The sequence below is a fragment of the Ixodes scapularis genome, unplaced genomic scaffold (genome assembly GCF_016920785.2).
Source record: "Ixodes scapularis isolate PalLabHiFi unplaced genomic scaffold, ASM1692078v2 PGA_scaffold5__190_contigs__length_132052651, whole genome shotgun sequence".
NCBI lineage: Eukaryota > Metazoa > Arthropoda > Arachnida > Ixodida > Ixodidae > Ixodes > Ixodes scapularis.
In genome coordinates this window covers 4,461,544-4,522,491 of record NW_024609880.1, presented here as the reverse complement: position 1 = coordinate 4,522,491, position 60,948 = coordinate 4,461,544, and the positions used below count along the sequence as shown (strand labels likewise).

At 44.5% G+C, this 60,948-nt stretch overlaps 1 protein-coding gene across 1 annotated transcript; it reads right to left on the bottom strand.

Annotated features, from left to right (window-relative positions):
* Window positions 1–332: 332 nt before the first annotated feature.
* Window positions 333–55,058, bottom strand: LOC120849962 (retinol dehydrogenase 12). Its single transcript, XM_040222293.3, has 6 exons — window positions 54,827–55,058; window positions 36,462–36,698; window positions 24,923–25,015; window positions 17,171–17,356; window positions 14,804–14,913; window positions 333–715 (listed from the first exon to the last, which is right to left on the bottom strand). Exons 1-6 carry the CDS (start codon window positions 55,056–55,058, stop codon window positions 524–526), a joined length of 1,050 nt encoding a protein of 349 aa, XP_040078227.1. The 3' UTR covers window positions 333–523.
* Between the last annotated feature and the right edge of the window lie 5,890 nt (window positions 55,059–60,948).

The following is a 60,948-nucleotide window of genomic DNA, read 5'->3' as shown; positions in this document are numbered from 1 at the left end:
TCTCTGTACATTTGCGCTCTCTTAATTTCTAAGCAGTATATTTAAGGTTTTAGCTTACTTCTCAATCCACGCCGTGTCAGAGAATGCATGAATATTGTGTAATCCCGACACCAGCAGAAAAAGAAGATTCAGACGAGGTACTCTAAATTAGTCATTCGCAAAAACTTCGGCGAGATCGACCACCGCGATTGGCCATTGACATTGCCGCTGGCCAATCACGCACGTCGGCAATTGCGTCAACTTTCTTTCCTGGTGTTTCTCTTAGAGCCCCCGGGAGTGTATTGTGCTAAAAAAAAAGAAATTTTATTTATATCACAAACGAAGGTCGCTGGAGTATCATTTTACCCGTTTCAACTAGTATTGTCCAGGAGACTTCCTGGCTACTGAACCCGTACAAAGCTCTGTGTTGGCTCGAAAAAATATCAAATTCCAGCAATGCTGAATCTTGGATGCTGTGAGATAATATGTCGGAGGCGACATGGAAGACCCTATCACAGGGGCACTTTTCAGCGAACTTCCACGGTCACGCAGGCGCAGGCTCTTTGACGTTCGTCATTTTCAGCGATTCTTCCCATAGTCGCTTCGCCTTCATTCGGTTGGTGGCCCATGGAACGGCGGAACACTCCTTGCAGTCGGCGAAATACTTACCACTGACCGACCTTACGTCTTCTGAGACAGCCAGGTAAACTACCGCTTGAGATCCCTCCCAAAGGCTCTGTAAGAAAAAATAAGAATATATGAACTTTGACGGAGTGATAAGCCCTCTAGGATCGCTGACAGAACAGGAACGGCAGGTCTCGTCCCTACCATAGCCTCCTCTATACTCACAATGCCCGGCAGCTCGACGACGGAGCCAAAGTGCAGATTTGGAGCGGAAGGATCTGGTAGCACAGAGCATCAAAGAGCCATTTCGCGGGGAACTTGGACGTCAGCGCACAGCTTTTGCAGCGGTGAGGACCGAAACACGCTTGTTTGCTCGGGAGAAGTGTGTTTCGGCGTCTCGCCGTAGCGCGGCGCCACTCACGTGTCTTTCCTCTCCTCCGTTGTCTGCCGCTCTATCCTTTCCAGTTTGGTGGCCGCTTGTCGTGGCGATCTGCCAGGCTTTGTCAGTATATAAGAGGCAATGGTCTTCCGAACACCCGGCCTCCAGCACGAGCGCCATGCCTTCCGCCGTGCTTTGACGGCGCGCGAGCTCGAAGTGCACGAGATACTGAAGCGTTGTAGAAGGTAGAAATCTCGCACTGGAGGCGGGATAACTGAAGGTCCTCCCTGCCGTTACCTCAATTTGACGCTGTCTTAGTGGTGGCATCAGCTGAAACTTAGGCTGCGTCTGGATTTCAGGTGAAGCGAGGTATCGTGAGACCGAAGAATACCAGAACGTAACGCCACTGATCAAGAAGCGCTATTGTCGCGGTGTAATTCCAAGAATATGTGGTCGCGAGGAACTTCAATATAGATAAAGCAACACGAGATAACTGTTTCAGAAGAACTGCATAAGTTTAATAACCAAAGCTAACAGGCGGACCAAAAACCGTGTTTCCTTTTCGAGCCCCAGACGAAGACTCCCTCTCGGCGAGCTGTCTTTACGTAGGCGAGAGACAACCTCTTAAGCCGTCTGGCTCTTCAGCCGACGGTCCCCTGACGCTTGGCCACCGAACTCTCCCCGTCCGGAATGCGCGGCGCCGGGTTTCACCCAGTGTTGTACACGTTCCTCAAAAAAAGGAACGAAAGCTCGTTCCTCGTTCCTTCCGATTTTTGGAACGCGTTCCCGTTACAAGTTCCATATGTGAAAAGGAACTCGTTCCCGTTACACTTTAAAAAATGGAACGTACCGTTACATATACGTTACATTTGTATTTTTCGCTAATTACTATATTTAGTTAACTCAAGCAGAATTTTTTTTTATTTATCCCATTAATAGTCAGCATACGAGTTCGTATGTCGTGATGGAAGGGCACCAGGAGAAGAAAACACGCGGAAGCAGGGTTTCATTTGTTGATATATTCATGTTAAAAATCTCAGCTATTAACCATGTCCATGTTTGTAGTGGATAATTCAGACGAGCCAAATGTACTTTTACCGAGATTGCACGAGCGTTTTACAACAGCCTCACACGTTTCAATTCAACAGAGTCCCGTGTTAGAAGTTAACAACAGTTGCTTCTCGATGTTGCTGTCCCTAAGACGAGCAAGTGAAGGAGAGGGTAGGGCTTTTGGAAAGTCAGTCTTGAAAGCTACAAATACATTGTTGTGAAGGTTGGATTTGTTTTTCAGTTTGAAGGTGGAGGACAAGAAAAGGAATAAAGTTTTTTGTTTTTTTTGTGCATTTTTTAACTGAATAATGTTTGGGATAGAAGGGTGAGTCCGATATCCAGCAATCTATAATCTTGTTGTAATTGGAGGTCTCGTTATTGAAGTTCAAAAATGGCTGTAGTCGGAATACGATTTCTGGGTGTATGAGGATTCGTGGAACCAAAGAAAATAGCTGAGTTTGAAACAGCCCTCTTTCTTTGTCTTTTCCTACGACTAAAAGTTTTGCTTTTTGTACCGCAGTTTCGGGCACTCAAAAAAGTATCAATACCCACCAGCTCTCCTGCACCCGAAACTCTTAGCAAGCGAGGACCACACTAAATAATCCATAATATTAGTAGCCAAAAAGTTAAAGAGATCCCGCACCTCGTAAAGGCATTGTTTTTGTACTTTCATATTTTCCCTGTTAGAAATAAATTAAAAATCACCCCACTGGACGAAAAATAGGAACGCCGTTACTCTTTCCGTTCCAGTAAAAATGTAACGCGTTCCCGTTCCAGTTCCAGCGATGAAAAATGGAACGGCGGCGTTCATTCGTTCCTCCTAAAAGGAACGCGTTCCAGGAACGCCGTTCCTTGGAACGCCGTTCCGTACAACACTGGTTTCACCCCTACAACCGCCGTCCGCTTGCGCAGTCTTCGTCGAAGGACCGTCCGCTATCTGGAGCTTGTCTAGAGAGGCCACGGGCCGCCACAAATAAAAATGGACCTGTTATTTTTTTTTCAATCCTTTTTTTTTTGTGTGCGCAAAAGTTGATATCGTAGGTGCGGGGACAAAGCCAACGATTCGATTCCCGGGAGTGCGTCATCGAGCTTTGCGATCCCCGCTATGACAATATTTAAAGGCTTCCCGTAGCTCTCAAATCTTGAGCAGCGCTCCAGGCGAGCAAACTAGAATATTTGGTTGCGTTTCAAACATGCGTCAATGTGCTTCCCCGCTACAGTTTTTTGTACTCGGCTTCATTCTAAGTGCCAGCGTAGCAGAGGCTTCAACACCGAGCTTTCAGCGTCCCTGCCAAACACGCGCGCTCGTGCGGTGCGATCATTGTTCAGGAGGAGGTGCTTCTGCGAGTGGCTTCGCTATCACGTAAAGTGAAACATACGTGCTCGCGGAAGCTATGAGAGGAAACAAGGATGAAAGGAACGTTTAAGTGAACTCTGCGGCCACGAGCTGCATAATTTGTTTTTATACGTTTCGTTACCGCGCATTTACAGATGCTGACAGATGCTTGTATTAGAACGTGGCACGTGCGAATCGGAAACGTTACAGCTCCATACGGATTGTGCAGCCAGCATAACATGGTCACGTCTTGCGTAAGTCTTCCCCAGAGCCGTATATAAGAACGGTTTGGACAGTGGGCGGAGCAAAGGGTGCGGTGCGCGAGCGTCTTGAGAGGCGCAGTCCCGCTCGGCTCGTGCGCTGGCTTTGGCAGTGCTTTCTTGCCCCGTCTCAGCTGAGACGCTATTTGTAGCAACTCGGCCCTGGTTTGGAGCGGACTAAAGTCACTGGATCCTGGGAAAGTAGCGCAATTGCCTTCCCTACCTGCTAGCCGGACACAAACGGGTACTAACATACAGACGACCCAAACCTAGCAAGGCGATTGGCTAATCGGTATACGTTACCATGGAAATCGCCATCTTGGTCCATTTAAATCTTCGAAGCTTCCAGGGGGTCGTTCTAAACCAGTCGCGCCAAGATCACCATGAAGCATCATCGTACTGGAGGCGTTCATCGCCAATATAAGAGTCTTTGGCACTCTGTATGCAGTCAACTTATTATTCATGCCCATCTCCATGGATCTCTTACAGTTATATTGTTCTTCTTGCGTATTTCAAAACAGTAAACTTATTTTTCAGTGCCTCCAAGCACCGACACAGCATCTGGAGGTGGTACGACGGTGTACGCTTGTTTCACCGGTGTTTGGTTAGCATAATCTCGGTATACAAAAATCCACTACATAAAGCTACCCGTCACCAGGGGATCTAGATCGGCTCACCAAGAACGGAGGGGTCAAGGAGAAATTGCTCATTTCACGGACCAAGATGGCGACCACACGGGGAGCTTGGCGCTACTGTCCCAGGATCCAGTGACTTTAGAGCGGACCAGAGCCGTTTATTGGGGGAGTTTGGCCATACATTGGTTTGAATAGACGAGCATCTCGGGGCCAACGGCAGGCCTCGAAACAGCCCCTAGCGGTGGTCGTGAGCTCTAAGTGCGTGACACGACTAATTTAAGTCGTTTTGGCGTCACTCGAGCAAGAAGGTATAACTCTGGGTGACTGAAAACTTGGCGCGTCTTAGGGTTTCGTCACGTCCATATTCGACGGTAGAATAAACGAACGTGCGGTCCGAACCAGTGCCGATTCGCTAAAAACAGCGTCTCAGCTGAAACTGGGGGAAGGAAAACAGTGACAAAGCCAGCGCACGAGTGGTGCCGGACCGTCTCAACCCGAGCCGAGCAAGACGCGTCTCAAGACGCGCACGCGCCCCACCCTTTGCACTGTTCGGATAATAATATCTTCATTTGGCTCTGGAGAGCGGCCGCACCGCGGAAAGGCAAGAGCCATTACCATGGAGGCCGCGGTGCCGCGTCCAAGGAACATGAAAATGCGATCAGTAAATACATGCAAGATGATGACGAGACGGATCGTTGCTATAGCAGGGAATGTCAGTCCAATTGGAAGATGTCCACATTTCGTTGAGGTGGGTTAGCAGCGGGCCAATGGGATCTGCAGCCTGCCCTTCGATCGGTGCGCGGTTGCACTAAGGAGCCCCAGGAGCATGATGGTGCTGTCGCTCTCTAGATTCGAAGCATCAGGCTCCTAGTCAAAGCAGAAAGCTGCCGCCTCCGAGGTACCGAGACCCAGGGCTTAGATTGAGGCACCGCCCAAGTCCCGTGTGGCATCCTCTAAACGTCGTCGTAGTCGTCGTCGTCAAGCTGCTGAGAGATTAAACGCTTCTATTTCACGCTTAAAATGTTGTTTCCAATATTGTGACGTCGCAATTTCTGATTGGTCGTCGCGTTGTCACTTATTTAGTTTACGCCCTAACCGCGGGGGGAATATTCGGCGCTGGCGGCGGCCTTTGCTCCGCCTATTGGCCGAACTCTCCCAATATACGGCTCCGGAGCGGACGTTCGTTCGTTGTATACTTGAATATTGGCGTGACCAAAAACCTCCCATGCGCAAAGATTTTAGTCACCGAGAACGAAACCTTTTCACTCTAGCGACGCTAAAACGGCTTAAATTATTCGCGTCGCTCATCTAGAGCTCACGACCACCGTTAGGGGCTGTTTCGAGGCCCGCCGTTAGCCCCGAGATGCTTGCCTATTCAAACCAATGTATGGCCAACCTCTCCCAATGAACGGCTCTGGTCTTCCGGACGCGCTCGCGTCCCCTGCCCCAAAGCAACGGACGGGTCTATTCAGTACACTCTTAAAAAAAAGGGTACTGTAGTACCCTCCTTGAGGGGGGAAAATGACGAGCACACAGGGCAACCCCTTTTGGAGGTAACGTTACCGCCTGCAACGAGGGTGCAAACTTACCTCCTTGGTTAGGGTGCAACATTGCCTCCTTTTGGAGGTAACCTTAGTTCCTTTTGGTGTTAAAAGTGCATCCTTTCAGGGTCAGCCTTTACCTCCTTTAGGGGGTAATTTCAACCCTTTTGAGGGGTAAGACGACGTAATTGAGGGCGCTGCTTTTACCTCCTTTTGGAGGGAACTATGATCCACTTTGGGGTTAAATGTACACGACGAGGAAAACTGCTCAGAAAACGCGCACTACGAGGAACAAACACGACAGGACAGTGCTGTCCTGTCGTGTTTGTTCTTCGTAGTCCGCGATTTCCGAGCTGTTTTTCCCATCATGTATAACAGCAACCAACTGGCCCAGTTCACCCCCTAATACAGGTTAAATGTACACTTGATGGAATCACTTTTGCCCCCTAAAACAAGGTACTATGGCCCTTTGTGGGTGTGATAGTACATGTTTCAATGGTGGGCCTTACAATAGATGAAGACGGCCTAGTTCTGAAAGTAAATGACAATGTTTTATTGTGGCTGTCACAGACAAAATGGCATAAAAATCAATGGCATGACTATACATCTTATAAAAGTTCTAAGATTAAACCACTAAGCGCAATAAAGGCATCTGGAACAACACTTTCGGGGCTCTAGTTCGCGACAGTCAATAAAATTATCACAAAAAGTACATAAACAATCGGTGTCTACCCGGAAAATAACAGTGAATGCTTAGAACACTGCTTGAAATAGCGAAGCTTCACTGGGGTGAACTCAAATGACTGAGTTTTGAACAAACCAGAATCAAAATGAACGCACTGTGATATAAAATAGATTCTTTATCACATATATTGCAAACAGCAATACAAACCAATACACGACTAGCAATGACTAATACGTTGCAACTCAAGGAGAGCAGTACACTATGCCCGTCCTATCCACAGTAGTGGAATGAACGCTGGAGTAGAGGAAAGCAGACTCCGGGATTTGCTCTTCCAATGTGGAAAGAAGAAAGGGCTTGTATCTCCTGCTGCTAATGAGCTGTATTTAAACCTTGCAAGCACAAATCAGTGTGAACATGGAACCACAACCCTCGAGTGCTTTGAGGCACCAAGTATGAAGTACACTGAAATAAATTAAGTATGCCAATGCTGCACAAACCAAAAAGCTTTGAGTTCGGAAATTACAAAAAGGGGACTCTAAAGCAATATCATTGACCTTCTGTAACTCTCAGAATCAACCATCCTGCCTTATGTCCGACAAAAAAAAAGCATTAAACAAGTGACATAAAAAATTCCTAAACCTGCATAAAAAGGCATTAAAAGAGAAACTACTTTTTGGCATTTCGTTTAGGTTCGAAAGCAATTCGTTGCACGTGACTCCACATTTGAGTGTTTCAGATCAATTAAGTACTCTAGTGCAATGAATCTGCGCCTGAACTGGTGATGATACGTGTAGTCAAAGATGAAGTAGAGGCAGAATGCGACCAGGACTGCCTCAGCAGGCGACGCGGCTTCGAGGTCTCCCTCCACTGCCACATCGCTGGGCGCCTCAGGATTACTTAGGCTTGAGCTGACAGCCACCGGGTAGATTGCACCGCCTGCCTGGAACCAAAAAAAAAATGTGGAAATCATATGATATGAAGTTGAAACATATCATCCCCAATTTAAATAAACTGTGAAGAAATATTAGATTTTTCTAAGACGCATTTTGAGCATTTGATGGGCCACTGATTCTAGCATTATAAAGCATCAACCATACTTACCACACGTGACTAGTTTAACTGTTGACTAACCACCACTGACTAAAATTATCACATGGCTTCCGGTAATCGTAGATTAGTAAGCACTTTGTATTCGCCGGTCATGTTTAAATTTGTCACCCCGATTTACTTAGAAGACTAACAAATCTTAGTCAAAGGGGTACAACTACTGTAGCAGGTTAGAATATACAAGTGCTCATTGTTGGGCGAGTTGGTATTGTACGTGAAAAAACATGAGTGCGCTTTAAGACAAGGACAGAGGAAGAACATACACCACAAAGCGCTACACCACACTAGCTACTCAGCACCACAGCAGACCCACATGACCGCCAACCCTAACTGCCGAACTTCGGAAAATATGCAAATATTTTTGCCGAAGTGCTCTGCCAGATTAAAATTAAATGTATGTTTTATTTAAACATGAGAAGAACAGTACACAAGGACGAAAACAAAGAAAACGAACACACCCAAAAAGAACACACCGAAAAAGACACGCTCAAGCGCCTTGTGTGTCCTACTCTAATTTATTTACTCGAAGTATACCCTCAATTTTCTCTGGAAAATGAACGAACACCACACACACACAAAGAAAATATTAAAATCAAGAACCTCATTTCAAGTGCCCAAATGCGAACAAGAACATCCAAATAATATATCTGACTACGCTTACCTGCAGTTGCGTCCAAGGTAGCAGGCATCCAGTACCCTCGACGAAATCACCCTACAACGTTGACGCAGTAGGAAAGAAATATATTCAATCAACTTCAAATAATGCAAACTTGAGCCATCTGACTCGCCCACTGAATGATCAGCTTTTAAAAATGCCTGATCAGACGCAAAAAAGAAAAATGCCAAGACAACAATATACTTTCTAGTCTCTCTGCCGACAATAACTTAATGACCTTATTCAGTAATATACTACTATTAATGTTTGCGAAGCGCACGAATAGTTTCTAACTGCCGAATGTTGAACTTCGACAAATATGTAAATTTTGTTGCCGAAGAACTTTGCCAGATTGAAATTTAAAATTGAATGTATGTTTTATTTAGACATGAGAAGAACAGCACACACGGACGAAAACACAAAAAAGAACACCGAAAAAGACGCACTCAAGCGCCTTGTGTGTCTTACGCTAATTTATTTACTCGAAGTATACCCTCAGTTTTCTGTCAGAAATGAAAAGAACAGCACACACACAAAATAAACATAAAGATCAAGAGCCCCATTTCAAGTGCACAAATGGGAACAAGGAAATCAAAATAAAATATCGAACTACGCTTGCCTGCAGTAAGCAGTATTAAGAACTGTCACGGGATTTGTCCAAGATAGCAGGCATCCAGTAACCTCGACGAAATCACCCTGCACTTAACGTTGCCGCAGGACGAAAGAAATATATTCAATCAACTTCAAATAATGCCAACTTGAGCCATACCTAACGCGCCTACTGAAAGATTATTACTATAGACTTTTAAAAAAACCTAATCACACGCAAAAAAAAAATCATGACGACATTATAATTGCTAGTTTCTCTGCCGGCAATAACTTAATGACCTTATTCCGTAATATACTACTTTTAATGATTGCGGAGCGCACGAATAATTTCTAATTGCCGAATGACGAACTTCGGCAAATATGTAAATATTTTTGCCGAAGTGATTTGCCTGATTAAAATTCAATGTATGTTTTATTTAGACATGAGAAGAACAGCGCAGAAGGACGAAAACAAAAAAAGAACACCGAAAGAGACGCACTCAAGCGCCTTGTGTGTCTTACCCTAATTTATTTACTCCAAATACCCTCAATTTTCTCTCGGAAATGAACAAAGAGCGCACACACAAAATAAACATAAAGATCAAGAGCTCCATTTCAAGTGCACAAATGGGAACTAGAAAATCAGAATAAAATATCGAACTACGCTTACCTGCAGTTAACAGTGTTAAGAACTGTCACGAGATAAGTCCAAGGTAGCAGGCATCCAGTACCCTCGACGAAATCACCCTACAACGTTGCCGCAGGACGAAAGAAATATATTCAATCAACTTCAAATAATGCAAACTTGAGTTATATCTAACTCGCCTACTGAATGATGTTTTAGAAATGCCTGATCACACGCAAAGAAAATGCCAAGACAATATAATTGCTAGTCTCGCTGCCGGTAACACCTTCATGACCTCATTCCGTAATATACTACTATTAATGTTTGTGAAGCGCACGAATAATTAGCTCAGACATTTATATTCGGTATTTCATAACGTGACATTTTGCCAAACTATTTATTAAACCTCGTTAAATTAAAAACAAACAAACAAAAACGTTGCTATTAAAAATCAGTGTTCAACACTGACTTTTACAAATATCAACGACGTTGAGAATTAATCGCGCCTGTTGGCCGGTGCCGCCAATGAATGCCTGATCGACTACTGCTCTGCGAAAAAAAAAAAAAGACACCAACCACCTTATGAGATTTTCAAATATTTGATCCGATCCTCAATTTAACGTCCGACGCGACACACCAACGGCCCCAAAAAGAAAAAAACTCCTACCCCCTCACGCCTTAAACCTAGGCGACCCCCGATTCAAAAGGAGCCTTGTCGCCCGGCCGCCCGGCTTGCCGAACCGCCGCTCTCCCCTTCCTCCACCCGCACACACATACACCGGGAAAAACTGCTCGTTACGCCACTGGTTAGCGAATGTCAACCTTCTAAATATGCGCTAGTGCAAGCGACAGTCATTTCTGTTCTTGCTCTTTATGAATTTTGATGGTCTAAACCGTGTCTGCGTTCGCGCCACACACTAATTTTATCGAACGCTCGACGCCTTCAAACGTGCCAACATGTCCGCCAAGCCTTTGTCTAAGGAAGACGGAGGTCGCCTTCCCGGGCGGTCATAACCGACGCCAACTGCCGCCCGCACAGAATATTTCCTTACCTGCATACGGTGCACACGACTTGGATCTTCGACTGAAGTCAATGCAGTGCTCTCACTGACCTCGTAAGAAGAGACTGAGCCGAACAGAACAATAAGGAACGCTCCTGCGCAGGGACGCCTCCGTCGAACGTTCGAGAAGAAAGACCGTTATGCCGTTATGACCGGGAGCGTCGACGGGGAAGGCGCCGACCTGTGGCGCCGACGCTCCCGGTCGGCCGGGCGAGAGCTCTCCCACGCATGCGCGAAGAATGACGTGTCATACGAGGAGACCAATTAGCGAACTGGTTTGCGCCTTTCCACAGCCAATCGCAGCGCCCAGGCTTTGGCAGTGCTCGAACACGTGCACCCTCTGGGAGGTAATATTTACCTCTTTGGTGCCCCTTCGAGGCGAACTTCACCTTGTAGCACCGCATTCCTAGTGTCCGCTGCGCCTGAGGAGGTAACAAGCGGAGCGCTTCCCCCCTGGCCGGGAGGAGGGTGGTAAAGGTGGTATGTTACCTCCTTTTGGTCCCCTTTTTTCTAAGAGTGTAGGCAGTCGATTTTGGCTCGTGGCGATCAATGCCTCCATATGTGTACAAGTAGTGGCTCGTGTGCAACCGTTGGGATGGTGGTAATAGCAAAACCTTAACAATGCGTCGATCTCGGCGCGCGCCCTGTTCTCTACCGACCCCACCGCGTGGCTATGTTAAAAAACAGTGACGGCACATAGCACATAATCCTCTCCAGATCACAGGGCCGCCTTTTCTCTATACGAGGTAAGAGGGCAAGCGGTGTTTTTATTTCTCTAATGTTCTTGCTACTGCCACACCATGAAGAAAAAAAATCAACATCTGTTTGACAAGTTGTAAATATCAAGGAATAATAAATAAATAAATAAATCATTATTATAATAATATTTTTATTTCCGCAAACATCTCTGTTGTTATTATTATTATGATGATTATTATTATTATTACCAGGCGCGATTGTTCGTGTATTTCAATTACGTATACGGTAAACTTCGATGGTTTGCTCGCTCCTTTTGTCTGGAACGAACTCTTGATATCCGTAGAACCTTCCGATGTTTATAAAGTGTTGGTCGAGGTTTTTCAATCCTCTTATTGTGCCGCCAAGCAAGAGGTTAATTTCAAACGACGGTCTCACAAGCCAGGGTTTTATTTTGATATTACGACTGCAATCAAAGAAAAGGATACGTTGTGACTACGTTCACGTCGTTCACCAAACAATTTGCTCTTGAAAGGACAGTATCGAAGCGCTCGGAACAAAGCTGATGCAATCATATGGTCTGCCAAACGAAGCTACTTTCAGCAAAGATTAATTGAGGCCAGATCGAATCCACGTGAAACATGGAAGTTGATTAATTCTTTTACAGGGTGTGGAGGAAATGCTTAGCTTCTTGACTCCATTCAGAACACGTCCGCACAAATCTGCAATCAGTAGTGAACGACTTTAACAAACTTTTGCTCCGTCATCGGGCTTTGCGAGAAACTGTGATTTCAAACCGCTTGCCTCGAGCGCTAATATTATTGCATCAACTCCGTATTTCTCCTTTTTCTCACGATAGGCGAATTGCACTCCATTTTGTTTTCTTTAGAACGCAATAAATCTTCTGGTGTTGATACAATTCGTATAAATGATTTCTGCCGAAACTTTGGACACGTTCAGCAAGTACTTCTTACCATGATAAATGAGTTCGTGGTCTCTGGCGTCATCCCAATTGAACTAAAAACCGCACTTGTGAAGCCTGTTTTCAAGGGAAGAACGCCTAACAAGCCTGACTGCTATCGCCCTATTTCTGTCTTACCTTGCATTGTGGAGATTTTGGAGAAGCATTTGTATCTTGTAATGTCCAGCTTCACTGAAACTTCCAACATCGTGTCTCTTAACCAGCATGGTTTTGTTGCTGGAAAGGGCACTCAACCACTGCTGGAAGATTTTTCTGACCTACTACACGGTGCTTTTAATCGAAACTTATGTTCATGCGCAATTTTTCTTGACGTCGCCAAGGTCTTTGACACGGTCAGTCATAACATACTTCTTTTCAAACTGCAGAATTGCGGTTTTCGTGGACCATGTACTCCATTGCTTAAAATGTTCTTCCTTGACCACTCCCAAATTGTATCTCTCGGAAATTTCAAATGTGCTCGGCTGATGCTAAAAGCCGGTGTGCCCCAGGGATCGGTTTTGTCTCCATTGTTATTTAATCTTTTTGTTAATGATATCTCAACTAGGCTCACTAGTGGCAAACATTTTTCAGTATGCGGATGATACTTTACTTGTCTCTAGTCACATTAATTTTCGCCAAGCTGTGAAGTTATTGCAAAATTACTCTGCACGAATAATGGACTGGTTTATGACAATTATATTACTATTAACACATTCAAAGCCAGTCGTTTTCGCTTCAGGAGTCCGCTGAACAATATTTAGAATTCGACTCATCATTTCTGTTACACAAATTCAGCTGCCTTGATTGTACAAGTAGTTCCCTGAAATGTGTTGACACTGTTAAGTACTTAGGCATATATTTTTATTCAGATTTGTCGTGGTCTACGCGTTTAACCCATGTTTCTGGCAAGCTTCCCAGGGTGTGCGGCTTTCGTTATGATAATAGTGTATTTATGTCATTTGCCATAAGAAAATCAATTGCTAATGCTCTTGCTTATAGCATATACTAAGGTATGGCATCACATTATTTGGTAACTATGCAGAAATCTGGCAAACTAAAATTGACCGCATTCTCAGGAATGTGTTAAGAAGTGTTGGTTATCATTATGATCTTTCATCAGAAGCTGACATCTTTGAGGCTCTACAACTGCCTAGCTTCCATTCACTTTTTTTGCAATGTGTCGTGGTTTCTTATTTCTGGTGTAGTGAATTAAAACATACTTTTGTGCCCTGTAGAGATTTACGTACCTCTGATCGCTTTATAATCCGCCAGTGTTTTACGAGTTATGGCAAGCGAGAGCACTCTTACTATGTGCCATACATTTCTGACAGACTCCCCGAGCACTTCTTTGAAGCTACATGTTTGGAGAAAATTGAAAAATCTATTGAACAGTTTTACGTGCTAATTCAATGTGCAATTTCAATAATGTACTAGTCTGTGATATTTTGTATCCAATATGTTTCTGTGATATTGTGATGTGATTATTTTTTGTTTCTCGTATAGCGCGATATATGTTTTAAACATGTACTCTACGGACTTCCTCTGTGCGATCTGTTACATTCCATTTGCTGGGTTCTGTCCTTCAAGCCTTTACTGGCTTCGAAAGACCCGTCATCACATAGTGCACGGGTGGCCAGGCAGACCCGGCCTAAGGGCCGCAAACAAAACCACGAAACTTCCAAGAGCCGCGGGGGGGGGGGGGGGGGGCAAACTTTTGTCTATAGGAATAAACGTAACTCAAACTACTTTGAGTCTAACCGACTCAAAAACAGTCCAAGTGTATCCAAGGTAGCAGTAGCGCAATAATATCAAACCGCAACCTGCCTTCTGATTTTGAACTTTTCCATTTCTTTTTTTGGGTAAGTGCTCATGTGACCGGAAGGGAGGCGGTAAAGTGTGTGTGTGTGTGTGGGGGGGGGGGGGGGGAGGGTTAGAGGAGGGAGCCACGAGACGCATTTTAACACGCAAAGAGCCGCATTTGGCTCGCAAGCAGCAGCTTGGCCACCCCTGATATAGTGTTATCAAGGTATCTAAATAAATGAAATAAAACATGAATGAAATGAAGATTAATGTTATTATTAATATTACTATTATTATTAATTTTATTTACCGTGTAATTATGGTGGCAGCTGAGGATAAAACGCCATCCAAGCAAACTTGACTGGTCCTGACTCAGCCCCCTCAAGCTCTATTTATTGAAAGCAAGAAAAATATTCAAGCGTTCCTTTAAGGCGGGTGGCCAACAACACCCCTATATGACAACATTACAAAGCGCTCTATGTACAATCCAAGTAAGCTCTATCACTAAGTAGATAGGATTGGTGAAACGCACTAACCAAGGGAAGATGTGGTAGCAGTAGTGGGATCACAGAAATAAGAGTTGTGGCGCAAGCTAGCTGGTGAACGTTCACACTTAAAACAAAACAAAAAAAAAAAAAAAAACGACCCGAGACAAGGAAAACGGAAGGGACAAATATTGGAGACTTGAGATTTAAGACTTCGTTGTGTTTGCCCCTTCCTTTTCTCTTGCCTCGGGGTTTTTCAAGTATGATTGAGATCACTATTTCTTCGCCGCAAATTTTCTTTTTCCACAGTTTCTATGGATTGGGAGTTACACGAACCTTGCCATAAGCGTCCAGTACTCGGTTCATAAACCAGGTTTGGATGTCTTGACTGCGGTTAACCAGGTCCGACCGAACCAAACCTGGATGGCAGCAGTTCACTATCACACCTGCGTAAATAATACAGAAGTATTAAAAACGCTACCGTTTGTAATCGCAAACCCAATCGTTTCCAACAAGTCCACGAGATGTTTTTCGTTTCTTCCGTGATAGGTTTATTTCTGATTGTCACATTGACGCCTAAAAAAAGCAAAATGACCATGATATCTTAAGCCAGTGGTTCTCAGCCACTGACGTCTCGCGAACCCCTCGTGGATCGGCGGAGATGATGGAAAACCCCGTTCGCCGAGTGGGGAAGGGAAATTATATATCGGTTAATTATAATAGTGATATAATAAACGAATATAGTTAAAGGCTAGTGTGAAGTAAACTTCTCTTATTGACATATACACGAGAAAACGCACCTGAGAATTGGAACGTTTCCTCTCAATCTGAGAAAAGGCAGCATCTATTGACGTGCTTGATTGATGAGGCTGGGCTTCGCGGACCCTTAGAATGCTTTCGCGGACCCCAAAAGCTCCGCGGACCCCCACTTGAGAACCACTTTCTTAAGCTATATTCTTCACTTAATAAACCTGAGATTTGAGCCCATGATATACCATTTTTGCAGATAGGGTTTTTTATACAGCACATTGTAAATATTAACGTTAAGATAAGAATTTGATTTTGACCATAAAAATCATGCGAAGTGTAGCCGCTTTTGGGCATATGTTTAGTGCCTCCATTGTAGTACAGTTTATTGCGACTTGAGTTTTATGAGACGCCACGAGAGCTCACTGCCTATTTTCCAAATCTCTCAACGTTTCAAACTTCCGGCAAAGATAGCGGTGAATTTAGGTACTCAGAGAAATTAAAACAACAAATAGTTGGGTGGTGGCAGTGGGCACTGAAGTGATGAGAGCTAACGGAGACATCGGTGATCGGGGGCCAACATGATCAGAGGTATCAACTGAAATATTATGATATAATCTGGGCCACCAAGGTACGATTATGCGTCGGTTCACACATTTATTTTTGTCTAGAATACTTAGAAATATGTACACGATCAACTAGGACTTCAATGTTGTGAAACAGCGAAGCTATCGCTGACCAGTGCATTGATGTTCCTCTCGTGAAAACGCTTCTTAGCCAATGTTTTTCTTTAGCCTCCGCCAACCATTCACAATGAAACTAGGGCTGGGAGTAGCTAATTGTCGCAGTAAGTTTACTAATTAGCTCGAATCTTTTAACTTTTAATTATTGGCTTTAGGGAGCATCTTATAATTCCAGTATGGGCGGCAATTTTTATGAAAGGTCATAACAATTTAAAGAAAAATGTGCGTTAATGTAATGGCTAATTTAAATGTTAACTTATCAGGTTCGAGTTTTTTTTTTTTGTTTTTTTTTTGCCAAATTTAGACATCGGGCACAAAACGAGCACAAGCCTGCCCACAACGACGCGTGGAACACTGACGTCGTCGTGTCATTCATGTGGACACTATCTGGGCAGCCCGTCCTTGGGGAGTGCACCGACGGCACAAGCGACGAGGGGATCCAAAACACTACGTCACATTTACAAGCGTTATTGTGGGCAGGGATTGACGCACTCTTTTTTTTTAGCGATTTTTAGATCGGCCTTAAAAGGGCGAAGATCAGTCAATTAATGTCTAAAAATAACACTATTTTAAGCTATTTTTATAACTAGTGTGGCCTTTAATTGTAGCTCTCGGCAGCACTTGCAATTATAACATGACCCCTAAAACCAATATTAAAGAGCTAGTTAAACGTTTTCAGCAAATTCGTCAACTTAGCATGACGATTTTCGCCTCATCTAATGTTCGCCAAGCCTGATAAACTGATGGTAAAGAGATACCTCCGTCTCTCACCACCATTTAAAAAATGTTCTGATTAAAATTATTCATTTAAGGCTCAAGTGTATTGTGTACAAATATACTACTTAGGTAGCTTTGGAATGACCAGAGCAACAAAATATTTTGATTTTGCAAGATAAGTCTAACGAAACCAAGATGTGAAATCACCCTCACAAACTAATGACCTTTACGTCTCCAATTCAAAATGAATCGCGAAAAACAAACTGACGTCCTATCGAAGTAACGCTACGTTTAATAGCCCATATCTAGCTTGAAGTAGCCTGCGACAAGGCAGCTAGATCCAGGTACAATAATATTGTGCTTAATCGACTTCAGACGTGTCACTCATGTAAACTCTCAGTTTTCGTTATCTCCTAGAAGATTAACATTTTTTTAGAATATTAAATTTTAAAAGAGATTAAGCACTCAGAAGAGTTCATTAATGTAACAGACGCACCCGTGCCTTCAAGCCTCCGACTGAGCTCCACGGTGAAAAGCATGTTGCACTGCTTGGTTGCGCAGTAATTGAGAAGCGGGAACCAATACTCCCCAAAAATAAGGTTGTCGCAGTCCAAGTTGGCAAAGTTTTGCCCCACGGAGCCCACCACCACAATTCGGCTGGGTCGGCTTTTCTTTAACAAGTCTGCGAAGAAAATAATTCCATAAAAAATCAGTCCCAGAAGGCACATAAAGATTCACAAAGAATGCAAACGAGAAAGAGCAGGAATCAATTCGGAAATGCTATAAACGTGTTCCTTGATTGCTTTATGGCTCCTAAAAATCTGTAACATGTGTTATCTTAACCATGCAACCAAAACCCTCTGCCTATGCACCAACGGAATTCTGTTTAAACAAAGCAGCATGGATCCCGCATTAAAAAAAAGGGACGTACGTAATATATTGTTACGAACCAAGACTATATTTCCAAGAGACGATATATAACTAGTTAAAGCACCTCAAAATATCTGTTCGTCATTTTGGCTGCCAACAATTCAACGAAAACACCTTCTGCTGAAACTTTCTATGCTAAAAATTGACCCTAACATACTAAAATGGATCGAATCATTCCTTCTTCAACGTCGTCAGTTTGTTTATGCTGACCACACCAAATCCTCCCTGTGCTCTGTTTCTTCTGGTGTCCCCCAGGGGACAGTACTCGGCCCATTACTCTTCCTAATATATATTAATGATCTTCCTCTCAACATCTCTTCCACTGTGCGGCTTTTTGCCGATGATTGTGTAATCTATCGTAAGATAACCTCTACAGATGATACTGTAACGCTTCAAGGCGACATTTATAAAATTTCTGAATGGTGTAACACATGGCGCATGTCCTTAAATCCTAACAAATGTCAATGCATGTGCTTTTCTCGTTCATTGTCAATCACCTATCCTGTACTTCTTTTGAACTCTGTCCCCATTGATTATACTAACCAATACAAATACTTAGGCTTGAATCTCACACCTAATCTATCATGGCATACTCATATTAAAAGAATTATATCCTCAGCAAACCGCTCTCTAGGCCGAAACTTTCGCCGAAACTTTAGATCCTCACTTGAAAACCTAAAACGTATTTTGTACACCACTATTGTTAGGCCTAAATTAGAATATGCGTCCTCCATCTGGCATCCTCATCAGAAAAATTTAACAGACTCCATTGAATCCGTTCAGAACCGTGCTGCTCGCTTTATTTTTAATGACTATTCTCGTACCTCAAGTGTGTCATCAATGAAGTCTCGTCTTAACCTTCCTCTACTTTCCTCCCGCCGTCGAATTTCCCGCCTTTCTCTTCTTCATAAAGTCTTCTACACACCTTTCTTGAAAATATCTCTTCTGAACCCGCCCACCTACATATCATCAAGATTAGACCATTCATGCAAGATCGCCCGTCCCAAGTCATCAAGTGAAGCACACCAGCATTCCCTCATCCCTGAAGCAGTTGTGGACTGGAATGACCTCCCGGACGCCATAGTCACCATACCCGACTCCAAGCAATTCCGACTAGCCCTTCAAAACCACTTGTACTGACCCACTCCCCTCTATAACGCCCCCGAGGCATTGAGGGTATGTATAAATAAATAAATAAATAAATAAATAGAGCGGCTGGATCATCCGCGATTTTAAGCTTAGAGGTAAGGTGGGGCAGAATGAGACATTACATTTTAATTTCGATATTAATTTTTATTTTGGCTGAAATGTGTAAAAATACACAGCATGGAGATATTCCTAGATGTCTTGACTCTATGCTTACTAACTATTGTTTAGCTGGAGGAAGTGAAACTTTAAACAAAACTATAATATCTGAAAGTGACACCATGTCTCATTTTGCCCCGCTCTTTGGGGCAAAACGAGACAACGTAGTGGGGTAAAATAAGACAAATAAGACACTTGAAGAACCTGATATGCATTTAGTTTTTGCGACTAAAACACTTGAAACGCACTGCGTGAGCTGCAACACACTCTTCATGAGCCCCCTCTTTGCATTCCATGCACTGGATCTACATTGAATGCGGGCTGCATGGCTCCAAAGTTTTTTTGTATACCACGCACTGTCAGTCTCTTGTGGTGTGCATCGTACGACCTACAGAACGCTCGGACGCTGCGCGCTTCTTCGGGGGTCACTAATGACCTTTCTCTTCGGTTTTGCGGATTTTAGAGGAGCTGTGGAACGCTGGCTCTTGTCTGCTTTCGTCAACACAGTGCTGCTATCCAACCTGCTTGTTCCCTTTTTATGTTCTCGAAACTCGTGACTGCTTCAGCAGAGTTTCCACCGTTCCCGGGGCTGTTCGGTGAAGTGCGGGAACTATGAAAATGTTCCTCTCGTGTCACGAATGTCTCTTCTGCTCCTGTACTTGTTGGTACTAGGTCATCGAAGTCAGGATCATGAATCAAATCAAGTTTATATGGTGTCACATTTTATATGACAACAGGGACTGGGACAAAAAGCTGCTAAAGAGCAACTTGACAAGGGTCCCAGCCCCCGGGCAGTTCGCGACAGCTTCAAACACAATCTAACAACAAGAATTTGGACTACAACTACACAGTGTACAGAGACGAGTACAAACCAACGCAAAAACCTGATTTATACAATACTCAATTTGTTGAAAACATATAGACGAAAAATACACAGGCCAGTGAAAGAAAAATTCGACTAATTAAAGCAATGATACAATCGTACATGAAATAATACAATCTGTTCATAACGAAAAATATAAACAGTATTCAAAAATCGCATAAAAAATTAAGTTCTTTTAATTCCCTATGTGATAGTGATTCAAAATGTCGACCCTTTCTGTACAAACTATTTAACATGGTGGACAATCTGAAGTAGAGCGTCTGATTTGGGTAATTTGTACGCGTTGGGCGAATCATCCAGGGTTCATTTTGTCTTAGGTTGAGTAGGATGATGCGATGTTTTAGGTTGGCTAGTTTAATAAAATGAACATTATTGTGCTGAAGAGCCCTTTGATACGTTGACAGAAGCTTGTAAGGATACATTTGCTCGACGGTTTTGATATTTAGGGATTTAAATAGTGATTTAGTGGGATGAAGAAATGGAGTTCCTGGAATTGCACGTACGGCCTTCTTTTGTAATAGATGCAACTTATTCAGATTAATTTTTTTTTTTTGCCCCATATCAGGTTACAGTAATTTAAGTGAGAACAAATTAATGTATTATATATAGTTAATTTAATTCGAGTAGGAAGTAAACTTTTAAACTTTGTAAGTAGGCCTACATTTTTAGATATTTTTGCTTGCACATAGTCTATGTGTGGATTCCAGCTCATATCATAAGAAAACAACACACCCAGAGTTTTAATACAACCTACGAACTCAATTTCTTCATTATTTATTGTAAGATGAGGTAGGTTATTTATTTTCCTTTTTTGGGGCCTAAACAAAATAGCTTTGGTCTTTTTACAGTTTAATTTTAGCTTGTTGTTAAGCGTATAGGCGGCGATTTGTTTTAGCACTTCATGCACTGTAGCAATAGAAGTACAAAGATTGTTATGGGAGAAAAAAATATTTGTATTATCAGTGTAAATTATCAGCTTTACATCATCGCTTTTGGCCACATGCACAATGTCGTTTATGTCTAATATAAATAGCAAATGGGCCTAAAATGCTGCCATGAGGAACACCCGATTTGATAGAAAGCGTGTCCGAATGAAAATTCAGAGAAGACATTCAGAAAAGACACGCACGAAAATTCAGAAAAGACACTGGCTCACGAGAAAATGGCCAGATGCCACATTCGAAAATCTGTTGGTGATGTTGGTGATTCATGCTGACCTATCCAATGCTTTTTTAACCAGCTCGCCGATGAGCTTCATTATAATCCGTCTTGTCGGGTGACTCACCATTCATTGCTGACATGCATTGTTGTGAGTTCTTTGGAATGCTTTGAAAACGCTGACATCTAGGGTTTGCTGCTTGTGCGTTGTGTGTGGAGGAAGAGAGATCAGGATCATCCCGTATTCTCTGGCGTACTGAGCTGCTTTCTAATACTTGTATGGCTACCCAGCATCGTCAATACCTTGTGGTCAGTTGTGCACCGAACGATTTCAACGATGTGCTCTAAAAGGAGAAGAAAAGTTCCTTCGTTTACCCAGCCATTGTCTGAAACGCACTGCAGTGTTCCGGCAGTGGCATGCTCAGTCAGTAATGCCCGAACTTGCTTGCGTGCGAATACCATCACAGGTGGAAGAAACAAACCTGCTGCACTAGCACAGAAAACAAACGTTACAGTGCGCCCTCTCTCCTCACTTATGAAAGCATAGACGGTTCGTTTTCCCTTTGTTGTAATTATCTTCGAAGGCTTAGAAAATTTTTTCACACCAGTCTCATTCATGTTAAAAATACGAGAAGGCGTCAGCAGCTAATGAGAAATAATGTACTCCAGTATGGTCGAAGTATTAATTAACTTGCAACCTTCAAAGCGACTGAGCTATGTCTCTTCGGAAACCAGACGCCTTCTGGTTTCTGAAGAGACAACCTTTTTTCGTGACGCTTCGTGAACGAGAGCAATAAATCAGTGCCCGCCATTTTTTTTCTCTTTGTTGAATATATGGACAATACTGTTTGATTCGCAGTATTGACAAACGAGCTTTCTCACATCTTTGTAGGTGAGCCCTAAGAGCGATTTTTCAATGCCCAATATATTCTCTTGGCGCGAATTGTTTTTCTCGTCAGAGAAAACACGTCTTTTGCAGCCCAGCCGTTTTTAGAGCCTTCGAAAGACCATCGAACAGCAGGGTGTCGTAGCTTTCCAGAACACAGCCGGCATGAACCTGGACAGTTTCTAGGAGCTCCTATGTGTGTACCTGACGGCAACAGTAGTGTCGCACGAGAATTCTTCATATGCACAAACAAGTGGTATGCAATGGGTCACGCGTGGCTCCGTACCTCAGCCATGTTTTCCTCGCGGCTTGCGGAAATGCAATTCAAGAAAGATTGAAAGAACCAAGGATGGAAGTTACCTTAGGGTACGTCGACGATTTCTTTTAATTCTATGCAACACAAAAGTAGATGACGAAAAGGACGGGTACCGAGGCACAGTGATGCGATGCTTTGAACAGAGCTGCTTGGGCTCATATTCACCCATGAACTCCCCGTGGATAATTCCATCAGGTTCCTAGACCTGGCATTGAAATTAAAAGGTAACCCCGTGACCTGGAGATACCAAGCCAGGGCATGCAAAGGCTTTCTACCTTTTGACTCGGGGCACTCCAAGAATGTAAAACGAGGGGTGGCCACCACAGCCCTTATATCCGTCCTTAACAAGACCTGTCACCATCAAGTCGAGCGAAGTTTCAAAACTAAGGTTTCGAGACTACAGGAAGCTGGGTATCTAATATCGCTCCTGGTAGCGATTTACGAGCAGCTGTGCAGGACCATCTAGAGCGGATCAGGGTGCACGAATAAAAGCACAAAGGAAAAAGAAAAAGACTTGACATGCGGTGGTGGTAGCGCCCCATGTTCATGGGATGACCCACAAGTTGAAAAAAGTTGCTGGACGGCAAGGCGTTCAGGTGGTGAGTTCGGCTCCAAACAAGGCCTATTTCACGTGTCGCAGGGCTAACCAGGAGCGAAGTGACAATGAGAAGAGGTGTGGCACAGTTCACAAGTATCCATACGACCTGTGGAAAAAGAGGTGGTGTACCACATTCCGCTGACATGCGGCCGAAGTTACATCGGACAAACCAGGCGATGCATTAACGATCGGACGAGGGAGCACGGTGCATCAGTGAAAACTCTGTCAGCAGGAGGACACTTGCCAACCCGTTGTCGTGCGTGTCGATCTTCGGCACGGTTCTACGACGTAAACGTCGTGGCAAGGAACAAGACAAAACCGGGAGGTGAAATCCTAGAGGCACTTGCGATTGAGGAAAAAGGCGACTGCTGCATTAGTGCACGTTCTATCATGCTGCACGAGGAAGAAAAAAATGCTTCATCGGGCGTAAAATATTTTAAGGTGAATTGGAAAGCAAAGAAGAGAAAAATAAAGTTGTTCCCTCAAGTGTGGCTTGTACTAGAAGAGGAAGAAAAAGAAAAGCAGTTGTTAGTCAAGCGGTGTGATTCGTCTTTTTTTTTATGTGTATGTTGTTTCTAGTTCAGCTGGCCTTAAGTGAACTATGAACCAACTATACTCCGTTTCACCTTCTGTTGTACCGCAGCGAAGGCTAGAAGCGCGAGCTCACAGCGCTGGCAGCTGCCCTTGGTGCACGAGAACTTGTGCCGCCGAGATGTGCCCTAGAGCAAGGAGCTCGCGCTTGTAGCCTTCCCTGCGGTACAACACAAGGTGAAACAAAGTATAGCTCAGCTCAAGCCTGTCAGAGCCCTTGCTCTTCGCCTTCCCCGAGTCGTTTTGCTCGCCTCTGAAGCGCATCCTTTGGTACGTGTGAAAATGTGACAGCAGTGCGAAAGGAGTGGCGCTATTGCTTGACATTTTCAAGAGCATTTGTCATGTCACTTTCGCACCACGAAGCCCTTGCTGTTTTTTTGTTATACCTTCGGACCACGCTAGACACTGGGAGAAAAAGAATATGCCTCAGAACTCTTATGCGTTATTGACATGCGCGTCATAGAATGCGAGATTGTCGCGTCTCGGCCAACGCCTATTCCGCTAGGCAAATAATTATTTTGTCAAAAAAAAAAAAAAGACGCAACGAGAGATGGCTCAAATTTGGTCCGCAGGGCACTAATAACGCATACCAATAAAATAAAATGCTTATCTTAGCAGAATAGTGAGCGCCAACCGGAGTGCACGTCTTGAAATACAAGCACAAGCTAAATTTTGAGCCCGTTTTTTATTTTTTTTGGTCGAGAGGTTAAGCTGGTCATCCTCGTATTCATTTTTCTATGAAAGACTCTCGCCGACAGCTTTAATTTTTTTACAGACGTAAAGTGGAGAGGCCATGGCACTTTTTTGTGGAGTATGAAAGTACTCCGAATGCTTGTCTAGGAGATATATATGGCGCTAAACACAAACTTGCATTTTGCCCCGCCTCTCATTTTGCCCCACATCACGCTACCTTGTGCGTTTAAACTTCACGTTTTGAATCCATAGAAGACGGCAATATTTAATATATTTCCTTGATAATTATTTTAACCATTTTTTTAACTTCAGATATTGACAACACGGCTCGGTTTTTCGCAAAAAAAAAGAAAAGATACTGACCACAGTAAAGGGGTAAGGTGACAAACCGCCTTCTGACATCTCCCCATACGTGGCGCCCGTACAAGAAGGAGTAAGTAATCTGATGTTGGCACCTATCGGGTCATTGCGCCACAAGTTACAACTATCTGAACGGCTTTATGGACTTTAAACCCATCGCTGTCTTGATTGTCCGCGAAAATGTCTGTCGTTGACTCCGGCAAGTCTGTTGGTCTCAGAATTTTTTTCAGGAAAAGAACTCCGCCTTACGTTTATCAAAATAAATGCACTACCTCAAAGCACATATGATGAACGTTTGAGAATTCTAACCGCCGGCGCTGATTTTTCGGCTTGCTTTTATAGAGGCAAGGTTAATCGAAGTCACTCTCTGCATGACCCAGACATTTTTGACCCAGAAGTTTTGTTGTCTAACCATTATTACTAATTCACATCAGTGAAATGATGATCAGAATCTGTCGTGCAGCTTGTCCTTTTGGCCCGCAGAGTCACGAGAACTCGACATATTTACAGCTCCGTAAGAATACTTACCTAGTAGCAGAAGGGTGAGTAAAAAATGACCCAAGTGATTCGTTTGGAAAGAGACCTCGAAGCCATCCTTTGTTTCTTCACGCTTGGGGGGGGCTGTAATGTCACCGCAAGAAAGAGTAAACATATACTCTATTCAAAATTCATTTCATCAGCTTGTAAATAAACGTATTATCAAACGGAAAAAATATGTATTAGCGTCAACCATGTTATTAACTTATTAGCACTACTAAGTACGCACCTTGTTGGTCTAAATTAGTGAGAACAAAAACATTGCCTACACTCAAGAGTATGGGAATTCAGAAGTGCTTTTTTTCATTTTCCACCTTCTTCTGAGGGTCTTTACATATCTCACCGTTCATTCTGATAATAAATTCGAATTAAGCAATATTTTAAAAAGTTTACCTGAGCACGAAACATTGTTCCTGTGTTCATGGCAGTTTGTTCACTTGAACTGAAGTGATAAAAACGACTGACGGTACCGCGTCGCGTAGACGTTTCAGATTTTAATAGGGACTTTAAAAAACCGTTCCCATGTTCCGCATGCCGCACCACCGGAACGTTTGAAGCATGCTTTTAAGCGCGCCCGGGTGATACTGCGACTGCGGGGCGCGCGCATCAAATCATGCTAAAAAGGCGTCGGCAGTGCGGCATGCGGAACACGGTATCGGCTTGCTGAAAGTCTTCATTAAGAACAATACTGGGGTACGGTGGCCGAGTGTGTTAGCGAGCCGCAGCTCGCAGCATGTAGACCGGAAGCGCGCCCTGCAGAACCAAGGGATTCTGGGCACGGTTCCCTTCCCGATTTGTATCTGAATGATCATAGCACCGGTGTGTCTTTCTGTAATCATTACTGCTTGATACACGTTGACCAACCAAGCTAATGCTCGTACTGCGGTGGCTTAATTTCTCATCTACAGCGCCAGATGGCGCTTGGGCCAGGCTAAAGGCCTGTTCACATATACAGCGGAGCGCTAAGTTAGCGCTACGCGAGCGCTCCAAGGAGCACTCATGTGGCGCTTCCTTGCGAGTGACTTAGTTCTAATATAGCGCGCAATTTCCGCTTTTGTAGCGCCTTGTTAGCGCTTTAAGGCCGGTTCACACATACATCGGAGCGCTAAGTTAGCGCTTCATGAGCGCTGGAAGCAGCGCTCGTGTGGCATCGACTACCGCATGACGTAGCGCTCGGTTAGCGCTTCAGAAGCGCTCCAAGCGCTCAGTTAGCGCTCCAGAAGTGCTTCAGTAGGCGCTCGCTTAGCGCTTCAGCAGCGCAGTGTAAGCGCTCTCACGCTCCTTGTGCCGTGCTTGGTGCTGCGGAACAGCGCGTGCACGACGATTCCGTTGTTGTTGTTTTTCCTTTGGCGTTGAAAGAAGAGGAAGTAAAAGAGCCGTTCTCCAAGCAAAGAGTCGGGCGGGCGATCCAGAGTCATGGACTCTGAGCGACTAATTGATTGGGCACAACCTCATCGCTTTCTATTCGATATGCCTCACCCTAGAATCAAAGACACGCAGCTAAAAAATGATCACATTCGAAAGAGCTCTGTGTCCCGGACCCTCAGCCTGGGAACAAAGTTCGCCGGATATCCGTCGGTATCTCGGGGGCGAAAGATTTCCCACACACAGAAGGCTCTTCTAGCGTTAAGTTGTCCACACACATATGCACTAATTGTGTAACTAAGACCATTTGTCGCATTTCTATTTTAGCGTCCCACATGTCCGCCATGGCACTGTTGATGCACATCAAACCACAGTAACCGCAACTACAGTGCACGCACTAATCCGCAGCACCGCGGTACAAGAAGCGCCAACAAGGCACTACTGAAGCGCTAACAAGGCGCTAATAAAGCGCTAATCACGCGCTATATTAGAACAAAGTCGCACGCTAGGGAGCGCCACATGAGCTCTCCGTTGAGCGCTCACGTAGCACTAACTTAGCGCTCCGCTGTATGTGTGAACAGGCCTTTAGTAGCGCTTCAGTTGTGCCTTGTTAGCGCTTGAGTAGCGCCTTGTTAGCGCTCCTTATACGGCGGTTATTGCTGCGGATTAGCGCGTGCACTGCGGTTCCGGTTCCTGTGGTGAGGTGTGCATTAACAGTACCACGGGGGACATGTGGGACGCTGAAATAGAAACGCGACAAATGCTCTTATATACGCAATTACTGCATATATCTGTGTGGACGACTTAACGCCAGCAGAGCGGTAAGTTGTCCGGGAACAAGGTTGGCCGGGTATCCGGTGAACGTTGTTCCCGGACAACTTACCGCTCTGCTGGCGTTAAGTCGTCCACACAGATATATGCAGTAATTGCGTATATAAAGGTTGGCCGGGTATCCGGCGAACGTTGTTCCCAGGCTGAGGTGCTGAGACACAGAGCACTTTCGAAGGTGATTATTTTTTAACTGCGTGTCTTTGAAACCAGAGTCACGCATATTGAACAGAAAGCGTTGAGGTCGTACCAAATCAAGTCGTCGCTCAGAGTCCATGACTCTGGATCGTCTGCCCGACCATTTGGTTGGGGGACGCCTTTTTTGGAGGTTGATACGGGGCAAAGCGAAGTAGCAGAGTAGTAGTTTGACGGCTGTGACGTCATGTCCGGTTTTAGTCACAATAGAGCCATTTGCAGATGTTTCGTTACCTTGACATCTTGATGTCTTCACTTCGCGTAGTCCTCCGGAGTTACAGTATGCTCCCAGCTCGTTCCTTCGGAGTCAACACAACTATCATAGTTGGTGAAAAACGGCCCGTGCCAGTCGTTTGCAAAGCGACGTAGATGGAAACAAATCGCCGCGGCGTTTTTCGCGGCCTCGGTGATGCAGGAACGAGCCGACATTAAAGAAGATACGTTTGAACTACGACAGTGTCAGCAAGAGCCACGTCAATACCTGTGCACACTCGGAGCGGACGCGCACGTTTGATCGAAGTGCGTCGGGACCGATCTTTTACGAGTACCAGTCGATACTCACGTGACACTCAGCAACGAAAGGTGGGACCGGCATTGCGTAGCTCCCACGAACTGTTATAGCTCGACAGTAATGTACCATCGGAAACAATTGAGCGTGAAAGCGGCCACAAGCGTGCCAGAATAAAAATGGCCCACAAATAACAAAGTGTACACACCGTGTTGCGAAAGTAATCCATACGGGGTATATTTGAGCTCCATATCACACAACACAAGGAGATAGAATCGACGACAGCGTTCGTCACCGCTGCCTTGGAAAAGGAGATGACAAGGGGAAGAAAATGACCCCTTAATCTAAAATTGAGGTCAGCGATCGAACTATAATACGGAAAGGGTCCACACGGGTCGAGCGGGCGCGTATTCCATTCAGAAAGCCAGCCGGTCGAGGGCAGACGGTCTTGGCCAAGGACCGTCGGAGAAACGCCGGCAGCGCTGCGACGAGTAGGAGTGCCTGCTGGGCCTCGAGCTCGCTCGGGCGGTCGGTGGGTGGATCAAGCGTCCATGTTCGTCGTGGCCGGTTCCGAGTACTTCTTTCTTTCTTCTTGCTGCTTGAAATCGGGACCCGCGAGAAGAGCACGTAGAAAAATGAATGTCAATTGGTCGTCGCTACCAAGTAACTGAGCGACGTTCTCTGTCATCTTGATTTTATCGTGGAAAGACGGCTCCGGAGCTGTTGTCGTACGTACATTCTTGGCGTATATCTGGCGTAAGATAATTCCGTCTATCTGGCCTCTCTTCTTTGGAGTATGACACAGCAACAGTTAATAACACGCCGCGACCGCCGCCTCCCCCCGCCCCAACACTAGACACAACCACAACCACGTGCAAACAACGACATGCAAAAGCTCTCAGCAAAACGTAAAAAAAAGCTTGTTTTTACGTTTTCGGCAGTGACGTCATGGACGTCACTGTTCCGCATCGCCCTCCAAAAAAATGCGTCCCTTTGCATGAAGAGCGGCTTTTTTACTTCCTTTTCTTTCAATGCCAAAGGAAAAACATCGCGCTGTTTCGCAGCAGCAAGCACACTCTAAAGAAAAAAGGAGGAGAAAGGTAGCAACAGAGACTGTTCCTCCTTGATGCGGACAAGTGGCCCAGAGAAGGTAGGAACGGCAGTTCAGATGAAAGGAGGAGGGCGGGTTCCTCCTTGTTCAGTTGGCGCAGCGGTAAAACATCGCGCTACGTACCAAATGGTCAAAGGTTCGATCCCCAAAGGAGTGGTTTTTGTTTTTGTTTTTTTTTTTGTTTTTTGTAAAGATTTTTTTTTTTTTTTTTTTATTTACCAAAACACACATAAACAAACCCAGACCGATGAAAGGAAAATTAAAGTCCTTATTCTCCGAGACGTTTTCCTCCTCCAGGCAGACCAGAGAAAGATTTCGCCCTCCAGACTAATCTTCTTTCGGTTTCGTTTTTTGAGCACATCGCGCACGTTGTTTAATAAATTAATGTTGAGTTGATTGAGCTTCAGCGGCAGCGAAGGCCGCCGGTAATGCCGTCTTCTAGTCCAAACGTGGAGAACATTTCGGTTGCATTGATGTTTTTACCACTAATTTTATCAAACGAGCTAACGAAACCGCTAGAAACAGCGAAGTTCCGGAGCAGTGCCAGCAGCGCTACATACACTGGGTAAGACGGCCGTCTCCGATTTGCGGGACACACGCAGAACTACAGCAGTGAAACCATAGAGTAATATAGTAAACGTAAAGAGAGGACACAGGAGCCGATTCGCGGCCCACATAGTGCGTTTCATACCCTCCGCTACGTGGCGCTTTTCTGCAATTTGGTTAAAATTACTTAAAACTCTTTCCGTGTAAAGTGTTTATTTTTTAAATGGCAATGCTTTAAAACTATTTCAAGTACTTAAAACGACTAAATAGTTTAAATCAAATACGTCACAAAAACCACGTGATGAATGGCGCCTGCCATGGCCTGCCTGCCTGCACGCCGTCGCCTCTGCATCATTCTGCATGGCCTCTGCTCGTCCCTGCGTCGTTCGTCTGTGCCGTGCGTGCCGTCCATCTGTGCTTTCTGCTGCATCATGTTCGGTCGACTTTGCATCAATCAAGGTGACGCATGACCGCCCGCGTGCTCGCATGCTCGGCGTGAATTCGTGGAGCCGATCGGTTCGAGCTTCTCGCGCTGTTGTTTCTGCCGGGCTGTCTGGCTGCACTTGAACGTGTGTGCATGTTGATTTTCGATGAGATTGTTTTAAAAAAAAAGAATTTAACTAACGACCCTGCACACGGCATTGTCCATGGGTTTACAGATGACGGTGTTGAACGAACCTCTAACATTGCAGATAGAGCCTTGGTTGTTATGCTGTCTGAAATTTTCAGGAGGTGCGTTTAGCCCCTTGCATATACTGTTGTGCACACTCCAAAAACGTCTTCTGTTTAACGCAGTCTCCTCATTTCTCTCATTCGGGAGCTTAAGACTGTTGGCTTCACAGTAAAGGCTGTGGTCTGTGGTTAGGGGGCTTCAAACGTAAGCTAGGTGTGTGTGTTGATAAGCCATTTTTTGAAGTTGACAACGAACACGTTTACTTTGTCTTTGATGTTCCGCACCTTCCCAAAAAAAAAACCAAGAGCAATCTCCAAGCCCACAAACTTTGCATTGGAAATGAGATCATTGAGTGGTCCTCTATTGTTGAACTTTATTGTTCTATTCATGAGATGAGCTTGCAATTGGCTCCGAAACTTACTGAGAGACACATTTTTTCAAGAACCTTTCTGTAACATGGAAGAAAATTGTGCCCCACAGGTACTGAGTGCCTCACTCTTTCTTGAAATCATTTCCCTTTTTTAGGCCAAGGAACTTCCTGAGGCAGCCATGGCTACAGCCTATTTCTGTGATAGGATGTGCATACTTTTTGATTCTCTAAATAGCTAAAAAATTCAAGTAGACAGGGCAGAAGTTGCGTCATGCCATTTTGAAGGGAGAATCTGAAATACTTGATTTTCTCCACCAGTAACTCGGATGGATTTCAGCATGGCAGTTCCGAAGTAGGAGGCAGCCATAAGCCATCATGGGGTGGCAAGTTACTATAAAAAGTGTCCTCGTGCTCTGGGATGAGCTTTCAAGCAGCCATGACTTACACTACTGCTTTCAAGCAGCCATGACTTACTTACACGACGCCTGCAGCAAGACACATTGAGAACGTTTTTGGAGCTATATACGACAAATGCTGGGCTGCAACACAAACCCAAATGCGCATGAGTTCACCTCAGGACTAAAACACCTCTCGATAAAAAAACTGTTGAAACTGTCGGACAATGAAAACGTAGAGGATGACAAGGCTGACCTCCTTAAGGAGTTGGAAATATCTTCGCACCATGAAAGTTTAATTTCAGACATTGTGGAATGTCTTCCAATTGATGACTTCCCACCACTGGAGGATATTTCTGAGCTGGCATCAGACATCAGGTCTAACATAATTGATGACTCGTCCACTTTTTTATTACGTTTGGGGCTATTTGATCAAGCTTTTGCTTGAACAGACAACTTACAGCTATGGCTGTTCTCAGCTGCTATCAGATGAGTCTAATAACTTGACCAGGCCTCACCAATACTGTCTTGTTCCTAAAGCATACCACGTGCCTGGAAAATTCTTCGGGAACTTAGTGGTACCACCACAGGCTGCCTTTCATTTCATTCAGCAACTGGAAAATCACTTTCTTTCCATAATAGAGAGTGTGGCACATTTTCAAGGAGTGTGTGCCGCCTTGTATAGCACACTTTGAGGTCTGGGTGGTTTTAGCCTTTGCCCAGAGGAGTACCACAAAAGGTTTTTAAAATTGTTTTGCAGAATACGCTTGTGTTGACATGTTTGATTTCTTAACCGGAATTCGGACAAAGTTCGGTTGCACTCTTCAGTGGCTAGTAAGCAACGAGACAGGTTTAACTGTTAATAGTGTATTAACAGAGGCGGTTGCGAAACCAAAAACAAAAAGTGTTTATTAAGTGGGCGGTGCAGCTTGCTCTCCAAACATTTGTTTCCCATTTTTCCAGCGAATGTGTATCACGGCTCCCTAACAAAAATATTTGTCCACTTTCTACAAAATTTCGACAGAAAATTGTGCATAGAGGCTAAAAATATTTGAAAGAAAATGTATCCACTTTTGTATCTACTGTCCATAGATTTTTAGCCGCTTTTTTCTGAAGCCATATTTCTTTTCTGAACAATATCGGGGAATGTTTAGGGACGTTGAATCTTGTCAGATTTCGAATAGAGTTCTCATTGCTTGTTAATGGCTCGCCCGCAGTGAGTTTGAGGCTATGCATTTTGGTGTTTTTTATATTTGCCGGAAATCGCGGAATTTGTACTATCCGGCGTGTGCTTCGCACTGTTATTATACTTTTATGACTGGTAATGATAGCGATGTCTTATTTATTTTTGCACTTACTTCCCGTACCCGAGTCGGCGTGAAAGTGAATGTATCATACAGCATGTTCTCCGTGGAAAAGGTTTTTAACTTGGTTCCGCTAAGAATTTATTACGAAGTGCACGATATGCTGACGTCCTTCATAGTCATTTATTTTTGCGAGTATCGACCTCTTTCGTATAAAACATACAGAGCTTCTGAAGTAGATAATGTATACATGAATGTGGTCCAATAAAATGTATTCGAACCACTTACTGTTGTTGACCCCAAAATGCTCCATCAGTCAGGAGTCAATGCGGCGATTGTGTAACTTCAATGCTTTACAATAGAAAAAGACAAGAAACATATATACTTCTGCTTTGTGAAGTAAGTTGAACTATTGTTTGACACATTTTGCACGGACTCTATCGTAAAAAATAAAGCAAAAGTGCGTCAGTATTAAAAAAAAAAACAGCGGCTTCGGGAGTCCCGAGAGCCGAGCGAGGCGAGGAGGAAAGAGAGAGGGGTACCGGAGAACCGGAGCAGAAACGCCCAAACCAAAACCGAAACTAACTTGACCGGAAACGGAATCAGATTATGCTTAATACCGCCCACTAGGAGCGCTACCTGTCACTGATCTATCTGGGCCGCTGGGGCCTATGGCAGTGTCCGCTCTTTACCTTGTGTATATTACTCTATGGTGAAACCACGAGGGACTGTGTCGACGTTTTTTCGACGTTGCGGAAATCGCGGGAACTGCGTCCAAGGCAGGCAGGTTTTCCTGCCGGCTGCCTGGATGCCTTCCGCGCTGAGTTCGGTTGTGTTGTCCCGTGCCGAGTGCCAACTGGCGTTCAACGTGATTCTGTATTTCTGCGTGTCAGCAACATCGTCAACGTGGTTCTGTATATCTGCGTGTCAGCGACATCGTGATGGGAGTGTTGTGGGTTGTGAACAGAAGACTGGAATTATCGCCGATGTGACCGTGTGTTCGCGTATCAGTGGTGTAACAAGATGAGATAACGTAAACTGTCGGGCATTGATGCCGCTGGTCGGGCCGTGGTCGGAGGGGGCGGGGTGTCGCAGGATGACATTCCGCTTTACATTAAAGAGTTTAAAACCAATTGAGGGATTAGGTGCAGTCGATCGGCGTGTGGATAGTCATGTTGGAACGCTGGTCTGAACGGTAAGCTCCTATCGTACAGTGGCCAATGTGACTGTCGGTCCCCGAGAGTGATTGCGCTCTGGGGAAAAGACTGAACAGTACGAAAGTATGACGGAAAGTACGTATATTTACAATGGAAGTTTAGCATAAAAAAAACAGGTAAAATTGGAAAAAAAACGCTATCCTTTATTTTACTGTTTAAATATATTACGGTTCCTGCAGAAACGGCCCTCCAAGTGGCGCGCTGGGATGAGCGCTAGAAGTTTTCGAGCTCGCTACGGCGTAGCTCCGTACACTTAACAGTTGCCGCAAGTCGCGGCTTTGACTGCATTCAAGTTGATCGAAAAGCGATTTCTCTGCCCTTAAAGCATCACTTCCAGCTGAGTGAATATCCGCTCTACAAAGATTAATTCAAGACGGCAATTGCAGCCGTGCGCGAGCAGCGCAAATAGAAAAACAAACACTACAATATAAATACTGGCTACGAAGGGCCGTGCGGGAAAACAAACTCATGGCTTGGAACCACATTGGAGTGGCTCGATTTATTGGCTTTCAATTAATTACGGCATGATCGAGCGTTTTCTTTTTAATAAGAGATTTATCCCCTGAGCCATTAGAAATAGATTCAGATGTATGACATTGCTGGAAAAAAAATGAACATGTTCGGAATATTTTTTATTGCTTAGGGAGTAATCGATAAATTCCGTACGTTCAAAACGACCAGTATAAAAGACGGAAACGCAGAGCACGGGAGTAGTGATCGGGGTAGTGTGCTGTTGTATTGATGTTTGTATGTGCGATGCCTGTGTATGCGCTCAATATATGTTCACCTGATGCTTGTAGTGAGCGTAACGTGTCTACATAGGTTAGAGATTCCCGAAGAAAGCCGGGAACACATTTGCGAAAAAAAGCCGAATTTTATGCGAAAACCGCACACGAAAATCGCACGGCAGCTAGGCTCCTCCCCTTTTCCGAAAATCGGGAGCGGTTCGGAAGATCTGCAGCGCCAGATATTTTCGCACGGCGCCTCCGAATTCGGGGCGGAGGAGCTCGGTGAGCGAAAGCCCGGAACAGGACGGAACGAAGAGATACGATGGGCTCGCAACATGGCGGCTCACGCAGCTTCAGAAGCAGCGCAGGCAACATCGTATGCCATCCTTGCGTTCTCGTCTCAACCTTCGTAGAAAACCCCTTCTGTCTTTAGCAAAGGGTGGCGGTACAAAGGCTCGCGTGGCATTCAACGAGGTTCTAATAGCTGAAGTTTTTAAGAGGCGCGAGATATGGGACGCCAGTTCGCCAGACTACCGCACAGCCTCCTGAAGTCGGAGCACGAAAACCGCAGTGCATTGCGATTTCCGCGCCGCGCATTCCACCTCATGTGGCTCGTCTTCCGAAAATCGCAAGCTGCGATTTTCGCAGCCTCCGATTTCTCTCCGATTTTCGGTTCGTTTTTTCGCAAATGTGTTCCCGCCTGAAAAGGAAACGCAATTGTGGCGTAAGAAAATAAAAATATTTTTTTGTAAAACATGAATTGGGCGGTACCTAGCGCCACCTAGCCTAGCTACTTGCGATTACTCTGCTTGACCCTGCCATCTGGTGGCAAGCGATTTAACATCCTTTTACGCTACGCGGCTACGCCATAATTTCGTGTTGCTGTGCTGAGCTAAGCCAACAGGTTGCTTCGGATTTGCTTTTTCTTGAGAGCGGCTTTTGGTTTTGCGGGCGAATGATTTTCACTCCTCTGTGATGTGCGGTTGACGCAACGGTTGACGAAGGAATTGCGGCTCGAGGACTAGCAAAGGTAAGACATAAAGTGCGCGAACTGGGTGCCGGTTGTCTCTGTTGAACATCGCAGTGCTGATGATGAGAAGACTGAGTGACTGCATGTTTTCGAAACATAAGTTTCTTTACCTGCAGGGGTAAAGAAACTTCGGAAATAAATACAGTTCGCGGAAAGCTTGTGTTACGTTTTTATTTGCTGCTCCTCTCGCTTCGTACAATAGACATAGTGTTCTCGTTAAGCCTTATCGAGCTCGATTTGCTCGATTCGTGGCCGCCATAATGAGATGCAGTCGACGGAGGAACTTTTGCTCCCCTGCTTAAGGCACGAAAGTTTCCCCCTTTCTGAAGGAACATATGTGTCAAGAGCGTTCCTCCCTTTAGGGAGGACTATACTGACCCTTTTTCCTAAGAATGCACGGCACAAGGAGCGTGAGAGCGCATACACTGCGCTGCTGAAGCGCTAACAATACACCCACTGAAGCGATTCTGAAGCGCTGACCAAGCGCTACGTCACGCGCAAGTCAGTTCCACAAGAGCGCAGCTTCCAACGCTCATAAAGCGCTAACTGAGCGCTCCGCTGTATGTGTCAACTGGGCTTAATACCCTATTCACACAGCCAGCATGAATGTACCTTGAACATAAGTCTCTTTGCAACCGGGGAATCAATCCGCGCTGCAGGGTCGCGAGCACACGTCACGCGCGGAGGTTCGCGAAAATATTCGTTGGGAAGAATAAGGGTCCTTTAGCTAAAGGTATCTTTATGATCGTTTGAATGGGGTACAAGTGTACGCTGTCTAAACTCCAATGCAAATTACCTCGAATATAAACCCTCTGGCATCCGTAATGCAGCTTTGAAAAAATAACACCGCTACATAGAAAGGAAAGCGTCTGCTTTCCTCTCTTGTAAGAGCATCGCACCTCAATATAGACCAGCAAACTAACATGCCACTATTTTAAATTGAAGTATTCTAAGGAATGCGTGGTTCTTGAATCAAGTGCTTCATGCTCTACTCCATGCAAAAGTTTTATAATGACACATGGCACCACATGATCGACTAAATTAAACACAGCCAGGTACACTCCAAGGCAAGAGTTGCTATTCGTGCATTAAATTAATTTTCTGTTGTCGAAGCGCACATATCTCATGCTTTTTTTCCCCATGCTCACTGTTTTATAAAATGGCCCATATAATCAAAGAATTTAGGCTGCTTCTGAAGAGGCCTTAGTGCTGTGCCTGCATACTTTTGTTGAAAACAAAATCGTAAATGCGTCAACTCACACATCATGCCGGCGTTATTGATGAGAACATCCAGGCGATCCTCCGACGCGATCACTTGAGTAGCAAACTCTTTAACAGAATCGAAGGAGCACAGGTCTAGCTTCATGCAGACCACTTGTCTGCCCGTGGTCTTGAGAATGTCTTCGGCTGCTTCGCGAGCCTTTTCCTGGTTCCGGCATGCCAGGATCACTCGTGCGTTCCGCCTGGCCAGCTCCCGGGCCGTCTCCTTGCCGATCCCTGCATGAAAACGAAGAAGTCGTCTTCCGGCTATGATGCAAATCGTAAAACCACTTTAATATTAAAAAAAAAAAAAGCCTGTTGAACTGAAAATGTTGGCGCCGATGTTAAAACTATTATGCATGGGTGTGCGAATAGTAGTTTGAATCCAATAGCGCAGAGGAGGTCTATGCTCTGTTTCACTTTAAGTCCGATTGCAGTCGACGTTACTATCTGATTGAACCAATCAGGAAGCCTCAAATGTGGATTGGAGGTTTAGATTGGATTTGACTCAGCGGGTATAATAGACAAAGGCAGCTAGCCCTAGCGTCTACCCACTATCCTTCCAATCAGAGATCGGCGCTCTGACGCCCATCGCATGCTTTCTTCTCCTCCTCTCCCTATGTTTCCCACCGTATACATTGTCTTAGTTCAACCGTATACACTCGGTTCTCTTAAATCCGCCCCTTATTCGGACTGAACAAGCTTTTAGCGTGATTGACTCACTTGTCAGGCTTCGCGCCTTTAGTCCCTGTCTCGATTTCGGTTAATTCCGGAAAAATAAACATTCATTCATTCATTCAGTCATTCATCTCTTTAATAGATCGACGTCCGCCTCTGATGTTACGCCACGGCGGTGGAGCTGCTGTCGGTACGGAGCGTGAGAAGAAGCTCAACTTCAGGCGAATATCGTTTCTGAGCATGGGCAGTGGCCGTACCTGGTGTGGGCAAACGCTGACTTGCTTGTAAACAGCGTATCCGTCTATAGGGGGCTGGGCGACGCTTAGCCGCTCTGCGACTTGGTCGGAAAAAAGCGTTTTATTAGCCACGTGGAATTTTGGCCACGTGGAATAGCGAGCCCTAGCAAAAATAACGGTTGGAAATTAGTCCGGAAAGTGAAATCCGGACTAAAATCATACCGGAGTCACACCGGAAAGGCGGCTTCCGGTTCGCACAAACCGTGAATTTTCAAATCCGGTTGAAGTCAAACTGGAGGAATTCCGAAGAGGCAAATTCCGGTTCGCTCACACCGTGATTTTCCTAATCCGGTTCAAAGTCAAATTGGAGGAATTCCAGACGGGCAAATCCCGGTTCGCTCAAACCGTGATTTTCCTAATCCGTTTCGAACTCAAATTGGAGGAATTCCGGAGAGACATATTCCGGTTCGCACAAACCGTGATTTTCCTAATCCGCTTCAAAGTCAAATTGGAGGAATTCCAGACAGACAAATTCCGGTTCACACAAATCGTGATTTTCCTAATCTGCTTCAAAGTCAAATTGGAGGAATTCCAGACAGACAAATTCCGGTTCACACAAACCCTGATTTTCCTAATCGGTTCGCAGAAACTGTGATTTTTGGAATCCGGTTAAAAGTACAATTGAAGGAATTCTAGACACACAATATGCGGTTCGAACAAACCATTCTTTGCCAAATTCGGTTAACAGGCAAATTGGACAAAGTCTAGACTGAAAATATCCGCTTTGCACAAACCATACTTTGCCATATCTTTTTCAAAAGAAAATCGGATTAGCCGCCTGCTGCCGAAGACTTTCATGCGTATGGTTGAAGCATTAAGTTGCAAACAATCCGTCCCGATACCGTACGGGCTGCGTCGATCAGAGCTCAGACCGCAGAAGACAGCGAGCTGATACGCGGTGCCAAAAAGGTGACATCAAGGCGTTTTTTGCGCAAGTCATCGCCATCTAATTCCATCTAGCTTTTTTTATTCACTCTGCAATACTTGTTCATTATTATGCTTGAACTATGTTTTATTATTTCTTAATTATTTTTTAAAAAAATTGCTTGATAACTGTCAAATAACCTTTTTCACATAATTTTCTCCACATAACAACAAACAAAAACAAGATCTAATTTGATGTCACAGCATCAAGTGTAATTTCAGTATCTTAGATAGCTTTCCTGCGGTCTCCTTGTTTATGCCTGAATGTTCAACATTTTATAATGGTGCACATGCAGGCACTTTCAAGGGCTTTCATCAATATAGGTACGCAAAGCAGGGACTCGAACCGTAACCGTAACCGAAACTGAAAACCATTTAGGAACGAAAATTTTCAGTAACCATAATCGGAACAAAATTGTTATTTGAAATTTAAAAAAAAAAAACATAACCGTAACCGTAACCGTAACCGTAACCGTAAAGTATTTACCGGTAACCGGTTGTAACCAATATTAGCCGAAAAAAAAAAGTTTTTCTCAGGTATGACTTGGAGGAGGGATCATGAAATATCGTGGCGATTTGACAGAGTTACTTTCAGCGAGTGGTGAATCTGGTAATACATTTCCGTTCAATCTAACTTTAAAATTAAGGATAATGAGTTGGAATCAGTGGTCGTGCTGATAATAAAAAAGTCTATTTCTAAATCTGTCACACTCCTACATCGCTACATGTATCAGTATGTGTCGCCTTCAGTGTAATAACTAATAAGTTAGAATTCTCATATGTCCATCCAATTCGGTTCTATCAAAACCACCGATTTTCCTGACATGCAGTAGCCAGTATGAATAAACGAGGTAAATTGACTGTCATGCAGAGCTGGCGGAAAAGAAAACCTGGTATTCATTCAGTCTGAAACGTGTCGCAAGTGACAATTTTGAGACAACACAAAGAAAAACAAATGTGAGAGGTTTGACATTGGCGTTAAGTGTATGTTTCATATTAACGTGATCCAGAATTTATCTGAACAGAAAAGAATCACAAAAATTAAAAGTATTTTGTGAAGTGAAAGCTAATATATCCTTTGATGGCCAGTATTTACATGGAAGTTCGAGGACTGGCCGGCATCGGCGCTTTGCTGTTCAAACTGGCGAGCCCCGACATGGAAGATCCGTTTACTGACCGGCATCGTTTTATTTTTTTTTTTTGCCTTTTTCACTATGCAGTCAAGTCATTGAGATTCTGACGAACTGCGGCAATTCATGAATAACGAGTGGAAATGTTTGTGTTGATTATTCCTTCCTAAATGACGGCCGACGCTAGTGTATTTTATCCCAACATGGCAAGTCTGACGTGTTTTATCGCGAAAACGTAAGAAAAAACAATGCGGTGAAGAAAATTTGCTGCCCAAGATTTGAGAATATGAGGAAAAAGACGACGACGAAGTTGGCAGGCAAGTCCACTCTTCCTTTGGCTCCTGCTTATATTTCGATTTTTCTCTAATTATTTCATAATATTGATACCTTTTTATTTACCGGATATTAAGAAAAAACAACGTCTGAGCAAGGGAGCAGCGTTTACAGGCGCCGACGGGCGATCTCCCGCCCGAGAATACCAAGAATGAATTCCGCAAGCCCTGGCACTTTAGGAGGCCTAACGGCCGACCAAAGTGAGCAAGTGAGAGACACTGGACCCATCGGCTGTACGCAAGACGCACATCCAATCGCTGATCATGCAGCAAAAAGACCACGTACAGGTACGGAGGACTATTACGAGGACACAACCTCGAACTACTCGATAAGCGGGATGGAGAGCATCGAAGAAGGAGGCACTCCATTCACCTTCGTTTCTTATAAAAAAGATCGCCCCTCAGGGATTCCAATCCTGATCAAACCAACAAACCCTGGATCATCGTTCTGGAGTTTAAATCCGAACGCAATTGCTTCAGAAATCCTCGCAGTGTCACAAGAGAAACTGATCGCGCATCGCTTCACCAAGGACGGAAGCCTGGTGGTCAATGTGGCATCACTTGCGTCAGTCAACAAACTCCTGGCCATAACCACTCTGGTTGGTGTTACATGCACAGCCACAGTCCCCAAGTCCTACTCCAGGAATATCGGAAAAATCACGGGAGTTCCTCTGGAATATACAGAAGAAGAACTCTTAGAGTTCTTGAAGGACTTCGGGGTGCTCTCACTCCGACGCCAGGCGTCCTACTACCGGCGTGAAGACGATGATAGCACAGACACAATATATCATGACAGCGTGATGCTTCACTTCCGACCAGACAAGCCACTACCAACCCGGGTAATGTTAGGTTTTACAAGCCATCCAGTCCAAGAGTACTTTGGAACAGCTGTGCAGTGTTTCCGCTGTCAGAAACATGGTCACATTGCCAAGTACTGCCGGGGACCGCAGCGGTGTAAAGTTTGCGCGGGATCGCATCACCATAAAGAATGCGGTTTAAAACAATCTCCTCTTTGTGCGAATTGCGCTGGACCCCATGCAGCGTCGTACGGAGGATGCCCAAGTAAGAAAACTGCGTCTCTGTCGAGGAAACAGGAACTGCAAGAAGGAAGACCACAAAAGAGACGATCGCCTCCGCCCAATCCAAAGATGATTCGCACAACTCCAGTTCCAAGTCTTCAAGACCCATTGCACTTTCCCCACATACAAGGGGCGAAGGGAACGTACTCTACAGTTTTGACAAGCAACCCACTGAAAAGTCAAGTGCGTCAAAAAACCCAAGCTCCGGACGCACAGGAAACTCGACCAAAGCAAACTGTCACTTCACCTATACCTTCACCTCGGAGAAAACGTGCGAGCAGAAACGACGGTGGTACGACTACGAGGAACATACAATCAGAAAATGATAGCTTGGAGAAGATCATCCTTCCACTTGTATTCGCTGCGTTAAAAGCAATCTTACGATCATTTCCGGACATCCGAAATGTACAAGAGGTACAAACTCTCCTAACGATGGAACCTCTGATTACCCTTGCATCACGGGGATTCCAAACTCAACCTTATGAATAAGTTATATGAAACAACTGCCATATTTCAATGGAATGCAAACGGATTACGCTCAAAAAGCGGTGACTTCCGTCATTTCATTGCCCAATACCAATTTCCTATTTTGGCTCTCTCAGAGGCCAGAGTAAATGATGATTTTCGTCTTTCAAATTATGTAACATACAAATCACAGCGTTTAAATGGACTTAGCCGAGCCATGCTCTGTGTACGCAAGGACCTGCCCTCATCTCTAGTGGCCTCATCTGACGACTGCGACGCACGGGAGTATGTTACTTGCAAAGTTCTATTCGGGCGTGTGAGTGTGTGCTTGTCAAGCGTTTACATCGAATCTGGCGCCAGTGTATCGTTTTATTCTGTTTTAAAAACCCTAAGTGAGCCCTATATTGTATGTGGTGACTTTAACGCCCAAAACACAATATGGGGAAGTGATCACACGGATGCGAGAGGGCGTTCGATTGAAAACATTATGGACAAATTCGATATTACCCTACTTAACGACGGTTCACCAACATTCCTGAGAGGTCACGATTATTCGAGTTGCCTGGGCTTGACTATGTGCTCACGTGAATTTGCGCCCGGCATAACCTGGAGAACGGATACTGAAACTAGGGGAAGTGATCACCTACCGATTCTCGTGCATCACCCCAAACTTTTGCGCTCCAAAAATCGTCGACTAATTTCATACACAAACTGGAAGGCGTATCGCCATTTCAACACGGCAAATATTAATCAAGTGGCAACAATTGACAACTTCGCAGAATGCGTCAGCAGCAACCTCAAAAGGGTGACCCGAAAACTTCCCGTTCCGCAAGGTCACACAGGTATAAACGGAGAACATGAACGGCTGCGGGCCATACGCCGCAGGTCAGAACGTCGATATAGAAGAACTGGAAGTCTTGAGTTTTATAAGGAAGCCCAACGCATCCACGGACTTATGCGCAGAGAATTACAAAAACTGGCTACAAAAAACTGGCGAGGAATCTGCGGAACATTGACTCCATTCACTCCGATACCCAAAGTATGGATAATTCTACGCAGCCTGCAGCTCCCTGTTATCCAGAAAGCACCATTTCGCGCTTTGGCTGTTGCACGCGGTGTACTTAAAATGACCGTGGCCGACGAGTTTTGTAAATTGCTCTCAAAACCAGGAGAAGCGGCCAACAGCTCTGAGCACAAATTATCTTGCACTTATGCTGAAACCAGTTTCAAAAGGCACAGCTCAGAAGCTAATGTACAACTGGACAGCATGTATACCATGGGAGAAATGAAAACCGCACTTCGGACGACAAGAAAACGCACCGCCCCTGGTCCAGATGGTGTAACGTATGGAGCGCTCGCTAATCTTGGACCAACAGCAACGGACGTATTGTTGCAATTCTTCAATTGCATTTGGGAAGACGAAATTCTTCCTGAATGCTGGAAGATCGCACAAGTTGTTCCGATATTGAAGCCAGGAAAATCACCGTTGTCCGTGGAGTCTTTTCGTTCAGTCAGCCTCACCAGTTAAATAATGTCAGCCTCACCGACATTATTTAATGCCGTCATGTCCCAGCTCTCCAAATTGCTGCCATCGTGTCTCAACTTTTCCATATACGCGGATGACATCTGTATTTGGGCTTCGAGCTCTTCTATACAAATACTTCAAGCACAGTTGCAGAACGGCCTAGATATCATTGAAAAGTTTCTAAAAGAACGCGGAATGGATTTATCGGTAGAAAAATTTGTCGTTCTGCCGTTTACGCGGAAACGTATAGAAGAATTTAAACTTGTTTCGCATGGTCGAAACCTTGAAATGGTTCGTGAACATCGATTTCTAGGAATAACACTTGACCAATCACTCACATGGACGAAACATGTAAATGCGCTAGAGACCAGAATTAATATAGTTATTCATGCCCTGCGCTGCATAGCAGGCACGAAGTGGGGAGCTTCAACATCGGCAATGCTCCAATTGCACGGCGCGCTCGTGCGTCAAGCAATCACTTACTCACTTCCAATCCTTCATGGGCTTTCGAAGACTCTGGACAACCGACTACACTACTTGTTGGCTCGTAGCCTAAGAGTGTGCTTAGGTGTCCCCCGCGCTACATCCGGCGTCCTTGTCATAGCTGAAGCTAGAGAATTACCTATTTCAGTTCTCCGGGACCAAGAGACATGCAGGCACCTTCTACGTATCACTTCACAGCATCGCCACCACCCACTTGCGAACCCCGTTCAAGAAAGATATGGAGCGCGTTTACATAGGTCCTTAGCACTATGCGAAGCCATATGCCCACCGTTTGAATACTGGAAATATGAAAACAGCTGTGCACCTTGGACCATTACAGTTCCTCACATTCAAACCAACATACCAAACATTGAGAAAAAATCGGCTGTGTCCGGTGTCGTAGCTGCACAACTGACGTTATCCCACCTCTCGTCATTTCGGGATTCTAGCTTGATTTACACAGATGGATCAACCACAGAGAGGGGCTCTGCCTCTGGTTTTACGATTCCAGATTTAAATGTAAAAGTGTGCAATCGTCTCTCCCACCAGACCTCCTCCACGTCTTCAGAACTTCATGGCATCTTGTCAGCTCTTTATTTTATAAAAGAAACCTACGAAACAAGAAGATGGGTCATTTGTACAGATTCGAAAGCAGCTCTAGAATCCCTACGAAACGTAAACACACGAAGTATAAATGCAAAGTTCGTTTACAGAATTTTACAGGAAAACATCGTTGCTTAAAAGTGCCGGACATGACATAAAATTACAGTGGGTGCCCGGACACAGTGGCGTACCTGGCAACGTGGAAGCCGACAGACTCGCCGCCCTGGAACATGACTGCGCAGAAGCCCAACTGATCCCGATATCACGAACTGACCTGAGGTCTCTACTCCGCAAGTCCAGTGAAAACTTATGTAAAGATTCCTGGTTTGATGAGCACTCAAAGAACTCTCTTCTCTTCTCCATTGATCCTCACCTGAATTTTCCAGCAGACACCATTTTACCACGGCATCTGGACACATTGCTTCATAGACTTCGTCTAAATGTTGCCTTCACGAAAAAAGTCTTGCACAAAATATCACGAGCGTCATCCCCTGAATGTCCCTGTGGACAAGCAGAAGATGTCGAACATCTGATTATTCATTGTGTCCGATTTTCAAGACAACGCAAGTGACTTGAACAGCGATTACGCTTCATGGACAATCGACCGTTTACTCTCTCGAAAGTGCTTGGACCATGGCCCAGTCCGGCCCTTTAAAGAAAGGCGTTAAATGCTGTGCGCGACTTTATCGTCGAAAGCGACATGACTTATACGTACTAACTCGGAACGTTGCCTGGGGTGTGCAACTACGTGCCATACGGTGTAGCATCGTTACTTCTGTGCGCGTGAGTGTGGTTTATATGCCCATCCGTATGTATATATGAGTACACAGCTTTCAGGGTATTTTTAACTTGAACTATACATCCTAAGTGGCTCTCAAGTGTATATATTACCAAGACCAATCAACCGTAGTGGAGTAGCCGGCACTGAATAGACAGTGCCAACATCTCCAAAAAACCCTCCATTCAATAAAGAAAGAAGAAGAAGAAGAAGAGAATATGACCGCCTACGCCGCAAAAAAATAAATTTCACAACGCCGTGCATTACTTTTTTCAGGAAGCTAGTTTAATGTGATGTACTACACTTAAGGTCCGGTGGTGTACACACGTGTTTGGCTCTGATAAAAAATGAAAACGATATAACGGAGCAAAAAAATGAAAAAAAAACCTGACATTATTGAGCATGCGCTTTCAGTTACAAAAACAATAATAAACATTACTTACCAGAGACTAGAAAAGTAAGAGATGCGTTGACGCTACGAAATTGAGTGTGAAAATATGCTATTTCAGGCAGGAATCAACTGTTTTCTGTGGTAGTTACGATTATCTAACAGAAATATTTCAAATGTTTCCATAGCCAAACGATATCTGTCTCTTTGATAGCTTATATTATACGACATACCGTACCAAGGAACGCGAATATAAAAACTTTTTTTAACGCAAAAAAGCGAGAAACACCACTGCGTTGTGGATGTTCACAATGCCGGGTTTGTGAACGTGACCCTTTGACGCTACGAAAAATAATTGTTACAACGCCGAACGATACCATTTCTGAAAGCTAGTTTAATTATCCGTGCTGTATTTGAATCTTAGGAATAAAAACGTGTCTAGGCCTAATAAAAAAAGTAAAACTGCGGAGCGCAACCTGTATAAATAAAACCTGGCGGCACGCGGGGGATAGCACTGATCTACCAGAACAAATTAAATACTACTTTCCGGAAGTCAGAATATTAAGAGATACACTTAATACGTATCGCGCTATGAGCTCAGCTAAGTTACTGCCTTAAAATTGCGGTATTTTTGATTCAATAGTGGGTGAAGATGTCCGCTTTCAGAAAAAACTTCGGCTGCATTACTGTGGCAGTTTTACCACTTCCACATTTTCCCATTTTGCTCGCAATATGCTCATTATTATTACATTGCTTTCTTCTTTGAAAGGACTTGTGCCGTTTGCCTACGGTTAGGAATTATCCCGGCAAAACAAGAGGGCTACGGTTTGTGCATTGCAACGGTTTAAACTTTGGCTCGCTCTTTTTATTTTTCACCTTCTACGTGATTATTACCCTAAAGAACGGTTCCAACGACTGCAAAAACAGAAAATATTTAAAATGATAAAAGCTAATACAAAAACGTCGGAAAAATATCTAAAATATTAAAAACTAATCAAAAAAGTGAAAACAAATATTTACAAAGAATAAAAACTAATACAAAAAGGCGAGAAAAAAAATATTGAAAATAATAAAAACTACTACAAAAAGGCGAGAAAAAAATATTTAAAATAATAAAAACGAATACAAAAGGTAAAAACAAAATATTTAAAGTAATAAGAACTAATACAGAAAACTTGATATGAGATGAGTGCGCACTAAGATTCGAACCTAAGACCGCACCCTCAGGGAGAGAGAGCGTTAACAAGCTGCGCTACAGACGCCGGGTGGGCGTGCTGCGTTTTCTAGAAGTATAAATTCGTTTCGGAGCATTGTACACTTAGTTTCGTATTTAATATTTTGCTAAGTGTTCAGAACTTATTCATAATATTATGGCAACATTGACGTGCCCAATAATTTATTATACTGTGTCTTTTATAAGTTTTGTAATGCGGTTTGCTTATCCTTTTATTTGAAACGTTTTGAAGATACGAAAACAATCTTATCGAATCAACAGCCAATGTTTCGCACGGTTTGCCAGGCGTGTCGGCCATGTGCGTTTGAACAGTTTGAATCCCTGCGTTCACGACTGGCTGACGGTTAAATTTCCCGATTAGTCGCGATGCGTGGAGTAGGCCTTAGCTTCAAACGTGTCCGAAAAAGACGGAAGTGACTGTGAGACCTGGAACTACGTCAAATCAGCTCAACAGCCAAGATCATGGCACGGGATCCGAAGTAAGTTTGTTCCTTTGTTCGTTGGAGCTAGCTTATTTCTTGCGTTCAAGCTTGTTATTGTATGCAGATCGCTTGCTTTTACCAGTATTATTTATTGCGCGCGAATGGTGTTACGCGAGGCTGTTTTTCTTCTTTTTTCCCCGATGGAGAGACTGTACTCGCTCAAGGTCCATCAGTAGCGGCGGAACTCTTTGGGAGACGGAGGGTGGGGGGGGGGGGGGGGGGGGGGGGTGATTGCCTCCCTCTGCCGTAAAAAGCGCGCGGTGCAGTGCCCCTCCATCGCCGACGCCATTGCGTGCGGAGAGCTGGACCCGACAAAAAGCGGCGATTGATTGATCGAGCAAGCCCGTAGCTTCCACCGCCCAGTCGTCTACAAACGATTTCATTTTCGCGATTTGTAATCAGAAAAAGAATTGCCAAAAATTGGTGCCGCAATGAATTCACCCCATGGTGATTAATGCATAGCATACCACTTTCGATCGCAAAAATTTGTGCCAGCGAAATAAGTTTTGATGCCGGCACTTATACCTCGCGAAATGTCGAACTCTAAATATCATTTGCTGTACACGTGTTTTGTATGATCCAACGCACGTGCAACGAATTTCACACCTCCAGAAACACTTGGGCTGCTTTAATTGTTGAAGCATTTACTCTTTTCATACTGCTGTTTTTTTAGAGGCTATCAAGTATTAATTACAAGCTTCTAGGGAAATTTACAAGCATGTCCTGAATTAAGGTAGTGTCCCGCCAGTTTTTGGTATCTATATTTTGTTGAGTGTAAGTATGTAGTGTTAGACATACCTCACCCTATCCCTGATTTTTCGTTTGGTACTGACTTTAGCGAATGGTGTAAGTTGTAATTGTTTTTAGTTGTTGCATGATTGTAGTAAGGTGGTGAGCTGGTACTAATTGAACATCTTGAAAAATAGTTCGCAAAAAATCAAGGAGACAGGGAGAGTAACACTTAGACCTCATGCAAGCGCAAACTGAACTCGCATAAATCAGAGAAGGGAGAAATAAAAATGAGGTAGGGCTCGAGCACAGGCCCAGGTGGAACGCGCTGATTTACCTGTTAGCAAGAGCCGATTAAAAAAAAAAAAAAGAAAAAAACAATTTCATGTTAGTGAAGGTAACAATTGGATGGCTAGTACATAAAGAGAGCTCAATTTTTTTCTAAAATCTACGATGGATTGTCACCTACCTATGCACTGTTTACATCCTTAGGAGAAACATGATACTATAAAAACATAAAAGAGAATTATTTTAGGCTTTTATTATTTGTAGTATGGGCGACCAATTTGTCCGCACATCCGTCTGTTACCTGAGCTGCCGAGGAATTTGTTTTTACAGTATTATGCATATGAGTGAATCAGCACGGCCCACTTGGACCTGTTTGAACTTTTGCTAAACCTCCTAACGCATTCTTTTTTTCTCTCTAATTTATGTGTGTGAGTCCGCACTCGTATGTAGTGTATGTATTCCTTTCCTTTATTCCTTGTTTTTTGTGTGCTATCTTTCAAGATGTTCAATCAGAATGAACTCATCACTTTACTACATGGAAAAGCTGTTGCTAATTCTAGAGTGTCTGTAAAACAATCTACCTGACATCTTTGCCTCACGCCCCGGTTCCTGAAGCTCACATTCTCCGAGTACAGCCTTTCTGAATTCTCTCATCCTCTTACTTAATTTCTTTTGTGTTCAATAGATCGAGTTGCGAATATGCACCAGTCTGCGTCCTACGTGTTCCTGTCCTTTTGTCCTTGTCTTTTTGTGCACCTTTTTCAAGTTGGTCCATGATATTTTTTATCATATATTCTAATCTGTGTTTTCATCTTCATACTTACTGAAGCCTTTCCCAATTAGACGTTTGCATTCACTTTCGCCATCCTGATGTGAGTTACCTGAGACGACACAAAATGACAGTCTTCCCTGCTGAAGTCCTGGTTTGATGGAAGACTGCCAAGGCTGTTAATGGTAAAGTGCTCTATATATTGAGCAATGTAATAGCAACTACTTGCTGCTAGGATTGCTTTTAACACAGACTGTATTTATGGGCTGGCCTTTAGCAATTCTGTTGCCACTCACGTTGAATGAAAGCCTTTAGGGAAATTCCGCATTTCATTCGTAAGCGGAATGCTGAGTTTACAACAGAAGTGCGTTGCATTGCCTTGCGTTGGGGATCAGTGGCCGACTGGGCTAGCGCACATCAGCTCGGAACACGTGGAACAAAGCTTCCGCTGCAGAACCCAGGGATCCTGAGCTCAATCCCCACCCCTGCCCATTTCGATCTAGATAAGCATTGTACCGGCATGCGGTCATGTATCACTACTGCGTAGTGCAGGTGGAAGATTCCAGGCTAGCAGTCATACTGTACTGGCTAAATTGCTCATCTACAGCGAGCAACTCGTTGCAACTTTCAAATGGCTCACCAACTACACGCTGTATAAATATCCACAGAACTCCAACAGAAGTGCGTCACTACTTGCATTCAATATTGCTGTGTGTTGTATCTGTATTTTGTATTTGTTTATTTAGTGTTCCCAATAATGGCAGAGCCTTCTCATTGGTGTGCTTGTTAGTAGCAACGTACAAACGCGAACAAACGGCGAGAGTGGTGAAGAGCACCACTTTTGCCGCTCGCCACCGCGCCCATTGGTTTTCGGAGAAGTTTGCAGTGTCAGTCTTTGTGGTATTTGGTCATATATCGCATATGGACACAACCGGGGCACTGTACCTACAACTCAACACTTGCAAGACTTGCGTGAATACACCCTGTAGGTGCTCGCACTTTCAGAGTCATTTTAACGTTGCAGAAATGATAGAATGGATGCTTGGGCGAGTTGATGAACCATATTCTACGGTGACAGCGCAGAGGAACATTTGCACGCCAGATACTCAGGAAGACATGCACACGCGCTGAACTTACAACTCGTGTATTCGACTACTTCGTTCTTCTCTTGAACGTCTAGATTGACTTTTCAGATCGTGCTAAGGAGCATAGCACAAAATACAAGGAAAAAAAAAAAAAGAAACGGAGAAAAAACGAAAATAGGAAGTCCTTACAAGTCATCCCTCTCCCTCACTGCTATCCTTAAGATAGAAATTGGAGCTTTTTGGTCGACAACACAATAGGACTACTTACACACTTGTTTTTCAGATGCTCTATTCTTTGTGCTTTCATTATTTCTCTTGGCAATGGGTCTCGACTCCTAACTATTACGGAACAATTTTCAAAATGTGCTACACAACCACAATCCGGAGAGTGGGTTCCGAAATGTCCAGCGGCGACTCGGTGGGTGTTATGAAAATGATCCTTTCAACAATCATTCAAACACCTGCCAGTCCGGTCTACATAACTAATGTGGTAAGAAGTATGTAGGCCAGACTGGCAGGTGTTTGAATGATCGTTTAAGGGAGCATTTTTATAACCAGCGAGTCGTCGCTGTACATTTGGGAATTTGCTGTCAAGATTGTGGTTGCGTAGCCCATTTTGAAAATTGTTTTATAATAGATAGATATGAATTAATAGATAGATTAATAGATAGATAGAAATAATGAAAGCGCAAAGTATATAGCATCTGAAAGACAAGTGTGTAAGTAGTCCTTCTATAGCACTGCTGACCAAAGAGCTTCAATATCTATCTAAACAATAGCGGTGAGGAAGAAGGATGATTTGTAAGGGTTTTCTTTTTTCGTTTTTTTCTTTTGTCTTGTGTTTCGCTTTTTTTCCTTGTATTTTGTGCTACCTCTGCTTATCACGTTCTGGAAAGTCAATCCAGACGTTGAAGTGAAGAATGAAGTAGTCGAATACACAAGAGCTATGCGTTTAGCGTGTGTGCTTGTCTTTCTGAGTATCTGGTGTGTGATTGTTTCCCTGCACTGTCACCGTAGGATATGCAAAAATGAATAATGACATTGGCATATTTGTCATGCCAAAGCCTGTCACACTTATTCCGAACTCTTATCTCCACGAGATCACAATACCATCGTTTCTGTTGTAGTGGCACTGCAGTCTCTATACTTGTTTTGCTTCGGTCTTTGTAAGGGGGACGCTCTAATCCGATTCTACTCAGCTATGGTGTACTAGATAGCACCATATTTGCAGAGCTAGTCTTTGGTTTTTGTAGTTCCATCGAAATATATTTCAGCCTTTAAGTTATTTATTAATTGGCATGTAAATTTACAAGCTTATCTAGATTGAAGGCAACAAATATTTTGCCAGCACTCAAGGTACGCGTTTGAAGTATACTGCGTTAACATAATTGACCCAACTTCTGATTTTTATTTGTCAATGCCTCTAGCGAATTGTGCATGCTAGGATTGCTTTTGCTTGTTTGTTTCACATAATTTACAGCACATTTTTCACCTTTCTACTCAGTGCAGCCCTCAGGTCCATGGCAGTCTGCAAAGGTTGTTGATGGGTAAGCTGGCTTATATATACAGCTGTGTAAGAGCAGCTTGTCCTGGGTGACAATTTTAAACGCATTTTTATGTTTTAGAAAGTAAAATTTGCATGGGCATACTTGCAACGTGAAACCTTACCAAGCCTGTTCTGAACTTTCCTCCTCTAAAGATTTCAATACAGTCGTTTATGCTGCACACACACTAGCTACTTCGGCCAGTTAGAGACTTGATCCATATGAAGGTAAACAGGTGAGTATCAACTGCTCAGTTCCGTCCGTGGTGACGTTCTCTCCTTATCAGACGACTTACCACACTTGGTTCGCAAGGCATTTGAAAAGGAGAGCAAGTCAGCTGTTGCATGATGCTCCCAGTACTGAGCAGTCGACGATTGCTTGTTCACCTTCGTATAGATCACCAGTGTACTTCAAGCTCGGCAAGTGTGACACTTATCTGATTCAGCCTAGCAGTCATCTGCTGAGCGGAATGTGTAGAGCTAGTTGACCTGTGTACAGACAGTGGCTGTGCGGTATAAAACAAACCCAATTGGAAACTTTAATGCAATATTGTGTAGTCCCATTGATGTTATGATTATAATTACACAACGTTTTATAGTGCAAAGAAAAAAAACGCGATGTAATCGTTTTTTTAGACTGCATGTGCGACCTCCAAGCTTGTGCTTGTACGTTCTGTGCGGTGAAACGCCCTGTATAAGCAAAATTAGAGAATCCTCGAGCTGTATGCTGCAAGGAGTGAATACAGTAGTCTGGCCGCATTCTCCCCTCTTCTGTATACTGTGCAAATGCAGACGGACACGCACTTTGGATGCTTAGCAGTTAAAGGCCCCACATAAAGCACACTGCTTAATAAGCATCAATTATTGTGAAGTGTCTGCGGATTTGGCTGTTCAGCAAAATGCGGGCCAAATCGTTGTGTCAAATCTTTACATCGCCCCAAGAAAAAGTCTCGTGTTCTCCTAGGCCAGGGGCCTATTTAGAAAAAAATATTGCAAAACAATGTAGCTAATAATGTATATGTGTGCTGATTATTGTTTTTTTTTTCTTCCAATTACAGCATGCACGGAGGGCATCTCCATGGAGAAGAGTGGGATTATGTAGAGAAGCTAAAGCTCCTCTCTATGGGTACAAAGCTGTCCGAAGTAATGTCAGAATGGAAAGAGCACCACCAAGTTCCGCCTGGTTCTGATCAGCCACAGAATGAACACAGAATTCAGAAGAATAGCAATATGAAGGACCTAGGCAGGTAGCCACACGTTTTGAGTTCGCAATGACACTTGAACATGATCATAAATATTCCTGCTTTGCTCGAGGTCGCCTAGTTTATACACCATATTGGTGATGTTTAGGACAGCAGGAATATTTTTTTTTCAGACTTAAACCTCATTGTTAATTGAACAAATGTGGCTGTCTGTGAAAGTCCTTTTTGTGTTTTTATTTTTTATTTGTGTTCATTATTTCATGTTTTTCTCGTGATTTAGTCCGTGTTTGTTACTTATGTGTTCATCATTTATTTATTTTTTCTTTTATTACGTTTTAGTTAAAGATATGATGCCCTCATCATTTTATAGTCTGGGAAATGGTGGTGACCTCGTCGTGTTCAAGGAGCAGTAATGAACTTTCCATCTTGTATTGCTTCCGGCAAACATGGAACAATGGTGTTTTTGTGTGTGTGTGTGTGTGTGTGTGTGTGTGTGTGTGTGCGATGTGTTGATCACAAGGGATGATTTCGGGACCGAACGGAAAAACAAGACCAGCTAGGAGCGACTGGGGGACTTTGAACATCGCACGGTGCAAGGAAGTACTTCAACGACGAGGCTAGCAAGCAAGCGCTTGTCAAAACTGATGTGTTCGACCGGAGAGTTTAATCAGGACTTGACCCTGTGATTAAGAATCAACGACTTTGGAACTTTCGTATAGTTTACAGCTTAAATGTGCCTTCCTTTTGTTTTATTTTAATAGGTGTCTGTGTGCTATTACATTTTTAGTTTATTTTACAGGTTGTCCGTGTGATATTACAATTTTTTTTCTTGAACGGCGGAAGTGCTTGTTTGGAGTTTTGGCGCTTTTATGTATAAAACTTTTTTTGCAAACCATATTCTCTGTGCTCCCTCGACAACCAATCCCGCCAAAGGGCTGTGATTTTCCGACGTCGAATGACATGTTTCCTCACTAGCGATCGCCTGCATTTTATCTTTGTATCATACATATTTGTCGAAATTACAAATTTCGAGCCAGGCCAATAAAGATTGGTCAGTGGCTTATTCTGTCGATGTATCTACGTAAACACACATTTGGAAGTGTGGGATAGCAGTAAAATGTATATTTCGTGGATATTCATAGAAATGCATTATATGATTCCTTGTCTGGACCGGAAAGTATGGTACCTGCCCGATGGCAATAATTTTAATGTGATGCTAGAAGGAGCATCACACGAAAATTGCTTTATATGGGGAGGGTACCCTATTTTCCAGGCCCAAACCAGGGATCATATAAAGCAGTCTATACATGGTATATGAGGAATTGGGCACATATGGCTATATCCATCTAGATAAGGTCTGATTATGCATATGTGGTCATATCTGCCCAATTCCTTATATATTCATATCTGTATTTTTATTAGAAGTCTAGATATGACATTTTTGTAAGGGATGGCCTGTAGCATCAGCTGCAGTACATCGGAAGGTGAAACAGCAGGTATGTCATTATTAAACTATTTCTATTATATTCCGGTGTTACCTGATACGGTTTCATATACGGTTAGACCCACTCCGATGAAGCTCTACGGCTTGGCCAGATGCGGTTCAACTTCCCCTTCGACCAATTACGCTTGGGTTTCCGGACTGGGCATCTCCGGTTCATTTTACGGTTTCTAGAATCCGGTTTGCTTAGGGGCCCATATGACGGTTTGAAATTCCGGATTCATTCCGGTTTATTTTTAAACCGTTTTTTTTTTGGTAGGGGTCTTAACGAATGGCACTAAGAGGTTAGGGCGGGGTGGTGTGGAGGTACAGCAGGTGTGGGATTTTAGGGAGCGGAAGTTAAACGTGGATGTCTATGGAGCGCTTCGTGAGCAGAAGCGAGAGAAGACATTCCTTCTGTTTCTCTGGGGGTCGGGGAGATTGCGTCCATCCTCCCGAACCCCCAGATTGCGTTTAGTGCATTTAGTTATATTTCGGACCGCGCTCTCTTGCCCTGTTTTGTGGGTTTAACTAATCCGCTTTGGATACTCGCGATAATGAAGCATTTCAACGCGGGACGTGCACACCTAATCAACTAAAATCTCAAAATTATAAGATCAAAGAACTTCCCAGAATACTTCTCGGGACTGTATGCGCTGTTATTGTCAAAAAGCAGGCTCTCTTGTAATAAAAAAAAATAAAATAAATACATCGCCAACATTGGGAAGAGTTGAAAAGCCTGCTAAACGCTCACTTCCAGGAGAAGCTGATTACTTCTGCTGGCTTCGAACTGGTTTGCAGAGTGCGCCAGCCAGTCCCCCAGAGGAGACCAGTGGCCTGACATACTTTTCTTCAACTCTGTCGCCACTCACCTGTGTTGGAACCGGTGATGATGACCGTCTTTCCAGACATGTCCACCGAAGACTTGCACTTTCCAACAGTCAACTTGGCATAGACCTTGACAAGCAGCATGACCAGAAGGAGTGACGACAGCAGCCCGAGAATCAGCCGCAGAGGCACCAAGTGCATTGCAAGGGACGACTCTCGAGTGGCCGGGTCTGTGCTCAAATCCAGCCGCCCTCCATGCTCTTCCAACTCATGCATTCTTCCTGTTGGCCGTTAGAACAAAAGCACATTTCTAAAAATTAATAATTTCAACCCGGAAAAAAAAAAGGCCAGCTTGCTATGCGGGAAGAAACTGGGAAAGAGAAAAGGAGATGACAGCGTGCGGGGACGCCAGAAGACCGAGCTTTGGTTGCTACATTGTTTAAACTTTGTGATAGCTATACACAAAATAAAAATAATTTATAAGCTGCAGTCATCTTAACTGTCCCTGCACTCATTGAAAAATGTAATTTTGATAATTTAGTGGTGCGAGTTATTATTTAAAAGTGTGTGAAAACGAAATGACTTCGCCCGCAAGCTCTCAACCACTCTCTTCAAAATCGGCCAACAAGAAGCGCAATGCGTGTCGTGCTCGTGACGTCAATGTCTCCTGCACGACCAAGGGTACTGTAGTTGCGAGCGTTGCCGCCTGGTGGCTTCGACGTGGGACAATCTCGCCTAGTAGTAGTATCCGAGGACTGTACGCCCTATGGCCTAAAACACCTCGCCCATAACGTCATTCGTGGCCATGTTGGTATTTTATGTGCCACGAGCGTTCGGTTCACCACATTAGTTTCACACCGCAGCTCGAGGGATCCAGTATGCACAAAAAACCGCAAGTAACCACGAATTGCTACACCTGCAAGCCATGGATATAAGGTATTCACTGGGTGCCATATTTGCGCGCGTTATTCACACCGGACCCGGAAGGGGGGGGGGGGGGGGGGGGGGAAGGGAAGGGGTGCAGTCGTATGGTTGGCTTGGCTAAGGTCCCCGCATCCTCAGATCAAACTCTTATCTAACATCTGCAGATAACGACGATCTTGATGCTGTAGAATAGACGTTGCAGAAGCTCTGTGGGAGCTTTAACATATCTAACGCAGTAAATTTGTTAGCGTTTTCCGCCTATTCCCATTCAGGACTAAGTACCTCCATGAGCGGGCCATACCGCCACAAAAAGGCGCTGTTCTTTAGAGGCCAAAGACGTGGCGGCATTCGAACGGAGCGTCACAGACCGCCATCAGGCGCAATCTTGAAATATATTAATTCGTCTTAAAATTAGTTTTCTTAACTTTCCTGCCGGCATCCAAAAAAAAAAAAAAAAAAAAAAAAAGTAGTCTAGAGTTTTTCGGCTGCCGGCACAACATACACCCCATTTAAACAAATGAATAGGCGTGAAACAAATTTCGCTTTCGTAGCTAAGACTGCAGCCAATGCTACACGCATGAGAGCTCGAGGTCGCTGCTTTGAAGCGTTCTTCCGCAGAACGAGCACTCGCGCTAGAAATGCACGCCTCAAAGTCAGGAGCGCGGACTAGCTCGCGCTTGTAGCTCTGGCCGCTGTCTCAGCTTAAAGGGACCGTAAAGGCAGTTTCGAAGTTTTATTCGACGATTGAAATGGATGTCAGGCACGTCTCAGATACTGTTGACCAAGTTCTGGCCCGAACAGAAGTTTGGGTGCCGCAACAACCGAGCAAACAGGCGCGGTAATAATAGCGCCGGGAACGATGCCTGAGACCCCGCCGAGGCGGCGGCAGAAAGGTGAACTAAAGTGCGCCGTCGAAGCGTGACGACAACGGGCTCCTCGTGTGGCGATTGGTTCAAACGATAGACGCGCTCTTGGTTTTGATTTCGGTGGTGAGATGCGATGAAATTTTTTTATTTGAACGTTGGATAATCTTTTGAAGTTGTAGTTGGGAATAATAGGTTTCATACCGTGTATAAAAGCATAATCTGAAGCGATCCCTCCGTTTGTCACCGGTTGAACGCATCCCGCACTGCTACCTCGGGCGCGTAACAAGCATCGAGCAACCATGGACAAAAAGAAAAAGAGGTACGAGCGCCGGGGGCGGCGGACTTTTGGTTTTGGTTTCGTGCGTCGTCTCGTGTTCGCTTTGCGAACTGGTGTCTTACCAATCATGCCGTGTTTATGTGCAGTTGTAGGTGGCGTGAAAGGTCGGCTAAAGACGTGCGGTCGATCGGGCGACGTTCGTTTGCATAAACTGCCGACCGATGCAGCAATGCGCAGCATTTGGTTGCGCGCCGTCGTCTTGCGTAGAGCTGTGGACAGCGGTGTCAGGATTTGTTCGCTGCATTTCTGACCAGAAGACTTTGAGCAGCACCTTCACCTCAGCCGGAGTCTGGGTAAAAACATGAAGTTCCCGCGTATGAGGAAAGACGCGGTTCCCTCACTTTCCTTGCGCAAGGAGCCCACACCAGAGCATCTCCCGTTCAGTCGACGTGAGGTCGCTGAACGGGAGCTGAAACTCGTTTGCGAGCGCGGCGTTGTCGTCCATTTCTTCCAGGTTTTCTTCACAGACCACACTGAGTGTGCACTAAATCCCACCGATGCCGACAGTGCTCCCTGACGTCACTTCTCTTTCCAGAGGCGAAAAAGGGAAGAAATCTGAACGTTTGTTTCGGTTTAACAAATTTATTTGCAGGTACAGAAAAAAGAGGCACAACGTTCTAGAAAAAATTGTGTGGCATGCCAGGATCCCAATGCTTCCGAAAACACCTTCTTAAAAAAAATTATATTGCCTTCATGGTCCCTTTAAGAATGAAGATATAATAGAAGCTTTCAGGCAACTCTGAAGGAACGCCGCCATAAATGACCTTCAGTTTTTGTTTTTCTCTTATTCCGTTCCCTTCACTTCATCATTGCCGAAGCAGGACAGGTTATTGCCCCTATAAGTGCTACTGTGTCCTCCTATCCAGCATAGGCCTTTGCGGAGGCTCGTAAACTCCCCCTTCAATGGATCGGCATCGCCGTAGGACAAGGGAAGTTCGGCAATGGCGGCTCAATCTGGCGCGTGTTTAAAGCCTATTTATTATAGACGCTTTAAGCATGTCTAGGGAAACACAGGAGACTCGCGAAAATACATAGCAATAGTCGACTGCGAAGATCTGCGAAAACACGCGTGACGACGGTGGCGATCCCGTCTTCTCATTCGCGACACCGTCAGCCGCATCGCGTACTTTGGCGGCGAGAGGAGGGGGGGGAAAGGCGCCGCCAAAAAACAGTGTTGGCGGCAACGCGTTACAAGTAACGGCGTTAACGGTAATGTGTTACTTTTTTCGATAACGTAATAACGTGCTCGTTACATTTTCAAAACGGTAACGGGTAACGTAATGCAGTTACTAATGTCGAGTAGCGTGTAATGTAGTTAGGTTACTCGTCACATATTCTAAGACTCAAAATAATTAACTTCAATTATTTTCGTGTTTTTAGGCGCCAAGCCATGTAAGGCTTAGTTGTTGTTTTTCGTTTTCCCCCCATTTTCTTGTGAGTATTTAGGTGTAATCGTAACAAAAAAAAAGTAAGGCATATTACGTTTACCACTTTCGACAGATATAAGGTTTCTTCAGATATGGCGCTTACGCATACCTGCAATGTCAAAATAGTAAAACGTGGTAATTCATAATTAAAACAGTAACGCAAAAGTAACACGTTTTTTATCGGTAACAGTAACGGTAAGGTGTTTCTTTTATTTTGAGGTAACGTAGATCGGTACGCGTTCTTTTCATTTGCAGGTAACGAGTAACGGTGTTTCGTTACTTTTTTGGGGGGGCTAACGCCTGCAACACTGCAAATAAACCACTTCACCAAGGGTGGTTTATGGCGTAGCCGTCGTTCCGTCTGATGCAAATAAAAAGATTGTCGTGTATTCGCGTAGTAAAGTGGCTGGTATAGCAACACATTAAAACAATAATAAAGACGAAACATGATGTATAGGGTGTCCCAAGTCACCAGGCTCGATCTAAAATGGACCGTTAAAATCGACGCCTCCACGTAGCAACAATAAGCTTTTCGTCAAAGGAGTATTTCACAGGTCGGTTTTTTTTCTTTTGAAATTACAAAGCCTAGCTCCGTTTCTGTAAAAAAATACGGCCAAAAAACTTTCCAGGGTCAACGGCGAGGGGCGACGCAGACGACCAAGTCGTGTGGCCGGGCGCGTTTGGTGCTCGTATTGATAGATAGCGCTACCTCGTTGTTCCGGCATGCTTTTAAAGAAATATGGAAAGTGCCCGCCTCGATCGTGGACTATTAATATGGACATAATATTTTTTGTAATGCAACTTTGGCTTAAAAATAAATGCGGGGAATGATAGCAAAACTGGAAATAACAAAAATAAAAGAAAAAGCGGTTGCATAAGGACGGCGTTAACGGCACTCTTGCTGCCGACGGATTTCGTCAGCGTGTCGTCTGCTTTCCTTTGCTGGTCGGTTGCATCCTCTGACGCTGCTCCAACGCTGCTCCCGAGAGAAAGAAAGAAAAACCAAACAGTGTGGCCCTTTATTATGTGCAATCTTTTAAGATACGGTGCATGGTTCTCCTGTCTTTGTTTCCTTCTTTAAAATTCTTCAGTTGCGAGTACAGCATTGCCTCTCGTGTTTGTTCTTCGTCGTAGTTCGTGTTGTCTGAGCTGTTTTCACAATCATGCCTACCTCTAGAATTCTATGTCGTCAATCATCATCCGACTCTCTATACCTATGTCGTCACAGAACGCTCGTGTTTGACAATGATGGGCATGCCCTTCTTTTCATATAGGCAATTGCAGGCATGGCGCTACAAGTGGTGCCCCATGCATGCAAGCGCGTGCAACGCGCGGGTGAACGTAGCTTTGGCAAGCTCGTAATCGCACGGGCGTGCCTGCTCGAGCAGAGACATGGCGGCGGCCAGTCGCCCCGCTTGCAATCGTCTATAGACCTTTTTAATGTTTACAAAGTCCCACTCCAGCATGCGATCAACACAGTCCAGCACGTGCCTGTTCGTCGCATCGGAAAGTGAGCAAAGCACGCGCCAGACACACAAATACTGAAGATGGCACCGGCCACACGCTCTTTTATGAAAAGGTGTAGAGGGGTCGCATTATCGAACTTGTGGCCCCACCGCCGGGTGTTTACTAACACAGCATAAAAAAGAAATCGAACCTTGCCTAGCACGGTCTGGGCACGAGCGCTTCGCTCTGACCAGTGCCTTGGCCGCACGAAGAGCGGTCTTCGAATCATCATTTTCCATTTTTTTTTATGAAAAACGAACAAGAAAATTAGGTTTGTTGCCCACACTAGATCCACTGAAAGTTCCCAGTGTACCGAATTCCATTCAGTCCGCTTACCGGAATTTAATACTCGCAAAATCTAGTTCTGATTGGCTGGGTAAACCCGTGGCGGAAGTTATAAGTCGGCCAATTTGAAGACAGACCCAAAACGACAAACAACGTACACAAAACGTTTCCGGGTTCCCACGGCTACGACGCGTAAACATGGGTGGGAGCGCTGGGAATTGCTCAGTTAGAACAGAAAAGAAGGTCCGCTTAATTTTTTCTATATTTTTTTTTATACTAAGTAGCCGCGAATCTGGATTGCCAAAGACGTTTTCTCGCTGCGGTCGCGCTGGTTCTGAGTTCCAATCTCTACGCCTCAGACGCTAAAGGCCCGTTCACACTCTTGCGACCGAGTTCGACCGAGAGAGACCAGACCGGTTTTTAAGCCTTTTGCGACTTCTTAGAACCGGCTGCGATGCAGCGGAGCTGGTCCTAAGAAGTCGCAAGAGGCTTAAAAACCGGTCTGGTCTCTCTCGGTCTAACTCGGTCGCAAGAGTGTGAACGCGCCTTTAGTCTAACACTCGACTTCAATGCATTTCAAGGCCAGAGAGAGAGAGAAATGAGACAGCGAGGAGCAGTCACGCACCGCTCCGAAGTCTCGCACCGCTCGGAACTAGAGAAAAGAACTTTCATAAAAACAAACCGGTGTCACCACAGACCCGGAACGTGTTTTCAAAGGCCCACACAAGAACGAACGCTACACTGTACGCGCTTCGCTTCGACCGCACACGACAGCGCCATGCATGTTTGGGATCGCGACTGCCGCGCGGCGGTTCAGTTCT

Bases quoted from the DNA above. Each gene is read 5' to 3' on its own strand.
- LOC120849962 (XM_040222293.3), bottom strand. From the start codon at position 55,058: ATGCATGAGTTGGAAGAGCATGGAGGGCGGCTGGATTTGAGCACAGAC. The intron at 25,016-36,461 runs GTGAGTTGACGC...GTGACATTACAG, and splicing joins CAATAACGCCGGCATGATGT to CCCCCCCCAAGCGTGAAGAA. The intron at 14,914-17,170 runs GTGCGTCTGTTA...TTATTTACGCAG, and splicing joins TCGGAGGCTTGAAGGCACGG to GTGTGATAGTGAACTGCTGC.